This window comes from Bidens hawaiensis, unplaced genomic scaffold (assembly GCF_021521415.1).
Source record: "Bidens hawaiensis isolate Kalapana, Puna unplaced genomic scaffold, B.hawaiensis_p1.1 tig00026606_1, whole genome shotgun sequence".
Taxonomy (NCBI): Eukaryota; Viridiplantae; Streptophyta; class Magnoliopsida; order Asterales; family Asteraceae; genus Bidens; species Bidens hawaiensis.
The window spans coordinates 1-72,089 of record NW_027494274.1 but is presented as its reverse complement, the minus strand read 5'-3'; the positions used below and the strand labels follow the sequence as shown (position 1 = coordinate 72,089).

Below are 72,089 nucleotides of genomic sequence, written 5' to 3'. Positions count from 1 at the left end.
CCCTATCTAATAAAAGAATGGGTTTTTCATCATATGTCTCCAATTTGCCACATGTCATTCTCATAATTTTATTAATCCAACTGGCATTTCATAATTTTCCTTTCATTATTTATTTGAAAATACAAAAACGTGGCTCTCTCTGCAAAATCCATATTCATCATTCCAATCTTCTAACACTAACCATAAACTATTCAGCTTTAAAGGTACTCCTCAAACCTATTTCTCTAATGTCAATCTAATTCTAGGTATGCATCAAAGCTGATTTCGATTGTTAAACAACCGATCAATATTTGAAATCGACAAATCTTCAACATCTGGTGTCGATCATTAAACAATCTGATTCATATGTAATCCGATTCATCTGATGTCCAAAGTTAATCATATTTTTAATTTACAGATTCAATTTTAAAAATCAGTATATAAAAGTTCTTTTTATGGAATGTTCTTTATATAATCATGGATGGTTGATTTCCTACATCCATTTAGATGTTAACCATTAAGCATAATTTGGTATTTTGGGTCCATGGATCACCATTTATCTTAAGAATAATTTTTTTAGTTCTAAATGTTTGTTTTTTTTGTAGGTGAAAATAATATTAATCATGTTCATTTTCAAACTGTTGTTATTGATGATGATTCAGAAGATGAAAATTCTATCATTCTTGATATTGTTTTTCATGATCGTATGGTAAGATTTTCTTTTTAACGTTTTTGTTTATTAAATTATCTTTTTTATTATGCTATTTGTTATTGTGTCTTCGTTGGTTTTTGTTTTTTTCTCTTTGTGTGGTGGTTACCTGTCAACTTTGCAAGGACGAACAGTTTGGACGAAAATACAAGTGGTGTTTACTCAAGTTGATCAAGTAGCTACCAAAATGTAATGTTCGTCTGCTTGTGATTAATGATGTCAATACACGCCATGAGACTTTGAAGGTAAGTGAATTTTCTGGATTCCCATTTTTTTGCATTTACATGTCTAGTAAATTTGTCTTTTTTGTTATGTAGATTGTCTAGAGGAAATCTAACAAAAATATAATATAGTTAGTCCAAGGTTTGCTTTCTTTAAAATCTTTTACATCACCTTACTTTGCCACTATCATATTCGAAACTTGAATAATATTTCATTTGTAATCTTTTAATCTTTTACAACACCTTCTAAAAATGATCACCATGATCTTTGTAAAAACAACAGGATCTTACATGAGAATGGTTTAGTTTTGTTCCAAGGGCCAGGCAAAAATGTTCTGATCCAAACATTACTACAAGATTGTTGTTTTACATGGCTCACTAGGGGTGTTTAATCATTTTCTTTATTCATTTTACATATTTTCATTATTAGAACTTCATTAAGATTCAAAGGTGGCGATGTTCCTTAGAAGTTGCATAATCAATGTATTGTAACTGTATTTTACAACAGGAAATTGACGGGGCTTTCAAAATTTTTTGATTTTGATATAACAAAATTTTGTTGTAAAAATTGGTGTAGATCGTATTCGATCAAAGTAAAGTAATTTATTCTATTCATGAAAAATAAGAAAGCAATATTTTATGTAAATGAGAAAGGAAACTTTTTTTATCTCTATTTGACGTATTTAAACTTTATATTATTTATTATTTTTTCGACACAAGCAACCAATGCTTCATGTGGCTTCCTCTACGAATGGTGAATGATATCTCGGGATTTCCTTATTTGTAGGTACAAATCCCAAGGCTTTATGGAACCTAACAGTAAATTTGGAGGTCAAACTGTCAACTGGTATGATAGTCAAAACTTCAAGATTATACACTTCCAAATCTTCTAGAATATGTGATCTAACAGATTCAAAATTTGAGTTTATTGGTTATAGTAATTTCCCAGTTTTTTTAGATGTGTAAACAGAAGTCCATGTCAATTTTGAATTTATAAGATGATATGTTTGACTAGGAAAATCAAAGTACATAATAGGATCTGCAAGTTTAGTGAAGAGGTAGGTCCCAGCAGAGCCCAGTTGGTCCCGCAAGACTTACCTTGAACAGGTACGTCTGCGCAAAGGCCATCTGCTCCCGCAGGACCCACCATGCTCAGAGAACCTTACGCGCAGTACGCAAGCTGTACACGCAGGGAAAGCCTCCCAATGGTGAAGTACCCCGCCTGTTCCCGCAGTTGCGGATACAAGCCATCAGGGAAGGCTACCCGCAGACAGCAGGGCTACACGCACAAGACAATAGATACTTCAGTAGTCACATGAAGGAATGAGCAAGGCGGGAACAATCCCGCCAAAATGAGCCAGTCCGTATGATTCTGAAAGATCTTTTGTACTATACCTACCAAGGTATGGATAGGACAGACAATCTGACCAGAACAGCCCATGAGCCAATCACAGGGTGACAGCTCACCGACAACAGTACGAGGAGGAGCACCCTCTAGTACTGTTTGTCACTATTAGCCGCTGCCTACTCACCAACTCTTACTGAGGGACGTGCGCAGCCTACAGTTGGTGGAATAGTGTTACTGTTGGCCGTAACCTATTCACCAACCAGCATGGCCTGCGTATAATCCACAGTAGGTGGGACGTGCATAATCTACAGTTGGTGGAATAGTGCAGCCGACTTTGTTACTGTTGGCCGTAACCTATCCACCAACCAGTATGGCCTGTGCACAGTCCACTGTTGGTAGAACAGGAATACTATTCAGCCGGCTGTACCTTCTAGGAAACCTACCTTCGGCTATAAATACTCCAACATCTTGGAATGGTAAGATCATCTGCTATCCTGTTATCTAGCAATCTCTTAATATACACTTATATTCAGAGCAATCTAGTCTGATTCTCACGCCGGAGGGTGGTCACAAGGAGGAACCCCCCCCTTCTCAGTGACGAGCTTACGGTGTTTGTTTTGCAGGTCCCCTGAAGAACAACCGTCTCTGTTGGACCTCATTCTCGTGGGAAACATTACTTAACCCCCAGATTATCTATAATCTGCACCGGGTCACTTAGTGTTTCTTCATTGGCGCCATCCGTGCATAAAAGCTAGAACTAATTTAGTTTTTTCAAATTTTCTGAAGAAATGGTTAACGTTACTCCGGTCCAAAGGCCAGTAACCGACCAGGAAACCCCGGTAACAACCCCAGCAACTGGGGGGAACACCGGCGGTTATACAATCCTTACGAACACTACCCCGACTACCCAAGCCGGGGCAAGTGCAGTAAATATTCCACTGGGGTTCACCGATACCCAGCTGGAAAAACGAACGAGGGTCCCTCGCCAAACACTAGATCAAGTGAAGGCGTGGGCCGAAGCACGTCAGAAAGAGTTCCAAGCTGAATTGGACGAACGCTTGCGTTCAGTTCAACAGGCTGACGAATTCGGCAGTACTCGCCAACACCTCATTATGAACAGCGAGGGCGAGTACTCAGACGACGAGAGGGAGGAGTCCGATACCGACGCAAACCCTCGCCATAAGGCGAAAGGGAAGCGTAAGGAAACGGACTCCCAGCCAAAAAGGAATTTTGGGGAAGCCTTTAAACCAACAAATGCGGAGAGAAACCCGCGTGACTTCTCCAAAACCTTTAGACCAACTGCTACGAATGCAGGAAAGTCAAAATTTGCAAGGGACATTGCGGAAGCAATCGCCCCGAGAAGTGCCAAACAAATGTCCAACATTGGCACTTATGATGGTCTATCCGACCCAGACGACCATTTGAACAGGTTCATTGCGGGGGCTACCGTCAGTAACTGGACGGAACCCACGTGGTGTTACATGTTCCAGATGACTCTGGTCGGAGCAGCCAGGGCATGGTTCGATCGTTTACCGGTCCACCACATATATGACTGGGCGGACTTTCAGAACAAGTTCAGCCAGCACTTCAGCCAGCAGAGGAAGTATACTGAAGAGCAGTGGACGATCCTCAACTGCGTTAGAGAGGAGGATGAATCTTTACTAGACTTCATCACCCGCTTCAACTCCAAGAAGCTGAGTCTGGGCAACATAAGTGAAGATCTTGTTCGCGCCGCTTTCATCCAGGGCGCCGAGTACCCAGAGCTTATCCGCACACTGACGGGTAAGGACGGCATGCCATCCACATGGGATGCCATCATGACGGCAGCCAAGCGCTTTGCCGAGACGGAGAAGCAGCTGGGAAGAGATCTTCCCCAGAGTACACACCTCTACACGCAGAGGACAAGGGAGAACAACGTAAGGACCGCCCGGCAGAACAAAAAGAGGCGGCTAGGTATTTGGCAGTCAAGAGTTAACTTTGACACCTCATCCAGCTCTCGCCCTCTTGTTGGCGGAAGGGACAACACACACCCTTCAAACCGAAAACACCGGTGGACGCCACTCACCAAGAGCGTCACGGAGATATTTGCCACGGAAAAATTGCCATGGCCAAAAGCCCCATTGATCCGGCAGAAACCTAATGCGGATCAAAGCAAATCCTGTGATTTCCACGGGACAAAGGGTCATGGTACTGAAGAGTGCACATCCTTGAAAGACATTGTTGAAGCATTTGTCAAGGATGGAAGACTTGCACATCTCGTGGCATCAATCAGGAAGGGAGGAAGGAATGACAACCGGTACAGAGGTAACGGACGAAAGCCCGTCGACATCAGCATCAACATGGTTCATGGCAAGGTCGGAGGAAGAAAAAGACGAGTGACAGAACCATGCGCGTGGAAGGAAGCTGAGGTGCGCTTCCCGCGAGTGCCAGGAGGCCCCAGCAAAGAAGGCCCCATCGTCATCAAAAGCCAGCTGGGGCATTACATCACTTCCCGCACTCTTGTTGACAACGGCGCTTCGTCGACAGTGATGTACAGGCAGTTCTTTGACAAGCTGGATGATGAAGACAAAGAACGCTTGGAAACGGTCTACGCTTCAATGGAAGGGTTTGACGGCAGCACAGAAACCCCCCTGGGTATCTTATCTTTCCCCGTTACTCTTACCGATGGGAATCATTCACGCACAGAGGACGTGGATTTTGTCGTGATGAGAAAGCCACACCACACGTACGACATCCTATTCGGAAGAGACGGGATGGCAAGATTCAACGCCGTGGTATCTTCAGTCCACGGCATGATGGGATGGCCAACAGCTGAGGGTGTAGCGATGATCACTGGCATTCCCCAGGTATGCATCGCATCTGTCTCATCTAAACCCAAACCGAAAATGGCTAAACCAACCATCACCGAACCGGAAAAATGGGCCTTCAATGGCAAATACCCCGACCAGGCCGTTACCATTGGACCAACAATCGTTGATCCCACCCGCACCTTACTCAAACGCTTACTGCAGAAAAACGCTGACATCTTTGCGTGGGCACCAGCTGACATGACTGGTGTACCCCGAAGTAAGGCGGAGCATAAGCTCAAGTGCGATCCGGCTGTTACGCCGGTCGTACAAAAGCGCAGAGTAATGGGGCCTGAACAAACTAACGCGTGTAGAACCCAAGTCAAGGAACTCCTTGACGCAGGCATCGTACGCGTTAGTAGATATCAAACATGGGTTGCAAATCCCGTAATGGTACCGAAGAATGACAAACAATGGCGCATGTGCATAGATTTCAAAGATTTGAACAAAGCATGCCCCAAAGATTGTTATCCGTTACCAGAAATTGATCTTAAGGTGGATTCGTTGGCACCATTTCGCCTTAAATGCTTCTTGGATGCGTATAAGGGGTACCATCAAATCCACATGGCCGTAGATGACCAGGACAAAACCGCATTTCGGACGCCCGATGGTACATTTTGTTATAAAATGATGCCATTCGGACTTAAGAATGCAGGGTCCACGTACCAACGACTGATGGACAAAGAGTTTCATGCCCAAATCGGGAGAAACTTGGAAGTCTATATGGATGATTTGGTCATCAAAAGCCCCGAGCCAGAAGCGATGTTGAAAGACATTGAAGAAACTTTCAACACGCTCAGAAAGATAAACATGAAGCTCAACCCGAGCAAGTGTTCATTTGGGATGGAAGAAGGGAAGTTCTTGGGAGTCATTGTTACTAAAGATGGCTTCAGAGCGAACCCTGAAAAGGTCGAAGCCATTGTTAGAATGGAATCACCTACCACCATCAAACAGGCTCAGACACTGAATGGACGACTAGTCGCACTTAATCGCTTTTTGGCAAACCATGCGGATAAGTCGTTTCCTTTCGTGTCAACATTGAGAAACTGCTTAAAGAAAACGCACTTCCGCTGGACACCAGAAGCGGAAGCAGCTTTTCAGGAGATTCGGTCACGACTGATCGAACTCCCAACACTTACAGCACCACAAGCGGGAGAGGAGTTAATCCTATACCTTTCCGCAACAGATAGAGCAACCGGGGCAGTCCTGCTAATAGAACGAAAAGGCATCCAGATGCCAATCTATTATGTTAGCCGTGTACTAACAGACGTAGAAACCCGGTACTCTACCCTCGAAAAATTAGTCTTAGCACTTATACACGCTTCACGCAGGTTAAGACGATATTTCCAGGGCCACCCAATCACCATTCTCACCAACTTCAAACTCTCAAACGTTCTAGGCAAACCCGAATTATCGGGACGTCTAGCCAAATGGGCAATTGAATTGGGAGAATATGCAATTAAGTACAAGCCAAGACCAGCCATAAAAGGCCAGGTCCTGGCCGATTTATTGCAGAAGTCCCCGCTTCGCGGGAGAAAGAGTGCCAGGAGGAGGCTCAACCCTCCCCAGCACAAAACATCAATGATGTCTGGCGACTCTACACTGATGGAGCAGCCAGTAACGAGGGTTCAGGCGCAGGGTTAAAATTAACCAACCCAGCAGGCCAAGAATATACTTACGCTATTCGGTTGGATTTTCCAAGCACGAATAACGAAGCCGAATATGAAGCATTCTTGGCCGGATTGAGAATTGCGTGTAAGATGGGAGTGAAAAACTTGGAAGCCCACGTGGATTCCATGCTGGTGGCCAACCAAATAAATGGGACGTACACGGCTGTGAACGACACAATGGCCCTGTACCTCGCCCAGGCAAAAACCCTTATGCGTGATTTTAATGATTGTAAAGTCATACATGTCAAGCGCAGCGAAAACAAATATGCGGATGCGTTAAGCAAGCTTGCATCACCAGCCTTCACCCACTTGGGAAAGGACATCCGCATTGAACTCCTCGAAGCACCATCAGTCCCGCACAAGGAAATTTGTGTCATCCAAGCCGGTACAGAAACGTGGATGACACCAATAATAAATTACCTTGCAGCAGGAACACTACCAGAGTCAAAAACACAGGCAAGAAAACTACGCTGTAAAGCACTGAATTATCAACTCGTCAATGACATCCTTTACAGACGTAACTTTCTTGGCCCACTCTTAAGATGCGTGGACAACCAAGACGCTGACTACCTCCTAAGGGAAGTACACGAAGGCATCTGTGGAGTACACGCAGGTCCCCGCGCTGTTGTAGCCAAGCTAAACAACGCGGGATACTTTTGGCCGGGGATGCATACGGATGCACTGGCATACATCAGAAAATGCAGGTCTTGCCAGCTTTACGCACCCAACACGCACCGCCCGAGGAATGAACTTGTTCCAGTCACTTCTTCATAGCCATTTCAGAAGTGGGCCATCGATGTGACAGGCCCATTTCCTACAGCAGCAGGAAATGTTCAGTTCCTAGTGGTAGCCATCGACTACTTCACCAAGTGGATAGAAGCAAAACCTTTAGCCCAAACAACCGCGAAACATATCAAAAAATTTATTTGGGAATTTATTATTTGTCGTTTTGGACTTCCACAGAATTTGGTGAGCGATAACGGCACCAACTTTGCTGACAAGAAGCTACAACAGTGGCTAAAAGAACTTCAAATCACCCACACCTTTACCTCAGTGGCACACCCGCAAGGTAACGGTGAGGTGGAAAGAGCAAATAAGAGCATCGTCGAAGGCATCAAGAAGAAACTATCGGAACACAGATCCGGCTGGGTGGACGAGCTTCCGCACGTCCTTTGGGCAAACAGAACGCTGAAAAAGGCCAGTACGGGGGAAACCCCGTTCAGCCTCACTTATGGCACTGAAGCCATGGTCCCGGTCGAAATTGGTTTACCCTCACCAAGGGTCTTGATCCAGCCAGAAGACAATGATGCGGAAAGACGGTTAGACCTTATGCTAACCGAGGAACGCAGAGACTTGGCCGCAGTGCGTGAAGAGAATTACAAACGACAAATGCAAAAGTACTACAACACGCGGGTAAAACTGTGCAACTTCAGTATAGGAGACTACATACTGCGTAACAACGAGGCTTCAAACCAAGAGCGCCCAGGAAAGCTGGCCCCGGTCTGGGAAGGGCCATACATTATCAAAGAAGTCCTGGGAAAAGGTGCATACCGGCTTGAAAGGCTCGATGGTACTCCCATCCCAAGAACATGGAATGGAGCTCAATTACGCAAATGTTATATGTAGATCAATTCCAAACTTGTAAAGAAAAGGCCTAGAGCCACTTCTAATGGAAATGATTCTCCTTTCACAATGTGTTAACTTTACCTTTATACTTATGAACTTCCCACATTAGTGCCGGTATTCACCGCATAAATGGAGGAAGAAGTAAGTCGTTACATGTGGAAGGCGGCAAAACCCGCATAAACAACGCTAAAAATAAGGAAAACCTACACGCAGGTCAGATGTAAGTAAAGTTTAGCCATCCTTGTAAGTGCAAGTGACGGTCTTACCCGCACAATCACGAACAAGGAAGCAAAACTTCAACTTATCTACCACGTTCAAAGGTTAACTTATACTAAAAAGGATAAGGAAAACCTACACGAAGGTCAGATGTAAGTAAAGTTTAGCCATCCTTGTAAGTGCAAGTGACGGTCTTACCCGCACAATCACGAACAAGGAAGCAAAACTTCAACTTATCTACCACGTCCAAAGGTTAACTTATACTAAAAAAGGATTAGGAAAACCTACACGCAGGTCAGATGTAAGTAAAAGTTTAGCCATCCTTGTAAGTGCAAGTGACGGTCTTACCCGCACAATCACGAACAAGGAAGCAAAACTTCAACCTATCATCTACCACGTTCAAAGGTTAACTTATTCTAAAACACTTGGAAAATTGCTAATTTAAACTAAAGTATGCAAGTCATATAAAGCAAGGAATCCAATGAAAGAAGCGGTCTTAGCCGCACAAAGATTTATATTTCATAATTGTTCGTTACAAGAATGGCCGGGTAACTACCCGCCTACAAAGTAAATCTATACAAACAAAGTCTATCCTAGCAGCGGGAAGGGATCTTCAGAATCAAGCTTCAGGACCACTTCCACTTGGACCCGCCCCATCAGTAGAGCGTGGCGATTCAAGTAAAGCCTTGAGGATAGCAAGTCCATCATCAGCAGCAGCGACTTCCTTCACCTTCTCCACCACCGGATGCGGAAAGGCGGCATATTGGTTCACCGCTTGGTCATATGCAGCTTCGGTGTCCACATCGAACAAAGGGAAGTTGGAAGGCGGGAAGCCTCTCTCAACGAACCCTAGACCAAGCAGGAAGCCGGCCTTTTCCCCATCCTCGTGAGAAGCGTTGAGGGCTGCGCTCATGGCATCATCGTAGGTAGTCTCTGAGAAGACCCGATGCACAACCTACAAAAAATAAGATAAGTGTCAAAACACATTTTCTATGAACAAAGGAAAGCGTGAAGACGTAAAGATAAACATACCTGAGACAACGCTTCTCGAAGAAGCCATTCCTTGGCAACCAGAGCTTCTTTAAGGGCGGCTTGAGCTTGGGTGCAGGCGCGTTCGGCTTCGCTTTTGTTAAGGTTGGCAAGTAGCACTTCCTTTGCGGCAGCCTCTTCGACGCCCTTAAGCTTCCGCTCGGTATGGTCAAGCACGCCCCTCTGGTCCAAGATCTCCTGGAGCTTCTTGGCATCTTCCATCGCCAAGGCATCATGAGCGCGTTGGAGAGCCTCTAATTTGGCCTTGAGCTCCTCGTTCTCCATGCGTAAAGGCTCAGCAACGGCTTCAGCCTTGGTGGCCCTCTCGGTCGCGTTCCTCGCAGTCTCCTTAGCTAGCCGAAGCTGTTCGTTAACAGCTTGGGCAGCCTTGGAGCGGGCCTCGAGTCGCGCTTGAACCTCAACCTCGAGGGCCTTGAAGGCCTTCTCCTTCTCCGCAGCAGCTGCGGCTAACTGTTGGTTCTCCTCCCGAAGAGCCTGCGCTTGAGATACTTCCTTGGCGCGAGCTGCTTTCAACTTGTCGTTTTCACGACAAAGCAGCTCGACGCGCGGCTGCATCCGGGCCTGGAGAACCCGAAGCTCATTGGTTAGCCTACCCTCCTGGTAGCTAGCCATGGCTTCCCCCAACGCACCATGGGGAGCAGCGTGGCGAGCCCATTCCACGCACTCCACAGGGGTACGAAGGGTTGTTCCTCGGCGGATGTTCCATCGCGGAACATACACTTCATTGGAATCCGACACTGCAAAAGAAACAAAGCAGTTAGGAAAAGATGAAGAAAAAAAATATATATATAAAAAGCCAAAAGAACCCTACGCACCTGTAGGGTCGATCACAGGCCGATAGCCACCGAACCCATCGCCTGAACCTAAGGGAAATCCATCCAAAAGGTCGGGCAGATGGGAAGGTGGCAAAGATTGGCGAGAAGCCCTGCGCGTACCTGATGGGCCGGCCGTCGTTGCCGGTGGCGGAGGCATAGTAGCGGCCGCCGTGGTCGCCGTCGGGGTCGCCGCCGCAGAATCTGCAGCAATCGTAACCGCCGGCTCGGTGAAAGATGCTGTAAAAATCGCACTTACCACCGGCGGTGACGTCATCTCGGCTGGAACAGTCGGCTCAAAAGAGTGAGCAACTGATCCAGCGGAAGCAGGCGCAGGCGCCTGGGTCGTCGCCTCAGGTAGGCTGACCGAGCCTACGTCATCGGCGGAGAGGTACTCCTCTGCGCTCCACCCTGGAATGCGTCAACATCCACGCCTGCACAAGAAGATAAGTGTCAATAAATTTATAAAGTGAAATCTACAAAGATAAGAAGGATGTTTGTACTTACGGGTTTTCTTGAGCTTGAACGTACGGACGGGCGGGGACGAATCCGATGGAGCCGGTCTCTTGACGCCGGCCACCGTCGTCGCCATTGGTACTCCGGAGGTAGCAGTCGCAGCCTCCGGAACAGTGGTCTTCTCGCCACCGGGGTTCCCCGCCACCTCTTCATTATCTGACTCACTGTCAGATTGGACCACTGGATTGGCTGTGGAGGCCACATTCTCCTTCCCTTTCCCGCCGGCAGCCCTCTTCTTCCGCACCAACGGAGGACCATCTGCGGATTCCTCAAAAGAAGACAGGATGTCAGGAATTCCAGCAGCGGGTACAGCATTGAGAGGGGGAGGATAGAATAACGCCTTACCTGGCCGCCGGTGGCTCAGGATCTCGTGGCCCAGCGGATAGACCTCCACAAACCGATCCGCTGTTTGTTCCAGGATGGGCAACTCGTTCTCGTCTAGAGCACGAGTACCCACCCGCACGGGACCGTCAGCTTCCCGCGGGTACAGGAGCGACTCCAAATTGTTCCCCTCTGAAAGAAAAGAAACAGTTAGAAGACAAACTCAAATCAGAAAAAAGACAAGACATACCATAAGGAATAGAATTCAAACCGTATTCGAGAAGGATGGGAAACCGAGACGCCTCCTTCCATACCCGGCTCATCCCCAGCATTACCATCCCGGACTCCGGAAACCGGTAAACCGGGGATTGGACAAGAGATATCTTCGCGAACCATTCCGCTTCCTGGTAGCTGGAAGCGTGAAGGCTCGGAAGCGCTTGTCCCTTCTTAAACTTCATGGCAATGGGGATGGCGCGGGCAGAAATGTAGAAGAACTCCCGCTTCCACGATCGGAGGCTGCGCTCGGTCGCGCAAATCTTCAAACCCTTGATCCGGGTTGTCAGGGTGTACCACCCCTGGATGCACCTCCAAGTATAGAAGGTCATCAGGCGGTCCACATAGGGCTCAATGCCCAGAATTCGGCACACCCACTCGAAGTGCCGAACCTTGGCAATCGCCATCGGATGCACCTCGGTCAGGTGCACACCGTGCCTCTCCAGGACACGGTACACAAACTTTGTCAATGGGAACCTAAGGTTCCCATAAACAAAGAATGCAGCATATACCCCGATCTTGCCACTGGGGGCATCGTACACAGTCTGATGAGGTTCAGGAAACTCAGGCTCAAGAGACTCAAGCATGAATTTCCTGACAACATACTGGTACAGATCGATAGGTAGAGCACACTGGCACTCGCCAGCAGTACTCCTATCGTCGGCTACAGCTTCAGCATCATGAGAAGACATATTGCAGAGGAAGAAGAAACGATTTCGGAGGAATGCTCAATTAAATAAGAGAGTATTCACCAGAAATCGCCTTAGAGATGAAGAGAAGAAGTGAAGATGTGAATTACAAAGGACCCTCTCCCCCTTTATATACTAATCGCAATTAATGCGATGAATTTAATGCGGAGGAGAGAGAAATCGAAGGTGCAATGAAACTATGACACGTGGCAAAAAGCAGGCTGGCAACAGCTGTTGACAGGACGCGTACCATTAATTTCGCGGCCACGCGCCCGAAAAATCGCGCCCACGCGCCTGAAAAAGCGTCTGGAATGACCATGTACTGTCACGTCACCATAACTTCCTGCACGTCCTGACACAGTCAGAAGAAACCGTCGCACGACGTTTCAGATGTTTGGACTGTTCCTATCTTTCCACCAACTCTTCGAATTTCGAAATTCAAAATTCAAAAAAGATTCAAAAGTAAGCGGGAAAACACCCCTTACCTTGGCAAACAAATAACCGTAAGACGGATGCGGGTACAGTGTTAAGGCAAAACCCTTCACATACCTAGCACCCGCAGGGAATTGAAGCCAAGAATACCTTGGCAACCAAGTAACCATAAGCCGGGTGCGGGTACAGTGTTAAGGCAAAACCCTTCACATACCTAGCACCCGCAGGGAATTGAAGCCAAGAATACCTTGGCAACCAAGTAACTATAAGACAGGTGCGGGTACAGTGTTAAGGCAAAACCCTTCACATACCTAGCACCCGCAGGGAATGGACCCCAGTACCTTGGAAGTAAAGTAACCGTAAGACGAGCGCGGGTAGTGTTAAGGCAAAACCCTTCACATACCTAGCGCCCCGCAGAAAATTGAAACCAAGAAGGATCTTCTGGGCAATGCTTGCGGATAGAGGAGTAACATCCCCGCATAACAGGAACGTCGAGAATTATATTGTTTGAAACTCCGTGATGGAATTGGTGGTCTTGGCATAATTGATCACTATGTTGAAAACCACCAGAACCCCATGGAGACTATATACAAGTAAGACTCAACGCTCCTGACTTGCGAGAAGGTTACATACCTACCCGCATCATACCCAAAGATCAAGCAAAAAAATCGGGAATTTTTGCAAGTGACATTAGGAAACCTGCGGGAAGAATCCCCACGGAGAACCTTAAAACTAAAAACCCTTTTCAAAACCCCTTGCTTAAAGTCCAAAAGTTCACCTCACTTTATTAAACATTCATGAGAAGAACATTGGACTGAGGGGACTTGAAGAGGTAGGTCCCAGCAGAGCCCAGTTGGTCCCGCAAGACTCACCTTGAACAGGGACGTCTGCGCAAAGGCCATCTGCTCCCGCAGGACCCACCATGCTCAGAGAACCTTACGCGCAGTACGCAAGCTGTACACGCAGGGAAAGCCTCCCAATGGTGAAGTACCCCGCCTGTTCCCGCAGTTGCGGATACAAGCCATCAGGGAAGGCTACCCGCAGACAGCAGGGCTACACGCACAAGACAATAGATACTTCAGTAGTCACATGAAGGAATGAGCAAGGCGGGAACAATCCCGCCAAAATGAGCCAGTCCGTATGATTCTGAAAGATCTTTTGTACTATACCTACCAAGGTATGGATAGGACAGACAATCTGACCAGAACAGCCCATGAGCCAATCACAGGGTGACAGCTCACCGACAACAGTACGAGGAGGAGCACCCTCTAGTACTGTTTGTCACTATTAGCCGCTGCCTACTCACCAACTCTTACTGAGGGACGTGCGCAGCCTACAGTTGGTGGAATAGTGTTACTGTTGGCCGTAACCTATTCACCAACCAGCATGGCCTGCGTATAATCCACAGTAGGTGGGACGTGCATAATCTACAGTTGGTGGAATAGTGCAGCCGACTTTGTTACTGTTGGCCGTAACCTATCCACCAACCAGTATGGCCTGTGCACAGTCCACTGTTGGTAGAACAGGAATACTATTCAGCCGGCTGTACCTTCTAGGAAACCTACCTTCGGCTATAAATACTCCAACATCTTGGAATGGTAAGATCATCTGCTATCCTGTTATCTAGCAATCTCTTAATATACACTTATATTCAGAGCAATCTAGTCTGATTCTCAAGCCGGAGGGTGGTCACAAGGAGGAACCCCCCCCCTTCTCAGTGACGAGCTTACGGTGTTTGTTTTGCAGGTCCCCTAAAGAACAACCGTCTCTGTTGGACCTCATTCTCGTGGGAAATATTACTTAACCCCCAGATTATCTATAATCTGCACCGGGTCACTTAGTGTTTCTTCATTTAGTTATATGAAAACAAACATGTTTTCATTTGAGTTTCTTTTGTTTTGTGTAAACGATTGACCTCAAGTTTGATAAATTGGCATAGAACTCCGAAAACTTCTTTACTCTTATGTAGTTTTGTTTAGTTAAATTACTTTCTTTGTATATTGTGTTGTTCTCCAATTATTTCTTACCATTCAAGAACCTAAAAGTTTGTTTATTTGGGTAATTTTGTGTGTGGTTATTTTGTCTTTTTTGCTTGACTATTAATTGGACTTGACAGGTAAAAATAAAGTTTGTGTAAATAAAGTTGATTTCCACACATGCATAAGAAGCTTGGACTCTTTGGAGCAATGAGGCTTGACTTGTGATAGAAAATGACTTAAACTATTAATATTGAATAAGGATGGGAAAGTCACAAATATGACTACAAACATTGTAAATAAGGACATATTTTGAGAAGTGTAATTTGTATGTTTATATTTATTAAAGTATTATAATTATAATTGTTTGTATCTTATGAACGCATTATGTATCTTACTATCTATAGTATTATTTTTTCTTATTTTATTATATTTTTTACCAACCCGTGTGATACACGAGTTCTAACCTAGTAATATATATAAATGAAACCTCTAAAATCCTATGTGTGGCGATGTGGTCGCTCCTCCTTTTATAGAAGTCACCAGATTGCTTGATTTTTAAATGGAGACCTCTCATTGATTTAACCAAAATTCATGGGTATGGGTCTTACCAAAACCAGATAACTCTTAAACGGATTATAACATCTAATTAAATTAAAAATTAATCTTACCAGTTATTTGATATGAAAATCTTATAAAATAAGGATATACTAAAATTTAATATCTAATTTAAAAAGAAAAAAGATATTATTTATAATTAATAAATAACTTTATAGTAAAAAACATAAGCGGGCCATGGGTCACCAAATTCAGATATCTTATAAACAGTTTATAATATATCATTTATTTATGAAACCATTTCATCATCAAACTATAAGTATATTATTAACTTTCTTACAATAAAGAAAATTAAAATACAAAAAAATAAAAATTAAAAAACAAAAAATGTAAAACAACCATTTTCTCAAGCCATCAGATTGTTTTATTTGTAAATGAAGGTTTTTTATGCATTTGACCCGAATTCACGGGTAAAGGTCTCACCAAACTCAGAAAGCTCTTAAACGGGTTATAGCATCTAATTATATTAAAAATTAATCTCATCAAATATTTGATATGAAAATCCTATAAAATAGGGATATACTAAAAATTAATATCCTATTTTATTTAAAAAAAATATGTTATTTATAATTAAGAAACAATTTTATAATAAAGAAAATAAACGGGTAATGGATATCACCAAACCAAGATAGCTTTTAAACCGGATTATAACACATCATTTATTTGTGAAACCATTTTATCGTCAAACCTCAAGTATATTCATTATTAAATTTCTTACAATAAATAAAATTAAAATCCAAATATATATATATATATAATGAATAATGTAAAACAACCCTGTAATACGGGAGATAAAATCTAGTTAAATATAATTTGAACCAGGGCAATAATGGAGAAAACAAAAACACTAATTATTAATGATATCATGATTGTTAATTTTAAGTCGTTTAGAAATAAAAGTTGTTCAGTTTAAGTCGTTTAGAAATAAAAAATCATAACAAGTTTTCATGTATATTCCATTTAAGTGATTCATTAAAAAAGATAATACTTTTAAAAGAACTCACTACAAAGAAACAGTAAATGACCCTTGAGTGCTTTTTATTGTTAAAAAGTATGAAGGACTTCACTTTAATAAAAAAATTACAAGTTTTAAAAACTAGTATACACATGACCCTTGAGTGCTTTTTATTGTTAAAAAGTATGAAGGACTTCACTTTAATAAAAAATTACAGGTTTTAAAAACTAGTATATGCATTGGATTTGCATAAGTTTAACATAAGACTAAGGTCTTGACGCATTGTGATAGTGTTGTGGTGGCCAACGTGTGGTGTGGCTCGATTAGATAGCGTTGTTATGGCTCACTCGTCAAGTGTTGATGGGTGTGGTCTTTTGCTCTCACCTCACCTCAACAAAGGAGAAGTGAGTAGAGCCAAACTCATTACTGTTAAATCCACCTGGTATAATATTTGAACTAGTATTTTCCCGGTGCGTTGCGCCGGGCATGTCCATAAAACCCGAACGGTGGTAAAACTCAAACGTTGATATAGTAAGTCAACGCGAATTCGGTCGGTTTCGGTTACGTGCATTATCGTATCGAAACTAAGGCAAAAATAATACAAAAAAATATGTATAAAAATTGGGGTAAACCAATGGCGTGGCGTCTGTTGGTAAAACTCAATCGTTGGTAAAACCCGACCATTATCAATCCCAGGCATTGAGGCGGTTGAGTCTACGCGAAATCAATCAGTTTTCATCATGTTATGGTACCGGAACAAAAAAACAAAAATTAGTATTCGGCTGGTTTTCATTACGGTACTGGAGCTAAAGCAAAAACGCGGTGAGTTTACGCGAATTCGGTTGGTTTCCGTGGCGTTAGACACGATACCGTAACTAAAACAAAAACAAAATTCACAATCGATTGATTTTCATTACGTTTATTATGGGCCGAAACTTAAAAAAAAATACTACCACTAGGGTGCCGCAAAGTAGCCCAATAGAGGCTTTGCGGCACCAAACTTCACAATTATATATATTAGATAATCCTCAACCCTAAAAAAATGAAACACCGATTTCACGTGGATATGATTTAATGGACTTATATTTTAATAAACTGTGGAGTTTGAATTAATTTGTTAAATGATTTACACCTTTTTTTATCAAGCGAAAGGGCCAAATTACATGATTTGATTATTTATTATACTTATATATTTTTCTTACTATTATTATTATTATTATTATTATTATTATTATTATACAAATATTTTGTTCCCATAATAATAATAATATAATAATAGTATCTACCAACACTGATCAGTCTCCCACCGGCGGCAAGTACAAAACCCTTGCCTCCGTCCAATCGCCGTATACAACCCTACCTTCCGCCTCACTCAGGCATTCCATTACAAATCTCAATAAAATCACCAACACCACCACGCGAACTGACATCAGAAGCATCCGGATGGTAAACCTTAGCATAGACCGAAAGTTAATGTTTATTTTGTTAATTTTCTCGTTCAATGTGGTAACTATTTGTTCATGAGATTTTCGCACCTTTAGAGAATCACTTCCAGTTCGTTGTTTATGCTACTCGATCTGTTCTTTCTTTCTTTTAATTTTACATGGAAATTCTTTACTTTTTGCAAATGAACCCAATAACCATACTATCACACACCAATCACCATATGATCGTTGTCTGTCCACTGCACAAACACATCGCACTTCTTAATGAGTCACCACTCCACTTTAATTTGTAACAAAACGACTAAACAACAAATAAAATTGTCTTTTCATGGGCATAATGGGTAACTTTATTTGATTTTTCATGGTTTTGTTTTTTAACTGTTTTCTAAACTCATGATTTCAACCAAACATGAACTTGACATATCATGGATGGATTTGACACATGATACAAGTTTAATACTTATTGGTCTAATCTCGATTTTTTTTCCCTTTTGCTTCTTTCTTGTTACGTTGCACCTAATTTCTTGCTTCAAATTTCTGTGACTAATTAGATTGAGATATTTTTGTTTTCTTCCAATAAGATATTCTTGACTTTGGAAGCCAAATAAATTGTTTTCATTAAAAAATAAATAAATAAACTGTCAACAGAATCACATATACGTTAATTATAAATGTAAAAGAAATAGCTAAATTAATAGTTATAACCCAACAAGAAGTTTGATATAACGTTGCATTTCCAAACGATATGGGTTTGAATCTTGTGGCTGTTAGAAAAAAGTTTTGTTTCGGCGTAGAGTCAAAGAGTGTGTAATTGTCCAAAAAAAAAACCATCTATTAATATTTCATGAAATCGTGCTATTTATTGGTTTTAAACCGTGCAATTTTGGCTATCCCGTTTTACCCATATCAATTTGATAACTTCTTGCCTTCTGTTTCGATGTAATCCAATAAACAATTTATAATTTGATAATCATTCGGTTAATATAACTTCTTCTTCTTCTAAGTAAATTTATTTATATTAATTCAAAATGGCTTTTGAAGTTGCAGTTTGTATGCTTTAAAAAATATAAGTGATATAGATCACTATGTATGTTATTTTCTCTAAATGTTATAATGTAGAGAAAACGTAGTTTGCTAGATTAAACTGGTCCTGCATATCAAATTTTGTTGCTACCATACATTTTAACAAGTAAGATGGCAATTTTCTGATTTTGACTTCCGTTGCTATCCTTCAATTCAAAGTTAAAAGTAACGTATTAAGCCTTGTATGTAAGTTTGTTAAAGCAAATCCTAGCCGGATCAATTATCGGCTAAGATCCACTCTAATGGATGGAGATATGAGTGATATTTGAGAGTAATATGAGAAGAATAGCAAAACACATAGTTGAGAGTGCTTGTTTACTGATATGAATATTGATGATGGGATTGTTACAAGCATACAAGCTATTTATAAGCATAATACAGCATCTACAATCGTACTATACAACATCCACAATCGTACTATTATTTCTAATGGCCGACCATGTCCAAGCACAATATTTTTCCAGTTGTAATCCTTATCTTCTTTCTTGTCTTTATCAGGTAGATGATTTGTTAGCTTCTTCGTAACAATGCTTCACCATGGGTGCAAATGCCATTTATGAGGTGTTACCCCTACAAGTCCCCATAGTCAGTTGATGCGAGGCTTTGATCTTAGGTCATCTGACTAATTATCGCATCTACAATAGCGTCACTAAAATCTCCAGCTGTATTCTTTTATCACCAGTTGTCTTATAGATCCGCATGGAGGGTAGCTCTATTATGGCGATGTGATTCCCTTGGCTTGATCATGTTGATGCAACACTGCTGGCTTTCTTATGTTATTTGGGGTGTTACCCACAAGTCCCCCAGTCGGTCGAACGATTCTTTGGATTCGTGTCGCCTGACTTATAAATTAATTAGTGTGATTTTTTGGATTTGTATCATTTCAATTGGTCGGTCTAATGGCTTCAATGGCTCAATTTGAGGGCTTTTTCAATTTGGCTATATGGCTTCTTTAGCTTGACCTATGCGATGTGAGTAGCCCCTTCTTGGTCGATTCTTTGTATTGGAGGTATTATTACATGTGCGATATTAACAATGCTATTCTTAGATTTGTATGACTTGATCTAGTCTTCTTATAAGCTAGAAGGTAGGGCTCTGTTTACAGTATTACATTTTTTTTATGACTGCTTTGTTAGTTAACTTCTTCGGCATGACTCGTTACAATGTCTTTGTTGATGCTTTATCTTACTTGACTATTACGTAGATCCATTTTTCCTTGGTTCCCGTTTGCACTATCCACTTTGAACTTGTCGTGTCTCCCTATGGATGTGGATGTAACTGCAACACCCCTGCTTTAAGCGGAATATGCTCGGGTGCAACATACAGATCACTCATAAGCTCGTAACACTATTAATAGTGACAATATAGTTATTTTATTTCATAAATTCGCAAGTACACAAATAGTTTGATAATAAGACAAATACCATTACATCGCAATAAAACAAATATTATTCTTTATTTAAATATACTAAGATCGACTAATGATCTTCGTCCTTAGTAAATCACTGAATTCAACTTGCAATACGTTTAAAATAATATAGTTTTGTCAACAGCACATGTTGGTAAGATTTCATAGGTTTTGCGCGCGTGTGTGTGTGTGTTGTGTGTGTGGGTAAAGCGTTTGTCGATTCACTTGTCACGAATGCAATATAGTCAAACATAAATTAAATGGAATGCAACAAAAAATAACGCCCTAACCTAGGGTAATGATAATGATACCCTAATTCTCGACAACCAAGTTGAAGGATATGTAGCTCAGGTACGTCCCGTCCCGTCACAACTTTTAGAAATTTCGTCCCGAAATTAAAATAAAACAAAATTTTATAAAGAAAACAACTACTATATGGAGTTGTTAAAAGTTTTAACAATTATATATATACGTAATTAAATAAAAAGAATAACACCGGTCTTTTAATGGCCCAAAAGACGCCACAAATGGAAATATGACACGGACACTTATATATAGGATGTACCAACGGCATCCACAATGCCCTTAGCACACTACATTTGTCCCGTTTTTCAAAATCATTCCAAGTTCCAAGTTATTGTACGCAACCGTACTTATTATGTTTTCCATGCTAGTACTTTGATAATTATGTGTCGACCAATAATTACCTTTATCGTCGGATAGTTCAAATATCTGTTCCATTGTGTGGGTTTTAAGATATAAACAATAAATAAAATAAATTCTTATATGAAAACTTGGAAATAAGAACAATGGACCATAAGGATCAAAATTAACAAAATATATAAACAAACCCTTAAGGCCAAGGATAACGCGTAAATATTAGGTCAAATGAAACTATAGAAGTTTAAACAAAATAAACGATGTTATTGAATTTTAAAACGAAATAAACGAGATTCTAGAATAACCCAAAATAATAAGAATGATGAATGAAAACATCAAGATCATGAACATCAGAATAATTAGACGAAACATTGGAGTCGAGAATAACAGTGTAAATAGATGTAACATTGAGCTAAAAAAAATATAAACACATAAGTTGATAAAGCGTCGGATTCGAGAATAAAATAGATAACCGAAACTTTGATGCCAAAATATCAAAATAGATTAAGTTCTTGGAGTCAATAATGACACGTTAAACAAATGAAGTTTTTTAAATAAAATAAAATATCAATGTGAATAAAGGCAACATTGAGATTAAGAATAACAAAGTAAATAATTGAAATTTCGAGATCAAAGTAAAACATTGGCCTCAAATTGATGAAGCATTGAGATAAAGAATAACAAGATGATTCGATGAAACATTGAGAGGAAAAAGAACCAAACAAATAACCAACACAATTCGTGTAAAAATAATTATAAACTCAACGTGCACATGTGACTTCTATTTGATAGCTATAAACATAGCCCCGGTTTGAAATAAACGCCATTTAAAGGTAACCGGTCATAGATAGTCAATGTTGGAATATTGTTTCTATTAGATAACTACGTATACAACCATGTTCATAGTTCCAATTTCCACTAAACGATTACGTTTATGGGAAGTCAGTCATAGACCGCGAGATTGAGATAACAAAAGTAAAGCAATTTAATAACGCAACTATGTACTATAAATGAAATAAACGCCATTTAAAGGTAACCGGTCATAGATAGTCAATGTTGGAATATTGTTTCTATTAGATAACTACGTATACAACCATGTTTATAGTCCCAATTTCCACTAAACGATTACGTTCATGGGAAGTCAGTCATAGACCGCGAGATTGAGATAACAAAAGTAAATCAATTTAATAACGCAACTATGTACTATAAATGATGCATGTGTTTGTGTGTTTCATGCTTGAGAGTAAATACCAAAGAAACTAGCTCAACAATCAATAAATAACCCAACTTAAATATAAATTTCATAAACAACCTTCGAAAGAATTAGATACATAGAAGTATTCGATTATATCCAAATAGAATAATATAATAATAAAAAATATACATGAAGAAGAAGGAATGCAGCTTGCGATGCTTGTCTTCTCGAAGGTGGGTTTGTGGTATGAAAGTTAGTGTGGGTGCGGTGTCATGATTTCTTAACCGAAACTCATTGGCGTTGTCAAATAGAGAAAAAATGATTTTTGAGAGATTTGTTTTAGTTTGAGAAAATCGGTTGCAAAAATGTGATGCTTTTAACTCAAATTTAAAAAAAAAATTCTTTATGATATACAAAAAGTCCTTGGTTAGCGCTAAAGCTTGTGAAATTTTAAACTTAAAATAAAGATTTTCTTTTGGGCAGCGTCCTAGAAAATAGAGGATTGTCAGATAAAATGACTTGGTGTAAGAAAATAGCCTCAGATGGTTTAAGACTTGTTTGAAACAAAATATTTTATTTTATTTTAAAGATTTTATTGGAATAATAATAATAATAACAACAGCAACAACAACAGTAGTAGTAGTAGTAGTAGTAATAATAATAACAATAACAAATAAAGTACTGATAATAATAATAATAATAATAATAATAATAATAATAATAATAATAAACCGTTTGATTTGACTTAAAGTCCTTTTGAAGAAAATCAACTTGATTAAATATTTATTAATTAATTATTTAGAATAATCGAGGATTTGAAATTATAAGCATAAGATGTTTATAAAAGAAATAAATGTGAAAAAGTGTGTATGGATTTTTTTTTAAAAAAGATAGGCATGTTTGATGAGTTAGAAGGGACTAATTATTAATGTCAGAAAACGAATAAACTTTAAGTAGACAAGGGATGCGAGGTAAGATATTGCATGACGGAAACTAGTTAGGCCTTTTTGAGTATTACGGATGTGCTCGGGTCACTACAATGGTAGGAGGCTCGCATGGTTGAATATGCTCGGGCATAAGGTACAACATTGGGTTGAGTAAAGAGTAACGACATAGTTTTTGCGTTTATTATTGTGGTTGGTGTGATGAATTTTAGGTTATCATGGTCGGATCACGGCGGCCAATTACTTGATAATTCAGGCTGTCATTTTGCGAGTTGAGTTTCGAGTGCGACGTCGAGGAAAACGAAAAGACATGCTGCAAAGCGTGAAAGATTCGTGTGAGATGGAACGCAAATATGAAATTCGTATTAACAACTAAAAGAGACATTACATGAAACATTCCTAAAGTCGGAATCAATCTATGTAAATCATAAAAATATATAAAGAAACAAAATCGCATGATACACAATTTGAAATGAAATTGAAATGTCCATGAACCACCATGAGTTTTCGCATTTCAATAACAATTTCATAAGTTTATGAATAACCATTTGGAAACTATATCAAATTTTGAAATAAGAATATCCATGAACCACCATGGATCTAATACAAACTTAATATAACTAGCGAAATAGAATTGAAAATTGAGTGTTTATGTACCACCATGACTTTTCGAATTTTCAATTCAAACCATAAGAATAAATGAATATATATATATATATATATATATATAGAAAACGAACTAAAACTCGACTATTCATGTATCACAATGAATTTTTGAATTTTCAATTTTAAACCATAATAATAAATGAATATATAAATGAAGAAAACAAATTGAAACTCGACTATTCCTGTATCACCATGACTTTTTGAATTTTCAATAAAACCCACAATATAAACAATTGAGTCTTTGAAATCACGCCATGCGTGAACCACCATGACTTGTATGCAATTTTAAGAGTAGGAGTGCAACAATTTTCTTTTCACAAAGGAAAATGGTCACATTTGACGGCTTAAAGTTGTGGTTCGTATGACATTTGATGCGGTATGCTTTGGCTTAATAAGTTCCAGCACCATTTTCGAACCCTCCAGATAAGCAATCAGGTCCCGTGGCTGATTGAGATTTATACGCATTGCTTCTCCAGTTACCATACCCGTCATGTAAAACCATCTTTAAGGAGATCGAAATATCGAAACACGAGTTTTTAATTCAAACGTCACAAAATCATAAAAAAATATCCAAAAGATTATAAAATGGTATAGGCATAAGCCTTAGAATTTGTGGGTGAATATGTGTACGTGCGACGTTATAAAATATTATAAATATACTTGAAGCATATGAACAATCTTAAAATATGCGGGCACATAGCACATAGGGTATACATGCAGTTGGGACCCTAAAACTAAACTATAATTATACTAGGTCGTTACGTCTAACCACCTATCTTATAGTCACGGCTCTGATACCACACCAAACGCCATACGAATCACAACAAAATAATATCCTTTCAACAACAATAATATCCCTTCAATAAGAATAAATCTGAAAATCTTCCGACTCGACTTCTATTCACCGCCTCTTCTTCTTCCTTCGTCGTGGCTCCATCGTCGGGTATACTGCTTGCTGACATCACGATGCTAAGATATGGAACAACAATAATGTCCTTTCAACAACAGTAATATCCCTTCAACCAGAATAGATATGAAAATCTTCTGACTTGACTTTTATCTCCTCTTCTTTTTCCTCTGGCATGGTTCCGTCGTCAGGTATACTGCTTCCTGATGTCATGATGCTTCCCAAAAATTTGCTGTAAAACTCAAGTTCGTTCACCAAATGATGCCAATGTTAAATCAAATCCTAGCCGGATCGATTATCGTGCTAAGATCCACTCTAATGGATGGAGATATGAGTGACATTTGAGAGTAAATGAGAAGAATAACAAAATACATAGTTGATAGTGTTTGTTTACTGATATGAATATTGATGATGGGGATTATTACAAGCATACAGACAATTTATAAGCATAATACAAATCTACAATCGTACTATTATTCCTAATGGCCGACCACATCCAAGGAAGGTACTTTTCTAGTTGTAATCCTTATCTTTTTTTTTCTTTATTAAGTAGATGTTTCTCTAGCTTCTTCTATAACAATGCTTTACCATGGTGCAGATGCCATTTCTATGGTGTTACCCCCACACATATGAATTATAAGTGAATTAGATTTTATCCCCTGTATTACGGGGGTTGTTCTATATTATTCATTTTTAATATTTATATATGTATATTTGGAATTTAATTTTATTTATTGTAAGAAAGTTAATAATTAATATACTTGAGGTTTGATGATAAAATGTTTTCTCAAATAAATGATATGTTATAATCCTGTTTAAAAGCTATCTGGGTTTGGTGATACCTAGTATCCGTTTATTTTCTTTATTATAAAATTGTTTCTTAATTATAAATAATATATTTTTTTTAAAATAAAATAGGATATTAAATTTTAGTATATCTCTATTTTATAGGATTTTCATATCAAATAATTGGTAAGATTAATTTTTAATTTAATGAGATATTATAACTCGTTTAAGAGCTATCTGGGTTTGGTGAGACCTTTACCCGTGAATTCAGGTCAAATGCGTGAGAAACCTTCATTTACAAATAAAGCAATTGATGGCTTGAGAGAATGATTGTTTTACATTTTTTGTTTTTTAATATTTGTTTTTTGGATTTTAATTTTCTTTATTGTAAGAAAGTTAATAATATACTTAGGGGTTAATGATGAAAGGGTTTCATAGATAAATGATATGTTATAACCCGTTTAAAAGCTATCTGGATTTGGTGACCCATGACCCACTTATGTTTTTTATTATAAAATTGTTTATTAATTATAAATAATATCTTTTTCTTTTTAAATTGGATATTAAATTTTAGTATATCCCTATTTTATAGGATTTTCATATCAAATAATGGTAAGATTAATTTTTAATTTAATGAGATGTTATAACCCGTTTAAAAGCTATCTGGTTTTGGTAAGACTCATACCCATGAATTTGGGTTAAATCAATGAGAGGCCTCCATTTAAAAATCAATCAATCTGGTGGTTTTCTTAAAAGAGGGGAGCGACCACATCGCGACACATATGATTTTAGGGGTTTCGTTTTATATATATTATGGATGGTTTCTTTACTCATGCTATTATTATTTATTTTCTCACATAAGTACGTAGGGTCTATTATTGTACGAACATCTCTAACAAAAGATTTTTAATCTTTCGAACAATTAGTTGGCAAATGATTGCCACGGAAGGACAACACTTGGACCAAAACTCCTTAAGAGCGAATGCATAAACGTAACAAGTTATCGTAAAGATGGAATGAAGTGTGTGATGAATTGTAATTGTTTAGAGCATTTAAGTTAATAACCAAGGCGAAATGTTACAAATATATTTTGGTTATCACCATTTAAAATAGAGTTTACTTAATGGGAAAATTCTTAAAATGTCATTTTTTTAGAGATAGATTCCAAATATGTCATCATAAAATTTAAAAATTTCATCTTTTTCCTTTTACTAGCATGTCGTCGCCTCTACGTTAGGAGTTCAAGACGACATGTTTCTTAACTCGTCACCTCCCTGCCATGCTAGCTAAAAACTCGTCGTGTCACCATCATGCTAGCTAAAAACTCGTTGCCTCCATGCCATGTTAGATCAAAACTCGTTATCTCCTCGTAATGTTAGCTTAAACATAAATTTAATAAATTTTGTTTTGAAAAAAATTATATCTAAATAAGACACGCATAAAATGATTTTGATGGTACGCATTAGTTTTCTTAATCATTTTATTATCCAAAATCCTATATACAAAAATTTAAAAACCAATAAAATTAAAAATATTTAAATATTTTTTATTTAATTTAAGATCCATGTTTTTAGTAAGATAAGGTAGAATTTTTTAGCTAACATGGTGGGGGGACGACGAGTTTTAAGCAAACATGACGGGGAGACAACGAGTTTTGAGCTAACATGACGGTGAGATGGTGAGTTTTAAGCTAACATGGCAGGGAGACGACGAGTTAATACACATGTCGTCTCGAACTCCAAATGTAGAGTCGACGGCGAGTTAGTAAGGGGACAAATAAGGAATTTGAATTTTGAAGAGATATATTTGGAATCTTTTTATTAAATTGGGACATTTTGGAAATTTTCCCTTAATTGAATGTTTCTCTTTCTACAGTTCAAATAAAATGCTCCTCTTTATCCTGACATCTCAAACTTATATTGTTTAGCTATAAGGCTTGTTTTATAACAATTTAATTTGGCAAATTGAAAATAAATAATCTCAGCTTTTGTATATTGGCTGATAATAATCCAAACTTTAAAAATCACTACCAGCGGTCCCAACTTTCAATTATTTTTGTCTCAATGGATCTCCGTTAAAAAACACTTAACGCCGTTATGTTTTTCCCGAGTTTCAAACCGATGTTTTAGGGCTTTTGATCTGAAGAATGATATTATTCAACTGATGTAAAACTTATCTCAAAACGGTGATTCAAATGCCTTGATTTTTGTTAAGGAATATTGGTTTTAAATAATCCAAACTATGCCCTATTGGTAAATAGTAGTCCCAACTTCAAAGTTGGCCGGTGGCGGTACCAACTAAAGAGGTATTTGTTTTAAACGGGCCACGACTAACGGAGGTTAACTCCGTTAGTGATTTTCTAACGTGGCACGCCTACTTGTCAAAATATGCTTGTGTGGTGAATATGTGGATGACGACATGGATGCTTACGTGGAAAATATATTTAGAGCAAAATGTGGAAAACCATTAACCCTCCACCAACAATATTTCTTACCACACAATGAACCATGGTCTTGTGTATAACCACCTAATAGCCACCATCCAACAGTTTTACACTGACAGCAGCTCTGTCGCGGTTTAACCACCACCACCACCACCGTCGTGTCTCCACCGCTCCACACACTCTCTACCGCCGCTAAGCACCACTACCACCGTGATCCACCTTGATCTGTCGTCCTAAACCAGCCTAACATCACTAGATCTGAACAAAAATTGACTCATAAATTGGAAAAGCTGCAAGGGCCGTCAATATACACGTTAGATTGAGCCACACGAGGTTTGGAGGTTCGCCTGAAATCGTCGGCCGACCATTTGCACCAACACCGCCACCTACAACCTACAACAACACCATGGCGCACCCACTGGATTCCTTCATCAACAACATCTTGCCATATAAGCTCAATTCCATTGATCGATTTGGGGGCTTACGGTTTAATGATCGATTAGGGTTCTTATATTCGTATGAGTAAAAGAGATGGGGGTGAATTTTTGTTTGTTTTCTATTAAAAGATCTGAAATGCTATGTAATCCGTCCACGTAATCTTTTTTTTTACACCTAGATGGGCCACGTTAGCAAATCACTAACGGAGTTAACCTCCGTTAGTCGTGTCGTGGTTCGTTTAAAACAAATAGCCCTTTTGTTAGTACCGCCACCAACCAACTTTGAAGTTGGGACTACTATATACCAATAGGGCATAGTTGGAATTATTTAAAACCAATATTCCTTTTGTTAATTGGAAATTCAAACACCTGAATTGAAACATTGGTTTGTCGCTTGGATAATTGTTTCGAGATAAGTTTTGCATCGAATGATTCGTATCGTTCTTTCAATCAAAAGCCCTAAAACAACGGTTTGAAGCTCGGGAAAAAACATAACGATGTTAAGTGTTTTTTAACGGAGGTCCATTGAGACAAAAATAGTTGAAATTTGGGACCGTTGGTTGTGATTTTTAAAGTTGAGATTATTATCAGCCAATACACAAAAGTTGAGATTATTATTTCCCATTTGCCTGTAAATTTTATGCATATATTTCATAAGCTGAAACAATTCTGAGAGTAACGAAACGATTAGTGAACTGTCCAGCTTGCAAAATGTTCTATTTATTTTTTTAAATGCACAAATATGAACATAAAATTTTGTTTGATTAACTATTTGTATCTGTATCCCCACTTGTGGCCTAGTGGTAAGAGGCTTGGGTTCTCTAGTGGATACTCAAGTTTGAATCTCACTTGTGACATATTTGGGTAGATATTGGCAATGAAGGATTTGAGCTAGGCCTTATGCAAAGGTTGTCGGTTCGAATCCTGACCCCACCCGGGTTTTCGTCCCACCGTGTGTTACGCCAGAGAGTTCTGTTCTTGTGGTGGCACAACGGCTGTCAAGTGGCAATCGACGGTATGGTTTCCCGAAGGAACACCCAAGCCAAACTCTGAACCTAGCGTAGACCAATTAATACAACATAATCTACGCCTAAATAATTCATTGAGTAAAGTGCCATTTTCGTCCTTGTGGTTTGGTAAATAATGCGAATCTAGTCCAAAAAGTTTACTTTTTGCATATGGACCCTCCACGTTTCTCAATTCTTGCCAATTACATCCAAATCACTAACCTCGTTAAATTTAATCGTTAAGTCAGGGGTAGACATGTCTTTTCACTATTTCTTTATTATATGAATAAAGTGCCAAAATCGTCCCTGAGGTTTGGTCATATTTGCGAATTTCATCCAAAAATATTTTTTTCGCAAGTAGATCCTCGATTTTTCCCAACAGTTGCCAATTTCGTCCAAATTGTTAACTCAGTTTAAATTCAACGTTAACCATGTTTGTTTACATTACTGTTATTATGTGTTTGTTTCATGACATATATTAGGGATGAGCTCGGTACCGTACTGGTACCGAAAATCCCGATCCCGAAAATCGCAAATGTTGGGTACCGGTACCGAAATGTTCGGTTCGGTACCAGTACCGGGACGGTACCGGTATTTGAGACAAAATTCGGGAAATACCGGTACCGTACCGGTCCCGAAAACTTAAAACCTTGGTACCGATTCAGTACCGACGGTACCAAACGGTAACTGCTCATCCCTAACAATATATAACATTTCACGATTCCTATATTTGAATCCAATATATTACATGTTTGTTTATTGTTTTTTATTTTTAGTCATATAAAGGGTTTAGCTCAGTGTAATAATAATAACAATGTAAACAAATATGTAAAAGGACAGTAACACCCCTGAGTTAACGTTAAATTTAGACCGAGTTAACAAATTGGACGAAATTGGCAACAGTCGGGAAACATCGAGGGTCTAATTGCGAAGAATAATATTTTTGGACGAATTAACAAATGTGATCAAATTTTAGGGACGATTTTGGCACTGTACTTGTGTAATAAAGAAAGAGTGAAGAGACATGTCTACCCCTGAGTTAACGATTCAATTTAACGGAGTTAGTGATTTAGATGTAATTGGCAATAATTGAGAAACGTGGAGGTCCATATACAAAAAATAAATTTTTTGAAATAAATTCGTATTATTTGTGAAACCAAATTTACGAAAAATTGGTTTGATTTGATGGTCATCTTCCATCCACGTTAATCAATGACTGAGCCGGCCGGTTCACTCTCTTAAACCTCTGCACGGCACTCAATCTCTGACTAAACCCTGGCAACCAAATCAAATCAGTGAAGAAATGTTGGAGGCAGATTGATTACCATCATAAGAAGAAGCAAATTCATCAATCAAATCAAATCTCACGGCGGCCGGAATAACATCTCCGGTCGATTATCTCCGGATACTTATTATTATTATTATTCAACTTACCGGAATGCTACTAATCCCACCGCCAGAAGCTGTTTCATCAATGGCTTTCGATCCTTGCATAAGCTCAACAAGGTATTCATTCTTCAATTACAATAATCCGGATCCCTTTAGTGGTAAATAACATTGTCTCATTGGTTCGGGCCTTACCCGGTTTAATGGCATTTTTAGGCGTTTTAACATTTAACTTATGTTTCGACTGCCTTTTTTAAAGCTTAAGCTCGGCTCGGGAGTCATTTTTCCAAGCCCGAGTTTGGCTCTTTTGTTATTTATTAGTTAATTTATATAAATTAAAACTATATCTATATGTTTTTGAGAAAAACCTTGATGACCCTAAGATTGGCTCGAGCTCGATCTTGGTTGTGTAATGTGAAATTAATACTCACAAGTACAGAAGTGTAGAAACTTAAAAATACACTAGGCTCGTTAAAGCTCGGACTCGGTAAGGCTCAGCTGGTTTGGTCTTTTTATCGATCTGATTTTGAGTAGCTCGCAAGAGGCTCGGCTTGTTTGCAACCCTAGGTACATGAATGATTTACCTTATGATGAATTGGTATAAATGCTAAACATCTTTAATTTGTGTTCTTGTTAATACCGAATAATCATATGATGAGTAAGCATAAGGCAGCTAACAATATGCTACTTTAAGCTCTAAAATAGTGATGTCTTCCTTTTTTTTGTTATTGAATTGAAATAGTGTGCTGTGTGTAATTTCAGTTCTGTTAATGATACAAATTTACTTGTTTGCATCTGATCAGTTTATTATTATTTTTTAATTTATTAGGGTTCATACAAGCCGTCTTTTAAGTATATGTCTACTATGGCTGCAAATGCTTGCAAGGAAAACAAGGAGACGGTTAAACTTCTTGTTACAGCGGGACCTCATGCTCAGAAAGCAATAGGAATATGGCTTTTTGCATCGGCTGCATGGGTCTTCAGTATGGTTATTCTTGGCGGTGTCACACGACTTACACGATCTGGCCTTTCAATGACCGACTGGAAGTTTACTGGCAGCCTTCCTTCTTTATCAGATGAAGATTGGCTGATTGAGTTTGAGAAATATAAACAATCCCCTGAGTTCAAGCGGTTAGTTTAATAATCTGTACGTGTATCTTTGCTTGACTTTCATTGACTTATGATGCCAATGCACCTTTGTTTTAGAAAGATCCTTTTTTCAGCTGTTACCACGTATAATTGCATTGTCGATACATCTTTGTGGATCGTCATTCCACAAAGATCACTATATTAATGCTACAGTAAAATTGCAAATTTGATGTTGCTCTAATTGAGAGTGAAATTAAGGAGTACTCAATTGTTTTGCTACATTCTTTGGTATGCTTGTAAACGAACCGGGCGAACACAAACGAGACGTGTTCATCTTCGTTCGTTTAACTTTAACTCAACAAACGAACACGAACATTTAATTCAACAAGTTTTCTTGTTCATGTTCATTCGTTAGTAAAATGAAAATGTTCGTGCTCGTTTATGTTTGTTCGTTTATATTCTAAGTGAACATAAGCAAATTTTCAGTTCATGTTCGTTTGTTTATTAAAAACGAACTTTCCTGGGAACGGGTTCGTTCACAGGCCTATTCTTTGGTAGACACTAGACAATATTATGTGTTAATATTCAGTTGAAATCAGCTAATGATATAATTCACTGATCCTACATGATATTGTTACTTGCAGTGTGAACAGAGGGATGAATATTGATGATTTTAAGTTCATTTATTGGATGGAATACATGCATCGTATGTGGGGACGGGCACTCGGGGTGATGTTTGCACTCCCGTTTTCATATTCTATACGAAAGGGTTATATTAATATACGCCTTGGAATTAGACTCGCGGGTCTGTTTGCTCTTGGTGGTGGCCAAGGGTTGATTGGCTGGTGGATGGTTAAAAGTGGTTTAGAAGTAAGTGTCATCTTTCTATCTCTATTAGGCATGTAAATGAACACAAACGAAGCATCTTCGTGTTCGTTCGTTTAAGGTTAACCGAACCAACGATCGAACACGAGCAATTTAGTGAACGTTTTTTTCTTGTTCGTGTTCGTTCGTTAAGAAAGTGACCGTGTTCGTGTTTGTTTATGTTCATTCGTTAACAGTAAAAACAAATGGTTCACAAACGAACATAACTGAACATAGATGAACGAACATAAAGGAGCTAAAACCAATTAAATGTAAATGTAAACACCATCAATTGGGTCTAAATATATTAAAAATTTAAATACTTATTAACAAACGTCAATGAATGAAATCAAGCAAACATAGACACACGAATAGAAATGAACGTAAGCGTTCACAAATGTAAATGAAAGACGTGTGCTCATGTTCATTCATTTAACTAAATGGCAAAATGGATGGGTCGGGCAAATTGGGTGACGGGTCATGATGATTTGGATTCTGAACAATTTCTATATTTAATATTATTTCTTTTTTAATTTATTAAGGAGCCACCCTCAGAGTACTCTCAACCAAGAGTAAGCCCGTATCGTCTAGCGGCTCACTTAACTTCAGCTTTTGCTCTATATTGTGGCCTCTTTTGGACCGCTCTTACAGTTGTTATGCCCGAACCGCCAACCGAGTCAATGGCCTGGGTCAAGGGGGCTGCAAAAGTACGGTTAGCTCTTCCAGTTGGCATCATTGTTGGTATAACTGCGGTCTCGGGTGCTTTTGTGGCAGGAAATGATGCAGTATGTTAGTTACTAAATAGTATTGCATTTTTAAAAGGATTATAATAAACTTGGACACCCATTTTTTGTTTAATTTATGTTAACACTTTTATAGGGACATGCATTTAATACATTTCCAAAGATGGGTGATTCGTGGATCCCGGAAGATGTTCTGAGTATGAAGCCACTTATCCGTAACTTCTTTGAGAACACAACAACCGTGCAGGTAGGCACGTAAACGAACCGAACGTTCGGTGAACCGTTTGGCAGAAAGTTCATTTATTTAATACATAAAGGAACAAAATTTTTTAGTTGAACGAACGAACATGAACACATGTCTCGTTTGTTCATTTATGTTCGTGAACGTTTGTTTATGTTCATTTTTGTTTGCTACTTTACTTTTGTTTAAGTTCTTTCTTTACGTTTGTTTATATGTTCACTTAAATCTTTTGGCCCATTACATCGTAGTTTAATTTTAATAACTTTTTAGGCCCAACACATTGTTTTTCACATTAGTTCTAACTGGTTTTAGCTCTGTCATGTTTGTTCATCTATTTTGCTCGTTTGCGTGCGTGAACTGTTCATTTTTATTGTTAACGAAAGAACATAAATGAATGCGAACATGTTCATTTTCTTAACAAACGAACACGAACATGAAAAAACCGTCCGTTTATTTAACGAACACAAACATGCTCTGTATGTGTTCGTTTATTTACAAGCCTGCGTGCAGGTTGCTTTTTTAAAAACTTAATTTTAATAATAAGAAAACTTGTAGTAAAATATTTAACAGATTCAATCTTAATGGAAACTAAAGTGTATCCTTTTATACAGCTTGATCACCGTATACTTGCAACTGCAACGCTAGCATCAATATGTGGTTTATGGTGGTCAACAAGAAGAGTTGACTTGCATCCTGCTGTTCGGTCTTTGATTGGAAGCACTGTAGGGATGGCTGCTCTACAGGTATTTTACATACAGTGTTGGTTTACCTTTTGTAACATTAACTGAACATGTTAAGTGATTGATTAAAGTAAATATGATTGCAGGTTACTTTAGGCATTTCAACTCTTCTTTCTTATGTGCCGGTTTCACTCGGCACGGCCCACCAAGCTGGGGCTTTGACTCTTTTGACTTTTATGCTTCTGCTTAATCATACCTTGCGCCGACCATCACCCATGCTTCTAAAATCACTGCCTGCAGTTGCAAAGACGGTTTAATTGATAATGATTACTCAGCACAATGTTAAATTTTAGATGTTTGCTAATATTAAATAAAATTAACTAGCCAAATTTGTTTTGTAAGGGCCTGACTTTTGTTCTTATTGTTTTCGTTATAATTTTTCTTTTCGAGACTAAGGTAAGCTAAGTTCTTTTGCAATCTTTTACTGAGTAAAAAAGCTGCATTTACAGTTTACAAATTACAATTTATGTTTCACCATCTCACAGTTGCTCTCTAATACTTGTCTACATATTAACTTTGTAGTCATCTCTTCACAGTTCACACTGCAGGTGATTAAGTTCATCAACATTGTTTTGGTTCTTACAAAATTTGCGGCCAAATTATTAACGATTTCAGGAAACGACTAATTAAATTATTCAAGTTGAAAACTGCGGTTATCTTCAAGGTTGTTCAAAGTACCTTCAAGCTCAACTATTTCTCAATAAGTTACATTATAATACTGGTCAGGTGAATATTAAAGATTAAAATGTCATACTACATGAATAAACAAAACAAGACTAAGTGCATGTTGCCAATCATGTCTGAAAAGACGCATCAAAACCATCTTAATATTCAAGGGTCATAAATAAACCACAGGCACACTCTCCACATAGCTTAACAAATAACATATAACAAAAGATAGTGATATGACTAACGCCCGCGACCGCCACGTCCACGACCTCGTCCTCGGCCCCGACTACGTCCCACAGGCTTCCCTGCAATCAAATGTAGAAAAGTCAAACCATATACTTATAAAGATTAATAGCAACTCCATCTAATAAAGGCAGCAAAATAACCCACACAATTCGTTTTAATAACCCAATCCGAACAGTCCAAATTTTAATCTAAACCCGATAATATGAATAAGCCAAAGCGAATTGTCAACAAATGGTTGTATTGTATCATATAAAAAAGAACACTGAAATATATGAAATTTACCTGCAGTTGGCTTCTTGGGCTTGACTCTAGGCGTCTCTTCAACTAGCAAAGTCTCCAAATTCAAGCTGTCGGGAAGTATGTAGTAACGAATATTATTGCCTCTCACGCTCAAGTGGTCAAGGGTTACAGGGTTTTTCCCTTTCAGTGTCAGCTTCACCGTCTTCAAGTGTGTGTTCATGCTAATATCAACACCTACATTATACAATAACAATCAGATTAGAGTGAGTTCGCAAGCATAAACTCACATTTAAATAAACACGAGTGATAATACACAACTATATTGACCGAACGATTGTATTACGAAAACATAAAAGAAAAGGTTACAAAAGATTCCAGGGCCTAGCCCTCTCTCACCGCATATGCAGGAGCCATGGCAATACCATCTTTAACATAAACATACTCTCTTCTCCCTATTAGTTATTGTTACCTATTTATATAATATATAAGTTGCACTTGACCCCCTCCCGAAATAGACAAATGACATTTAAACTAGAACTAGAGCATGATTACTATCATAAACAACTATTTATCAACTTATGTATGATGTGCCTGTTTTAAAAAACATCAACGTACGCCATAAAGCATATTAAAATGCATACTTAAAAACATGTCTACCTTATCAGAAAACAAATCTAAACTAATAGCACGACTTGTGTACATTACAAGCCGACAATGACTTCTAATCAGTAGCAGTCAAATCAATAATTAACTAAGAAAAAGGTTGCCAATCCAATCTTCTAGAGTGTGAAATCAGCATTAATAATTGTTTCCAAAATCATTCCAGATTAGCACGTATTAGAGTAACCCTCAAAAGGTATTTTAACATCGAAGTGAACATACATCCATACAAAGTTAAAAGACTTCTAAAACCATAGTACTTAGCTATTCATTGAACAACCACTGTTCTTATAAAAAAGATGAAAAAACCTCTCCAGTCTAGCCTTGCAACAATAGTTGAACTCTGTTAAGTACTTAAGTTATAAAGAGTTAAAAGCAAAAATACCACCTATTATTGTCATTTGTGTCCCAAATTAATGATTAAATTAGGTAATGCTTAGTTCACGTCATTATAAAAAGCATGGTTTATTCCCCCGTAACAACCAAACACTAAAAACTCAAATGAACAAATATCCACATCTACAGAGACTGTAGAGTCAGCACTGGAACAAAATACATCTATACGAATATACCACCCTACATAAACTCAAAACTTAAGATTACAACTCCAAAGATATAGTTTCAGGAAAATCTTGTCTTAAAGGCCAAATAACAAGCAATTAAAGAACTGCACCCTCGTAAAAGCACGCCCAGGGCTGTAAAGTAACCAAACCGAACTGAACCAGACAAGACCTTGTCCGTGTTCGTCTGTTAAGCTTTTGTCGGAAAAACAGACAACTCACTAACACTCTACCGAACAAAACTTTGTGTCTGTGTTAGTTCAGTAAAGAATTGAGCTTGATCATGTTTGTTCGTGTCCGTTCATTAATGTTGTAAACGAACGCTATTAAACGTAACAGGAGGGTAATGGACAGACAAACATAAATGAACCTAACAGGCCCTAGCAAACGAACATAAACAACACTAACAAACTAACATAAACGATTACATATTAATTCCAGAATAATAATCCTAAATCCAAACTAATCCGGAATTACACCCAAAATATCTATAAAAACTTTTAACAGTTTACATAGTAATCAAAACATAACAATTTACATAGCAAAATAAATAAATAACAATATTAATAGTAGACATGGCCAGACGGACACATTACTGAATGTTCACAAACACTATTGAACGAACGCGGCCTATGTTCATATTCGTTCGTTAAGCTTACCGCGAAACGGCGGGCATTCGGTTCGTTTATAGCCAGCCCTAAGCACGCCCATTGGTCTCAAATCACAATAACCATGGGAAATTTTCATGCAACCGGGTCATTCTAGTGTTTGTTGATAGCAAATCTCAGTGAATAAAAACAATTAAATTGAATGCCTGATAAAAATCTGCTACAAATTTAAAAAAAAAAAAAAAGAGTCGCTAAGATAAAAGAAAACAACAGAACAGAACAGGCCATTTTAACCCTAGCATTACATACTATCACCAAAAACTAATTAAATTAAAAGTGAAAATAAGTTACCTGTGATGGTTCCATGGACAACTGTGCCGTTTTTGAGCTCAATGGAGACTGTTTCGTTGTTCAACTTCATCAAAAACCTATATATATATATATATATATACACACACACACAAAGGGGTAAAAGAAACGTCAGTAGTCTAATGCTACTTCAAATTAATACTGAGAAGATGAAGATTAAAGTAACAGACGTTTAGAAAAGAAAGAATAATGTCATTACCTGACGAGCTTCATTGTGGCAAGCGGAGAAGCTAGGGTTCCAAAAATTGGGTTTTAGAGGGAGATGTAGTAAAACCATATATTATGTTATGTTATGTTATGACTTTACTGGGCCTTCTTGGGCTCCATTTCGAAATTGGGCTAGGATTTAATTTAACCAAATCTTCTCTTTTGTGCCATTGTCGAAAATAGTTGTCACCATCCATCCAATCTATAATCCTTATTATGTTCTCACTCCGAACTACGCCCGTCCAAAATGCTCAACGCTCGCTCGGAAGTTACTCGAAAAGTGCTCGTTCGATCACAGCTCGAATTGTTTTTTATTTATTAATTTTATGTATATGTATAAAAATATACTATTTTTCATTGTTTTTAAAGTTCATATTTAAACCATAGCAGCTCATTTTATATATGTTTTCTTGTTAGCTTTGAGCTTTAGACATTTTAGAGTTAGAAGTTTAGACATTTTAGAGTTGAAAGTCTTGAATTAATGATATTTTAGAGTTTTAGAAATTTAAAATTGAAAACTTTGTACGAAATCTAGCATAAAAATATCGCTCGTTTCTTTATATTCAATTTGCTCGGTTCAGCTCGCTTTCAAATCAAACCAAGTATGAACAAGGTTGCGTTCGGTTCGGCTCGGACCGTGAAAAGTCCTACTCCAAACATAGCCCCTGTTAAGGCTGTCATAACATGTCGGACACCGCACGATAAGACACAATGACCTGTTGTACTAAACACGACATAATAACCAATCGTGTCATTTTTTTTCTAAACACGAAAACGAACCTGCTTAGTAGCTGGTTAACCTGTTACGGGACATGTGTGTAGTGAACAATACATATTTAATGAAACAAAAATTTTCAAAACAAGCATAAAAGTCTTAACTAATACATAATCCATAACATATTTGAAACAAAAACCACAATCCTTAACATATATAAAACAAAAAATCACAAATCCATGACATACTTGAAATAAAAACCATAAAAGAAAATCTTAACATCCATTATTTTGGCGGACATGAGTGAAATGTCGTACATATTTTTTTATATAGGTTTAGGTCTTAAGTAGTGTATATTTATTTTTTTTTTTTAAATTAAAAATCTACACAGGTTACTAACAGGTTAGCGGGTCTTTAACCTGTTATGACACAAATTTTAGCATGTCTTAAACAGGTCGACCTGGTTAAGACACGAAACTTGTTAAGCTCAAACCCAAACTTGTTAAAACCAGTTAGACCGATTAATAATCAGTTTAGACCGGTTAGAGTTAACGGGTCAAATAACTGGTTAGACCGGTTAATCGGTAAGGTACTAAGCGGTTTTTAGTTAGGAAACCTCTACCCAGTATAACCAGTTTCGGGTATAAGTATAACCGAACATGTTAACCGGTAAATAACCCAAAAAAACCAGTTTTAAAATAATTAATTAAAATAACCAAAAAACCAGTTTCAGAGCTCAATAATACAAATCGGTTTGCAACCGCTTGTTTGAATCTGGTAGTAACTGGTTTATAGGAAATTAGTTAATAACGGGTTAACAAATCAGATATAGATATACTATATTCTTCTTCTTCCCCAAGTCTTTTGTTGCGGTGTTGTGAACTAGAAGTGTCACAGCCTAACTTATGGCCTAAAAGTGTGTAAGGCCTTAGACCGGGGTGTCCTACGTTGTCGTTGGATTTACTCAACACGGTTCTAAATATCATAGTGAATTAAAACTTTCGCGAAAATATTAAAAACATCAGCCATTCATTACATAATCTTAAATCAACGCAAAACATTCAAACATATCTTTCTAAGTTCAAACATCACAAAACATCATAACTTCGAATCTTCAGATGTCAACTTCTTTATTCCTTTGCCATGTGTGCTCCTCAAGCCAGCTACCTAATCATATTTGCTTGCGTGCATGCTAAACGTCAGTTATGCTGAGTGAGTACTGGTTTAACAGGCAACATACCATACATATATATATATATATATATATATATATATATCCGAGGATACACCTACTTACATAACCTACTAATCTTTCTTTCATTCATACTTATTATAAAGAACATTTCACCATATAACCTTTGCAGAAATTATAAGGGTTTGCAACGTTGTAAAGTTCGCATATATCAGGAGAGTCTGCAACTCTTTAACCATCGCATAATATTATTAGGGTCTGCAACCCTTTAACCTTCGCAAATATTAGAAGGGTATGAAACTTTTTAACCTTCGTAGATATTATTAGGGTCTGCAACCCTTTAACCTTCGCAAATATTAGAAAAGTCTGCAACTCTTTAACCTTCGCAGATATTATTAGGGTATGCAACCCATTAACCTTCACAGATATTGTTAGGGTCTGAAAACATTTAACATTCGCAGATGTTATTAGGGTCTGCAACCCTTTAACCTTTGCAGATATTGTCAGGGTCTGCAACCCTTTAACCTTCGCAGATATTGTTAGGGACTGCCAACCCTTTAACCATACGACCATTCATAGCCTTCCTACAAACATAAAACATTCGCATAACATTCACTTACTAGTTAAAGTAAGGATATTAACTTATCACTTACGAGTATGCACACAGCCCCGAAAACATAAACTGTGTGTGTGTGTAAATACATATACTTCTTTCATTAACCGGCTAACTTGTCTTTTAAAAAGTTAACGGGACTTAACGGAGTTGACGAGGTCAGTTAGTTCGGGTTAGAGGTGCAAACGAGCCGAGCCCGAGCTCAACTAGGCTCGAGTTCGGCTCGTTTAGCTTACACAGATCTCGAGCTCGGCTCGATTCGAGCTCTATTTTCAAAGCTCGAGCTCGGCTCGTGAGTAAATTTTCAAGCTCGAGCTCGGCTTGGGCTCGGCTCGTTTATTATATATCAACTATTTTTTATATAATTATAATTATTTTTATATAATTTTTTTTCTATTATAACCTTATGTATAAAATAATATATATTAATTATTTTTATTATAACTTTATTATATATCAACTATTTCGTTATTTCTATTTAATTTTTCATAACATTATATATATTAATTAATAATTATTAAATATATATTTTAAAAAATTATAAAAATGGCAGGCTCGTTTAGGCTTGCGAGTCGGCTCGAGCTCGATAAGTGAAGCTCGGGCTCATGCTCGTTTATTAAATAAGCTTATTTTTAGGCTCGAGATCGGGCTCGGGTTCGATTAAGCTCGGCTCGATCAAGCTTTTTAACGAGCCGATCTCGAGTAGCTCGGCTCATTTGCACCCCTAGTTCGGGTTATTATGCTTGACTTAGCTTAGGTTATAGTGGACTAGGCCCAATGGCTCGTAAGTGTACTTTATCAAAGCCCAGACAGCTCATAAGGGCAATTGGGCTTTAACTTGCATCAAAGCCCATTGCTTTCTGATTTGCATGGAATTCTCTGATTTGCATGGAATTCTCTACTTTACATGGAGTTCTCTGATTTGCATGGAGTTCTCGGATTTACATGAGTTCTCGGATTTGCATGGCAAGCCCAAATCCATTTATCCATCTCGCAAAAAGGATTGGGAGAATAGGGACTCGAATCCGGTTTCTCCCAATCACACAACACAGCCTTAACCGCTCCAACTGACATATCTAGATGTTATAATCCCCATCTAACTTAATATATATTGGTTGCATTCGCTTCCTATTTCCCCTTATTTTCTTGTTTACATTATTATTATTATTATTATTATTGTTGTTGTTGTTGTTATTTACCAAACAAACTATACTATTATTATTATAAACCAAAGATCTAACTTGGTTAAGTTCATGTTTCGATTCTTATCTTGGTTTAGAAACCCCGCTTTATCTAGATCTAGAAATAAAAAACGAGCCAAACTTAAACGAACGAGCTGATAACTTAAAACGTACCTCTAATTGATCTAGAAATTTAACGTTTTACTTCTTGTTTTCCTTGAAACATGTTGAACTTGTTCTTGCAAAATTCTTGTATTCAAGGGGTGTGTGTGTTGTCAAAAATGGAAAAATGGCTAGGGTTTAAGGGTTCAAGGTATATTTATACCTTAAGCCCATGGACCTTAGGCCCATAATACCCCTCTAGTCCATATTCTTTCTAAGTCCATATCTTATATTTAGGCATATCACTCCATTATATTATTTTATTTTTTTATTTAATCACCAACAATTATTAACACCTAATTAAATACTAAAATTTCCTTTATTTATTATTTTCAAAAGTAAGATGTTACAAAGTCTGTCCACCTTATAAGAGGTTTCATCCTCGAAACCTGCTTAATCTTGTAAAAAGGAATACTTCCTGTATTCGCTTACCTTTGCACACACAATCACCACCTTGCTTGAACTATCTCTGGTTCTTTAGCCGCCTCCACCATTCTTAGGCTCACAATTATCGAGCGGTGTTCATGAGTTTTAGCTGTCCAAGGTAGCTTGTCCATGAAGTATCCAATGTTACGCTTCTTGTCTCATACAACAAGTCTCGTTTCGTCTTTTGAAAGACCTTGTATCATATTATTCCAACATTGTTGTTTGCTAGAACTTATCAAGTCACACATCACATGGCTATCATCCACACACAAATTTATTCATAACATGATTCAATCCATAAACATCACATTCAAACATGAGTCTAACTTTTGAATTTAAACAATACTCACAAAATACTTAAAAGTCATGCGTAACACAAATCCTAAAATAAAACAAGTTATTCTTCTCGTTTGACCCAACGAACTCCGAGTTCAACCTTTCCGAGGTTGGCATAACCTAATTAATGCCATCGACAAACACACACAAGCCGTTAGGCCCCCCTCACATGTAACAATTCTCCCCCACAAAGCTCGTCTCTCAGCAACATCATTTGGTGCATACACATTAATGACATTGAGAGACAACCCGAAAGCTCTTATTTTCCCATGAATGACCAGGTACTGCCTATGCTTAATTACCCCATGTTTTATAAAATAGGTAGGGTCCCAAACACTCAGAATACCCCCTAAACGACCCACTGAATCAACATACTCACAATCAAAAATTGACCTGCCCCATACCTGGCTAATCCTAAAATGCTTAGAATTGACCAACTTCGTCTCTTGAATGGCTAGAAAATGTGTCCGGTGACCAGTGAAGGACCCAGGATTTTTTGCCAATGGGGTCCCATATTTCGGTGTTCAAATTTTTTGGGTCGGTCATTGTTCGGGTCAGGTCGAGGCGAAGAACATAATAAAAAACAATATCATAATAATTTTTTTTTTCAATCATCACCACCTGAAACGGGCCAAAATGGGTCGGGTTGACACATAAACACTTTTTTTTCCCTTTCTTTCAAATTATCAACTTTATGCTCCTGTCGACCGATCACTTTGTTTAACTATTTTCTTATTAACGCGCTTGAGATAGAACCTACATCCACCCTCTTGTAAGCATGTGTCGAAAAGTAACAATTAACTTAAACTAGTGAAAAATAAAACTGGTATTTTAGAGGTGTTTGAATGTTTCCAAAGAAAATCATGCATAAAGTAGAAAACAATGATGTGTATTTTAGAGGTGTTTGAATGTTTCCAATTTTATTATTGCAACATAAACAATCAAATGATTGAATAACACAAAAAAATTAACACAAAAACTAAGCCTTTGACCTTTCAAAGATAAAACAAGGAACTTTCCACCAAACCACATCAACATTAAAAGTATGGATTCCAAGTATTAAATCTTATGGGGTTCTCAAAAAATTTAATATACCACTTCTAATAAGTTTTTAAAAAACATTGGTGTCCCGAGACCCTGATCCACACTATGTGGGTCCGCCCATGCCGGTGACACGTGTTTAAATCCGAAATCCAATTTGTTTTCGTGTAATGCAAACTCCCCTGATGCTAATAGACAAGATATTCATTGATTACCCAAGATTCCCCCTTCACCATTGACAACCAATCTGACCTGATCCAAATGATGATGAAGATCAATTCTGATTTCACCACCGGTAGCAACCGTCTTCTCTACTTCAGATTCTACTTTTTCCTGGGTGGAATTTGTAACCAAAACATCATCGATTGTTCCAGCCGACTGAGTCTCAGGTACCGCCTCCACCTCCAAACTACCGGTTGCCTCATCCCCTGATGTAACACAAAGTGTACATCTTATTGCATCAAATTAACCTCATATTTATACCAAACTCCATGCAAATTCATTGGTTTAGGTACTTATTTGAGTTATTTGTGAATTTGCAAGTCTAGGCGCCCGCCCGACAAAGAAAACACGAAAAAATGGCGTTTCGGAGGCAAAAACAGCATTCTGCCAGACCTGCACGACCGTGCATGCCTGTGCGGATGCCCGTGCAGGACGTGCACGACCGTGCGAGGTCGTGCCAATGACTGTGCCAGAACAGAGAAATTTGACCTTTTGGTCAGGCTAAAGTGGGGTGTTGACTTTCCACTTATATGCACGACCGTGCATGCCCGTGCATGGGCCCATGCCAGACGTACAGAAAGCATAAATACACCTCCATTACCTCCATTTCAAGTGTGGAGCCTTAGGGGAATTCTCTTAACTTGCTGGAAAATTATTGTGTGTTTGCTAGAGAGAATTCAAGGCTTCCATCTTGTATGATCATCCTTGCAAGTAGCAATCATCATTCATCTTAGTTTGCAATTTCTTGTTCTTAACAATGCTTTGTAAGACTACTTTGATTTTGTTTGTTGTATCGAGCCTTATGGGCTAATACTTTTGTTACTTAGATTATGTTGAAACTTCTACTTATGTGATATTTTATCTATGCATGATTTTGGCAAGTTGGTGTTCTTCAAGTTTATGATATGTTCTTGAATAGAATTTAATGGTTGAATGCTTGTTTTAATTCCTAGTCTTGTTAGTTTGATAGATACTTGGCCATAATATGTTGGAAAACTATGTGTAGAGTATTTGTTTATGAACTTAACTTGTGTATGCATACTTTGTTCATATCACTAAGTTAGGAATGGCTAGTGGAAATTAACTTGGTTATGAATTTTAACAAGCATGAAACCTATCACTTGATATTGAAAAATTGTATGGTGATAACATGATTCTTTGAGTTGGTTGATGTTTGCTAGAGATTAAGGCCATAATCCTTAGTTTATATTTTGTTAATTTAAAAGATTCATGTGTTTAACTAGTGTTCTTAAACTTGTCTATTTTACATGATTTTAGGTGGTTAGTTTGTTGTTTTCATTCTAGCTTTCCTTTAATTATAAGATTAGGTAGTTTTGACAAACTTACTAATCTATGGTTATTATCTTGAAAAACACCCATCATGATGCTTGTTGTTAGTGTTAGGTTGCGTTGATTGAAATTTGATATTGATGCTTGCTCATGATGTTTGCCATTATCTTTGTCATTTTGTCACTAAGTTTAACTGGATGCATAGTCTAAGTAGCCTTGTTTAGATTGATTGTTAGTTGTATTTTATTTGCTTTGTATTGTTATATGTTAGTTTAGTAATTTGAAAAATCAATTTGATTGCTTGTTCGGTTAAATTAATTACAAAGATTTATTATCAAAAGTTCGCCGTGTCCATGGATTGACACTCGGTTCTTACCGATACTTTGCTACAAACGATAGGTACACTTGCCTTTCGTGTGCGGTTTGGTTGTTGATGAAAACCATTTTTAAAACCCGATTTGTGTGAAACTTTTATTCAAATTTTATATATATATTCGCACACGTTATCCCCACTCCCTTTCCCCCACTATTATCGAACAAAACCTCTTGTGTATGAGATATTTCTTCGACTCCCATAGGATGAACCTCATCCAAAGGTAAATCCAAGTTTGGAAATGGAATTGCGATGACCTGATCCACCTTCGGCCCATCATTCACATTCTCCTCCAAAGTGCTATAAAGATTTGGGCTAATAACCCTCTTGGGCCCCTTTCTTGACTTAGGTTCAGACATATGGCCCATCTTGGAATTCAACCCCTTTTCAACGTTCACATTTAATCCCACCCTCAAGCGTGCCTGACATGATAGAGACCGGACCCCACCTTCATTTAAACCACTTTCATCTTCCATGCAAAAGATCGACCCTTCCCCATGCACCCCATTTTTCCAAGGTATATCATTATTACCCGGTCCGTGTTGAGCTTCTTGCTGAGTCGGCGCTGGAAAATCATTCCGGCCACATTCGAAAGGGTTTTTCCTTGGAGTTTTGTAACCGATCTCCCCTTCCTCCAAATCAACCATGTTATTTGTTGGAATCCTTACCTTCCCTAACGAAGGATGTGACACCTCTTTCCCTAACTTCGGAATCCAAGGATTCACGTCTACCTTAATCCATACTAGAAACTCAGCATTTTCCCACACAATAGTGACCTCTTATTCTATTCTCGCTTCTACCGAAGTTAGCACATAACTCACCCCGACAGAATTATCCAACTTATTCCAAGATAACTCCAAGGGTGATACCAGCCTCCCAAACCTCTCTCCAATCGAATCATACATCCTATTATCCTGAAAAAGGAGAGGTAGGCCAGGCATTCTTAAACAAGCAATTTGATCTCGGGGGTACTCCTGCCCATCCCTTTCCTTTGCTGACAACAGAATCTTTTCCCACAACTCGGATCTTGCAAGGAAATCAGTCACCTAAGCTTTATCGTTAAAGTCAAACATAACTAACAACCCCCTATTTTGCCACTCGCAGTACAAAACTCCTACTAAAACATGCAGAGTTTCAACTTCAATTTTCTTCTTCAAAAGATCCTCTTTCACCTTTACATTTATCATAGCCGCCTCTTTATACGACTTACCAGCAAGAAATGAAGAGGCCTGAAAAGTTCTTGGGTCCTCTTCCATCCCAGCCGGCTTTCTATTCTTCACCTCTTCATGTCGATCTTTAACCACTGTATGTTTATGGTTCTTATCAAATCTGGCCACCGACACACCATCTTTTTAGCCTCCAATATCTTTACCATATTGAGTTACTTCTCCATTCTTAAAACATCAGCCACCATTTTGAATCTTATGAATCTGAACGAGTTGCCAAAAATATCCCTTTTCTCGACAACATAAGCATCCGAACTTCTTAAATTCACTCTATAACGTGTTAATCGTCCGACAAATTTGAGACATAGAAGGATGTCTCCCTGTTTTCGCCTTGTCACCTACCTGTACTCCATCTCTTCCCTATAAAATATTAAAAATGTATATATTGGTACAAAAGAAAAAGTATAGCCTAGAATAAAACTTTTTAAAGATTATAAATAAATTAAAGAAGAGAAAAAGGTAAAAAATAAGCAAAAGGTGACACGTACACACTCCCTCACACGTTCCTCCAATCTCTTCCCCTACAAAACCTCACTCTCACTCTCACGCACCTTCAATGGCCACACCAAATCGCACACAGGATCACTCTCCATTACTCAAACCCTCACATTCACATTCATCCGACGAAGAATCAGGCTTCCTCTCACACAGAACCGGTATAATAATAATAATAATAATAATAATAATTAGAAGCGATTTTCTGTTTTATTTGAATTTGTTTTTGATGTTGAATTAATAATAGGGACGATATGGACGGCAATTGCTCATATAATAACCGGAGTCATGGGCGCTGGTGTCTTGTCTCTTGGCTGGAGCTTGGCGCAACTCGGATGGTTCTTCGGCCCGCCCGCAATCGTCGTTTTCGCTGCCACGACCGTCGTTTCTACGTCCATTTTGTCCGATTGTTATAGATCTCCGCACTCAGAGTATGGGCCTGATAGGAATGCGTCGTTTACTCAAGCTGTTAATTGTTATTTAGGTCAGTCACTATGCATGCATTCCATGCAGATTAATATTCTTAGTGTAAACGTTTAGCAAACTGTTTGGCAGGAAGTTTGATTATGTTTAATAAATGAACGGACATGAACAAGGAATTTTGTTGGATTAACTAAATGAGCGGACACGGACAGAGGCTATGTTCGTGAACCTTCGATAATGTGTTCGTTAATTTTTGTTTGCTCATTAAAGGTTTTTATTATTTTCAATGACTTTTTTAATCTTATCGTATAGATTTAAGCATAATTACAGACTACAGAACACAAAATGTATTAGTATTATGTGGTTAATTATATGTAAAATCATCATATGAATATGAATGTTAGAAAAATCACAAGAACGAACTTGGTAGCCGGTGTGAACCGTTGACACTGGTCATTCTCGGTTAGCCAATACAAATTAAACCCTGTTTGTGTTCGTGAACTGTTCACGAGCAAGTTCATTGCCTTAGTGAAGTTCATTCTCGGTTAGCCAACACAAACAAGAAGTTTTTTTCGGTTAGGTGTTCGTGAACTGTTTGTTTGTCCGATAAAAGCTTAGTGAATGAACATGAACCCCAGTCAGCCCAAGTCTCCATTGCATATTTGCATTAATGGCTTCAAATTGAATCTGGAAGAATTTTAAAATGCAGGGGAGAAGAATCAGAAGATATGTGCAGTATTGTTAAATGAGAGTTTATACGGGAATGATATTGCTTACACTATTGCAACTGCAACCAGTATGAGGTGAATCAAGTTTACTGGTTTTGAACTTTTTAGCAAAACATATTGATAACTTATGCATTTGAAGCAGTTTGATGTCTCTTTGTTATCAATTTTTTCTAAATTTGAACCACTAATGTGGATATTTGTTTGATAATGAAAGATTTTTACTATGCATATATTGGATTTATTAGCATTAATTTTGGGACATTGTAAGGTGTTTGACAACATGATGCAGGGCAATATTGAAATCAAATTGTTACCATGAACAAGGGCATGATGCAGCTTGTTCATATCCAGATAGCATCTATATGCTACTGTTTGGAGTTGTGCAAATTATCATGTCTCAGATACCAAACTTCCATGACCTGGCTTGGTTGTCGGTTGTCGCTGCCATTATGTCGTTTGCTTATTCCATCATTGGTTTGGGGTTTGGTTTTGCAAAAGTTATTGGTACATCTTCCTTTAATTGTTTTATTATTGGATTGTTAATGCAAATCAATATTAGGCAGGATCAATGTAATGCATCATATATTCTTGTTTCTAAAATAATATTATGTTGGTATCTCAGCAAATGGGGAGATTATGGGGAGTATTGGAGGAGTTCCAGCAGCTTCTGCAACTGATAAAGTATGGCTAGTTTTTCAAGGTCTTGGAGATATAGCTTTTGCTTATCCATACTCCATAATCCTCTTAGAAATTCAGGTTCTTTTCTTAAATGGACTTACTTGGTTGCATGATTTTTAATAAATAATTAATCTTGATTGCATTATTAATAAAGGATACGTTGAAATCACCACCGTCTGAAAGGAGAACCATGAAGAAAGCTTCAAGGTCTGCAATAGTTATAACCACCTTTTTCTATTTGTGTTGTGGGAGCTTCGGCTATGCAGCCTTCGAAAACAACACACCTGGAAATCTCTTGACTGGGTTCGGGTTTTATGAGCCCTATTGGCTTGTTGATTTGGCCAATGTTTGTGTTGTTCTTCATCTTGTTGGCGGATATCAGGTACTTCCTTTTTAATTTGGGTAGACGTTAGGGGTGTGTTTGTGGTCCGGTTTGGCTGGTTTTGATGAATATTTTGAGCTGGACCAGTAGAAAATACAAAACGAACCAGCCGGTTTTCATGGTTTTACGGTTCATATTTGCCGGTTTTATACAAAAATTTATAAATTTCACAGAAGGGTAATTTTGTCTTAACTTAATATATGATAAGAACTGAACATGTATATAATATGTATAGATAATTACATTCCTAAATTAAAAAATAATAATACAATGTTGAATGGTCGGTTCTAAGTTCCAAATGTAAACTGAACCCTAAACCCTCAAACCATAAAACCAAACCGTACATATTTTCAGCCGGCTGACTTTCTTGGGTTTGGGCGGTTTGACGGGTTATGAACACCCCTAGTAGAGGTGGCATGATGAATGGGTCAGGTTAAGGCACGTGTCAAAAAACTTAATCTGAGATGAACCGGTTCCAAGTTTCAAACTGTAAACTGAAACGTAAACCGTCAAACCGTTAAAACCAAACCATGAACCGAACTGTACATATTTCAACCAGCCGACTTTCTTCGGTTCGGGCTGTGCATTCGGTTTCAATGAGTTATGAACAGAAGTGGCGTAACGGGTTACAAGCCAAAAACTTAAATTTTATATGGATCAAAAAGGGTTGGGTTAGGCTGGACCGGCTCACAAACATACTTAATTTGAGTATGGGCCAATAAATAGCGCGCTAAATGTAATAACAGAATCTGTATAATACATACATTTGCAATCTAATCTTCTTTATTAAGCGATTTAGGAGGTTTTAAGGCATTTGAGTGCACTTTGGATGAATTTCAATCTGTTCGGCCATTTGGCATGCCAAATAAAAAAACATAACCCGAATCAACCCATTTATTAATAAGTAGGTTGAAGTTACCACCTCCATTTTTGGGTCAAACCGTAAGCTTTGACTAACTTTTCATATTCATTTTTATGAATGCTATACAGGTCTTTGGTCAACCCGTATTTGCACTTGTGGAAACATGGTTTTCTGAGAGATACCCGGACAGTAATTTTGTAAACGCGTTTTACCAACTAAAGGTACCGTCACTAACGACATTTCAGCTAAATCCGTTCAGACTATGCTTCAGAACAATATATGTTGTGTCCACAACTGGAATTGCCATGCTGTTTCCATATTTTAATGAAGTGTTGGGAGTGTTATGGGCTTTAAACTTTTGGCCATTAGTCGTGTATTTCCCCGTGGAGATGTACTCTGTGCAGAAAAAGATTGTACCTTGGTCAAGAAAATGGGTCGCGCTTAAGGCTTTCAACATTGGTTGCTTTTTTGTATCAGCTGTGGGATTCATCGGATCGTTAGAAGGACTCATAACGGCTAAATTGAGCTAAATACATGTTTACTTTTCTTCTTCACATGTAATGTATCATCATTGTAGCATTTTATTGATATTCCTGTTTTGTTATAGATTTGTAGTTCCTTTTATGTAATAAATGTAGCCTGAAACTTCACACCTATGTTCATTGTTTACTCAAATCTCATGATAGACTTCTATAGAGTATTTTACAATCAGCTAGTGTCTGTCCTTGTGGTTGTGGGATAAGCTGTTTTTTTTATATATCTTAACAACTAATTTTTCCTTGTGGTTGTGGGATAAGCTGTTTTTTTATATATCTTAATAGCTAATTTTCTTTTGATGTTTACTTTAATCAAAATATTGTATTTGTTAATAGATTTATGCGTTTCGCAGAAGTGCCAATTTTTGAACATAATAAGAATATACGAAGTTTATGGATTGACATTTCTAACATGTTTAAAAAAACATGTTATGTTCAGGTTGACATGTTTAACCTGTTTAGTCAAAGATATTGGCCCGCCAACCTATTTAGTTAAGCAAGTCAACCCATTATTCTGATTAACACGTTTACAACCTCATTATTACCTACCAGTTTGCTTGACACATTTAGATGATTGGGTTAAATGGATCGTTTTTAGTTACATTATATAAAGTGTGTGTGAGTTGGGTTGATGTGTTTTTGAAACAAATAAAATGTTCGTTGAATTATTCAACCCGTAACTGACCAACCTGATACGATTGACACCCAATTTTAGTATGTTAGTTTTTGAATAAGTATAAAGTGTATAGAAAATTATTTGGAGAAAAGCAAAGGAAGAGGCTGAAATGGGTTTTGAGTTGTATTAAAGTTCTTAGTTCTTTATCCCACATCGGCTGGATGGAAAAAGAGGTTAGGAAAGTGAGATTATAAAAGACAAGCAAGGGCACAGTAATACTCACTTACCTGGACGGGGTCAATGGGTGATCAAGAAGGCCCATGGCCTAGGTTAGTGACATCCATTGCACTCAGGAGGGGTGCCCGCCTAAGGTCGGCCCAAGTGGTCGAGCCTACGTCATAATTTGTAGCAGTGGAGGCCTGCATTTGCGCGGCCTCTTACCAATTCTTTAGTGGAACTTTTCTGGTGTGAGTGTCCTTCTGTTCGAAGAGAACTCCAACCATCTGTAAGAGTGAAATTTGATTATAATCAGATCGCACTTTTCACCTTCTTGTTCTGCTATTTTAACATAACATGAAAACTGGAAGCAATCATCTGTCCTCTGCGTTAATTTAGGCAGATGACGCCCACAAGGTGTTTAGTTGAGAGAGATGACAGTTGCTTTGCTATATGTTTAGTTTCCTTCACTCACTTTATGCTGTTGATGAACGGACAGCTCCCGCCCATAGATTTAACAGCTGGTTCAATTCTCCTCGTTGTATTTGCACTTGTGACCTTTTCTCAATGCATCCCTTCTCACTAATTTCCATTCTTTGATCATCGCAACGCCATCACAGTCACCTGCCATTCCTATTTGGAAGCTGTACATAACAACATTCTAGTTGACAGAGAATTGGCGTTGTTTAAATTTGTGGATGTGTTTATATGTTCTCACAATTAATTCTTTGATGATGTTACTACAAGGTGTTCGAGTCGCTGGTTTGTGCATTCTTGATGTACTTTAAATACTAATTTGTTCAAAGTGGGAGTTGTTTATACAATCACTTTGGCTATCAGCATTAGGTTTGTCATAATTTATTATTTACTATTGGTGATGGAGCAGCTGAGAAGTCAAATTGTTACCATGAACGCCGACACGAAGCAGCTTGTGAATACGAAACACAATTTTATATGCTTCTCTTTGGAATTATTCATATTATAGCTTCTCAAATACCCAAGTATCATAGTACAAAATCGCTCTTGGTTAGCCCAAACAATAGGTGAGGTGAGGATACAGTCAAATGAGTCAGGTCTAGTTAGGCCAACACATTTGGCCCATCTTTTCCTAACGGTTTCCCTACAAGCTGGTCATAGATGGTTATGTTTCCTAATTGTATTGTTATTATATATGGTAATGCCTTAGCTAGCAAGTTATGTTAGTCTATATAAACCAAGATAGGTTAGACATTATAGATTGTGGGTGTGAGATGCAACCGAGTTAGGGTTCATCTAGAGACACACGAGATGTAAACGAGTTAGGGTTCATCTAGATGCAACCGAGTTAGGGTTCATCAAGAGTCAAACCGAGTTAGGGCTCGAGAGTTGTAATCAGTTTTTTAAGTAATATTTTTTCTATATAATATTGAGAGTTATTCAATATTAATTATTGTGTGTTTATGTTTTGGTGAGTTATATCAATTCGTACTTGAGATCTCACCATTTAAAAATTTCTACGCTTCCTATCTTTCAGCAATTGTAATGAGCACCATACTTTGTTTTTTCTAGCCAAATCTTTTGGCAATTATTCCTTGAATAAAACCAAGGCAAATGTGGCTACAAAAAAGAGCAAACAATGGTGACGACACGAGGAAAACACCACTTAATAGTCCATGGTACTACCCTCTTTTGCGCAAAGAACATCTCAACCGGGAAGTATACAACCAACGACCAGGTAACTAAACCAGCAAATGCCACTTCTTCATTAAAGTTAAGAAAAAACATCCCTAATGATGTTGTTAAAACAACATACGATGTTCTAAAACACAACTGCAAAGGATTCATCTTAATCTCCCATATGTGAAAATCTTTTATGAATTCACTTTTCGGGTACCTTTAGCGTATGATCTTTCCACAGTGTGTATAACGTCTGACTGAATATCAGACAACAAAATAATGGCCCAGATCGAATTAAACACCGAAGAATATTTTGGCACAACTCACCAATTTTATTAATCAAGAAAATAACTCAAAACTTGATCACTTCTCCAATAACCCTTACATGAATTCTTTGGGTTTATATAGAGGCTCGATTACAATTAGAGTAAAACACAAACTCCTATTTATCTATTAAATAAAATTCCATCTCTATCTAATAAATAAAATATATAATTATCTCTAATTATAATAATTAATTAATTAATGAGATCGATCCATTAGCTCGAACCGGCCCCACCTTCCCGACCCATAACTCGGTTCGGGAATTAACTCCAACAATCACCCCCTTAATTTCCGAACCGGAATAAGCGGACCTTTAACTTCGAACATGTCTCTTTTGTTCCTTTTGATTTGACCCACGATCTTAACCTTCTCGGCTTTCACAACCATATCGGTCCTCATCAAATCTGGCCACCGACACCATCTTTTTAGCCTCCAATATCTTTACCATATTGAGTTACTTCTCCATTCTTAAAACATCAGCCACCATTTTGAATCTTATGAATCTGAACGAGTTGCCAAAAATATCCCTTTTCTCGACAACATAAGCATCCGAACTTCTTAAATTCACTCTATAACGTGTTAATCGTCCGACAAATTTGAGACATAGAAGGATGTCTCCCTGTTTTCGCCTTGTCACCTACCTGTACTCCATCTCTTCCCTATAAAATATTAAAAATGTATATATTGGTACAAAAGAAAAAGTATAGCCTAGAATAAAACTTTTTAAAGATTATAAATAAATTAAAGAAGAGAAAAAGGTAAAAAATAAGCAAAAGGTGACACGTACACACTCCCTCACACGTTCCTCCAATCTCTTCCCCTACAAAACCTCACTCTCACTCTCACGCACCTTCAATGGCCACACCAAATCGCACACAGGATCACTCTCCATTACTCAAACCCTCACATTCACATTCATCCGACGAAGAATCAGGCTTCCTCTCACACAGAACCGGTATAATAATAATAATAATAATAATAATAATTAGAAGCGATTTTCTGTTTTATTTGAATTTGTTTTTGATGTTGAATTAATAATAGGGACGATATGGACGGCAATTGCTCATATAATAACCGGAGTCATGGGCGCTGGTGTCTTGTCTCTTGGCTGGAGCTTGGCGCAACTCGGATGGTTCTTCGGCCCGCCCGCAATCGTCGTTTTCGCTGCCACGACCGTCGTTTCTACGTCCATTTTGTCCGATTGTTATAGATCTCCGCACTCAGAGTATGGGCCTGATAGGAATGCGTCGTTTACTCAAGCTGTTAATTGTTATTTAGGTCAGTCACTATGCATGCATTCCATGCAGATTAATATTCTTAGTGTAAACGTTTAGCAAACTGTTTGGCAGGAAGTTTGATTATGTTTAATAAATGAACGGACATGAACAAGGAATTTTGTTGGATTAACTAAATGAGCGGACACGGACAGAGGCTATGTTCGTGAACCTTCGATAATGTGTTCGTTAATTTTTGTTTGCTCATTAAAGGTTTTTATTATTTTCAATGACTTTTTTAATCTTATCGTATAGATTTAAGCATAATTACAGACTACAGAACACAAAATGTATTAGTATTATGTGGTTAATTATATGTAAAATCATCATATGAATATGAATGTTAGAAAAATCACAAGAACGAACTTGGTAGCCGGTGTGAACCGTTGACACTGGTCATTCTCGGTTAGCCAATACAAATTAAACCCTGTTTGTGTTCGTGAACTGTTCACGAGCAAGTTCATTGCCTTAGTGAAGTTCATTCTCGGTTAGCCAACACAAACAAGAAGTTTTTTTCGGTTAGGTGTTCGTGAACTGTTTGTTTGTCCGATAAAAGCTTAGTGAATGAACATGAACCCCAGTCAGCCCAAGTCTCCATTGCATATTTGCATTAATGGCTTCAAATTGAATCTGAAAGAATTTTAAAATGCAGGGGAGAAGAATCAGAAGATATGTGCAGTATTGTTAAATGAGAGTTTATACGGGAATGATATTGCTTACACTATTGCAACTGCAACCAGTATGAGGTGAATCAAGTTTACTGGTTTTGAACTTTTTAGCAAAACATATTGATAACTTATGCATTTGAAGCAGTTTGATGTCTCTTTGTTATCAATTTTTTCAAAATTTGAACCACTAATGTGGATATTTGTTTGATAATGAAAGATTTTTACTATGCATATATTGGATTTATTAGCATTAATTTTGGGACATTGTAAGGTGTTTGACAACATGATGCAGGGCAATATTGAAATCAAATTGTTATCATGAACAAGGGCATGATGCAGCTTGTTCATATCCAGATAGCATCTATATGCTACTGTTTGGAGTTGTGCAAATTATCATGTCTCAGATACCAAACTTCCATGACATGGCTTGGTTGTCGGTTGTCGCTGCCATTATGTCGTTTGCTTATTCCATCATTGGTTTGGGGCTTGGTTTTGCAAAAGTTATTGGTACATCTTCCTTTAATTGTTTTATTATTGGATTGTTAATGCAAATCAATATTAGGCAGGATCAATGTAATGCATCATATATTCTTGTTTCTAAAATAATATTATGTTGGTATCTCAGCAAATGGGGAGATTATGGGGAGTATTGGAGGAGTTCCAGCAGCTTCTGCAACTGATAAAGTATGGCTAGTTTTTCAAGGTCTTGGAGATATAGCTTTTGCTTATCCATACTCCATAATCCTCTTAGAAATTCAGGTTCTTTTCTTAAATGGACTTACTTGGTTGCATGATTTTTAATAAATAATTAATCTTGATTGCATTATTAATAAAGGATATGTTGAAATCACCACCGTCTGAAAGGAGAACCATGAAGAAAGCTTCAAGGTCTGCAATAGTTATAACCACCTTTTTCTATTTGTGTTGTGGGAGCTTCGGCTATGCAGCCTTCGAAAACAACACACCTGGAAATCTCTTGACTGGGTTCGGGTTTTATGAGCCCTATTGGCTTGTTGATTTGGCCAATGTTTGTGTTGTTCTTCATCTTGTTGGCGGATATCAGGTACTTCCTTTTTAATTTGGGTAGACGTTAGGGGTGTGTTTGTGGTCCGATTTGGCTGGTTTTGATGAATATTTTGAGCTGGACCAGTAGAAAATACAAAACGAACCAGCCGGTTTTCATGGTTTTACGGTTCATATTTGCCGGTTTTATACAAAAAATTATAAATTTCACAGAAGGGTAATTTTGTCTTAACTTAATATATGATAAGAACTGAACATGTATATAATATGTATAGATAATTACATTCCTAAATTAAAAAATAATAATACAATGTTGAATGGTCGGTTCTAAGTTCCAAATGTAAACTGAACCCTAAACCCTCAAACCATAAAACTAAACCGTACATATTTTCAGCCGGCTGACTTTCTTGGGTTTGGGCGGTTTGACGGGTTATGAACACCCCTAGTAGAGGTGGCATGATGAATGGGTCAGGTTAAGGCTACGTGTCAAAAAACTTAATCTGAGATGAACCGGTTCCAAGTTTCAAACTGTAAACTGAAACGTAAACCGTCAAACCGTTAAAACCAAACCATGAACCGAACTGTACATATTTCAACCAGCCGACTTTCTTCGGTTCGGGCTGTGCATTCGGTTTCAATGAGTTATGAACAGAAGTGGCGTAACGGGTTACAAGCCAAAAACTTAAATTTTATATGGATCAAAAAGGGTTGGGTTAGGCTGGACCGGCTCACAAACATACTTAATTTGAGTATGGGCCAATAAATAGCGCGCTAAATGTAATAACAGAATCTGTATAATACATACATTTGCAATCTAATCTTCTTTATTAAGCGATTTAGGAGGTTTTAAGGCATTTGAGTGCACTTTGGATGAATTTCAATCTGTTCGGCCATTTGGCATGCCAAATGAAAAAACATAACCCGAATCAACCCATTTATTAATAAGTAGGTTGAAGTCACCACCTCCATTTTTGGGTCAAACCGTAAGCTTTGACTAACTTTTCATATTCATTTTTATGAATGCTATACAGGTCTTTGGTCAACCCGTATTTGCACTTGTGGAAACATGGTTTTCTGAGAGATACCCGGACAGTAATTTTGTAAACGCGTTTTACCAACTAAAGGTACCGTCACTAACGACATTTCAGCTAAATCCGTTCAGACTATGCTTCAGAACAATATATGTTGTGTCCACAACTGGAATTGCCATGCTGTTTCCATATTTTAATGAAGTGTTGGGAGTGTTAGGGGCTTTAAACTTTTGGCCATTAGTCGTGTATTTCCCCGTGGAGATGTACTCTGTGCAGAAAAAGATTGTACCTTGGTCAAGAAAATGGGTCGCGCTTAAGGCTTTCAACATTGGTTGCTTTTTTGTATCAGCTGTGGGATTCATCGGATCGTTAGAAGGACTCATAACGGCTAAATTGAGCTAAATACATGTTTACTTTTCTTCTTCACATGTAATGTATCATCATTGTAGCATTTTATTGATATTCCTGTTTTGTTATAGATTTGTAGTTCCTTTTATGTAATAAATGTAGCCTGAAACTTCACACCTATGTTCATTGTTTACTCAAATCTCATGATAGACTTCTATAGAGTATTTTACAATCAGCTAGTGTCTGTCCTTGTGGTTGTGGGATAAGCTGTTTTTTTTATATATCTTAACAACTAATTTTTCCTTGTGGTTGTGGGATAAGCTGTTTTTTTATATATCTTAACAGCTAATTTTCTTTTGATGTTTACTTTAATCAAAATATTGTATTTGTTAGTATATTTATGTGTTTCGCAGAAGTGCCAATTTTTGAACATAATAAGAATATACGAAGTTTATGGATTGACATTTCTAACATGTTTAAAAAAACATGTTATGTTCAGGTTGACATGTTTAACCTGTTTAGTCAAAGATATTGGCCCGCCAACCTATTTAGCTAAGCAAGTCAACCCATTATTCTGATTAACACGTTTACAACCTCATTATTACCTACCAGTTTGCTTGACACATTTAGATGATTGGGTTAAATGGATCGTTTTTAGTTACATTATATAAAGTGTGTGTGAGTTGGGTTGATGTGTTTTTGAAACAAATAAAATGTTCGTTGAATTATTCAACCCGTAACTGACCAACCTGATACGATTGACACCCTATTTTAGTATGTTAGTTTTTGAATAAGTATAAAGTGTATAGAAAATTATTTGGAGAAAAGCAAAGGAAGAGGCTGAAATGGGTTTTGAGTTGTATTAAAGTTCTTAGTTCTTTATCCCACATCGGCTGGATGGAAAAACAGGTTAGAAAAGTGAGATTATAAAAGACAAGCAAGGGCACAGTAATACTCACTTACCTGGACGGGGTCAATGGGTGATCAAGATGGCCCATGGCCTAGGTTGGTGACCTCCATTGCACTCAGGAGGGGTGCCCGCCTAAGGTCGGCTCAAGTGGTCGAGCCTACGTCATAATTTGTGGCAGTGGAGGCCTGCGTTCGCGCGGCCTCTTACCAATTCTTTAGCGGAAACTTATATTATTTGTTTGCTTTTCTGGTGTGAGTGTCCTTCTGTTCAAAGAGAACTCCAACCATCTGTAAGAGTGAAATTTGATTATAATTAGATCGCACTTCTAACCATCTTTTTCTGCTATTTTAACATAACATGAAAACTGGAAGCAATCATCTGTCCTCTGCGTTAATTTAGGCAGATGACTCCCACAAGGTGTTTAGTTGAGAGAGATGACAGTTGCTATGCTATATGTTTAGTTTCCTTCACTCACTTTATGCTGTTGATGAACGGACAGCTCCCGCCCATAGATTTAACAGCTGGTTCAATTCTCCTCGTTGTATTTGCACTTGTGACCTTTTCTCAATGCATCCCTTCTCACTAATTTCCATTCTTTGATCATCGCAACGCCATCACAGTTACCTGCCATTCCTATTTGGAAGCTGTACATAACAACATTCTAGTTGACAGAGAATTGGCGTTGTTTAAATTTGTGGATGTGTTTATATGTTCTCACAATTAATTCTTTGATGATGTTACTACAAGGTGTTCGAGTCGCTGGTTTGTGCATTCTTGATGTACTTTAAATACTAATTTGTTCAAAGTGGGAGTTGTTTATACAATCACTTTGGCTATCAGCATTAGGTTTGTCATAATTTATTATTTACTATTGGTGATGGAGCAGCTGAGAAGTCAAATTGTTACCATGAACGCCGACTCGAAGCAGCTTGTGAATACGAAACACAATTTTATATGCTTCTCTTTGGAATTATTCATATTATAGCTTCTCAAATACCCAAGTATCATAGTACAAAATCGCTCTTGGTTAGCCCAAACAATAGGTGAGGTGAGGATACGGTCAAATGAGTCAGGTCTAGTTAGGCCAACACATTTGGTCCATCTTTTCCTAACGGTTTCCCTACAAGCTGGTCATAGATGGTTATGTTTCCTAATTGTATTGTTATTATATATGGTAATGCCTTAGCTAGCAAGTTATGTTAGTCTATATAAACCAAGATAGGTTAGACATTATAGATTGTGGGTGTGAGATGCAACCGAGTTAGGGTTCATCTAGAGACACACGAGATGTAAACGAGTTAGGGTTCATCTAGATGCAACCGAGTTAGGGTTCATCAAGAGTCAAACCGAGTTAGGGCTCGAGAGTTGTAATCAGTTTTTTAAGTAATATTTTTTCTATATAATATTGAGAGTTATTCAATATTAATTATTGTGTGTTTATGTTTTGGTGAGTTATATCAATTCGTACTTGAGATCTCACCATTTAAAAATTTCTACACTTCCTATCTTTCAGCAATTGTAATGAGCACCATACTTTGTTTTTTCTAGCCAAATCTTTTGGCAATTATTCCTTGAATAAAACCAAGGCAAATGTGGCTACAAAAAAGAGCAAACAATGGTGACGACACGAGGAAAACACCACTTAATAGTCCATGGTACTACCCTCTTTTGCGCAAAGAACATCTCAACCGGGAAGTATACAACCAACGACCAGGTAACTAAACCAGCAAATGCCACTTCTTCATTAAAGTTAAGAAAAAACATCCCTAATGATGTTGTTAAAACAACATACGATGTTCTAAAACACAACTGCAAAGGATTCATCTTAATCTCCCATATGTGAAAATCTTTTATGAATTCACTTTTCGGGTACCTTTAGCGTATGATCTTTCCACAGTGTGTATAACGTCTGACTGAATATCAGACAACAAAATAATGGCCCAGATCGAATTAAACACCGAAGAATATTTTGGCACAACTCACCAATTTTATTAATCAAGAAAATAACTCAAAACTTGATCACTTCTCCAATAACCCTTACATGAATTCTTTGGGTTTATATAGAGGCTCGATTACAATTAGAGTAAAACACAAACTCCTATTTATCTATTAAATAAAATTCCATCTCTATCTAATAAATAAAATAGATAATTATCTCTAATTATAATAATTAATTAATTAATGAGATCGATCCGTTAGCTCGAACCGGCCCCACCTTCCCGACCCATAACTCGGTTCGGGAATTAACTCCAACAATCACCCCCTTAATTTCCGAACCGGAATAAGCGGACCTTTAACTTCGAACATGTCTCTTTTGTTCCTTTTGATTTGACCCACGATCTTAACCTTCTCGGCTTTCACAACCATATCGGTCCTCATCATCTTGGTCTTCACATCTTGTAACTTTTCTTGATCCATGACTTTGTTCTTTCGGCTCTCCCGAACTCGACCTCCTTTATGACCGTGTCCACGACCATTTCCTCGGCCGCATGAGCTCACATAACCGCTCCTTTGGTTGCGATTCTTGTCATCTAATCGAGCGAACAACAGTTTTCCTTGATCATCTTTTGTTCCCGAATCATTTAACTTTTCCTGAATCGGCATGAATTTCTTAACATAACCCGAAACTCCCACTATTAATTTGATCGTGTATAACCAGTTTCTCGTTCGAAACGCCTTCATCATAAGTTTACCCTCGTCATCGTACAAGAGCAAATAATTCTCCTTCATACGAACATCACACCCGTTCTCCGTTGCTTGACCGAGACTTATTATATTATCTTTCAAACTTGGTATAAATAAACATAGGATAAAACCCGATCATCTCCGATTTTCGATTTTAATAAAATCTTCCCTTTACCGCATATATCAACATACGACCCGTCCCCGAATTTTACCTTACCCGTTATATTTTTGTTGAGTTCGGAAAAATACGACTGGTTACCTGTCATGTGGTTCGACGCTCCGTTGTCGAGATACCAAGTGCCTTCTTCCACTTTCTCGGCTTCAAGCCTTTTCGGGTTAACTCGTTCTTCGTTTAAGTAAATTGTCTCGTGAAGATTTAAATAACCAGCCGGCTCACTATCGGCTTCTTCTTTTGTTTCAGCCAGATTTGCTTCCTGGTTTGCTCGTCTTCGTTCCGGACACGAGGACGCGAAGTGTCCCATCTCGTCACACCGAAAACACTTAATCTGAGAGCGGTCTTTCCTTTCTCTTACCCGTCCTTCGGTTTGGTACGATCCTTGTCCTCCGGTTTCCCGGCCTCTTCCACGTTCCCATGAACTCGGCCCACTCCTACCTCGGCTACCGGACTGATCATACGATTTACCTTTGTAACTACCTTCAGTTCGATTGAAAAGTAATTGACTTTAAGACTCAAAAGCGCGCTCTCGCCCTCGTAAACGTTCCTCAAATGCCTTAAGTCTTCCAACAGCATCTTCAAACCTCATACTATCAAGATCAACAGTTTGCTCGATTGAGGCTACCAGGTTGAAGTATTTGTCTGGAACCGCGTCGAGTAACTTCTTCACTAAAGCATCTTGCGTGAATACGTAACCAAGACCCGTTTCCTTTGAAACCATACCGGTTATTTTTCCTGCAAACTGATCAACAGTCTCGTTTTCCGCCATCTTGAGTTTCTCAAATTCACTTTTCAATGTTAGGAGTCGAGCCTTTTGGACTCGCTCAGCCCCAACATATTGTGCCTTCAAAGCCGCCCATATCTCTCGTGCATTCTTGTATTTAGCAATCTGAAGAAGAATATCACCTTCCACAACTTGAAACAAAAACGACTTTGCCGTTTTATTCTTCTTCGCATCAATAGCCGCACAATCGCCTGTGATGTAATTAGTTCCATTCTGGTTGATATTCTTGATTGTCCAAAATTGCTTCCACCACAATCGCCCATGATGTAATTAGTTTCATTCAGCTTTGGAACCTGTAACGAAATCCCCCCCGGTCGCTTTGGGTTGGATTATCGGTCTTTCTTCTTCACCTGCCATTGACGCCCTTTTTTTCTTCCATCGGTAAACACTTAATGGTGTCGAACTCCCTTGCTCCAGTTCGTTGGAACAAATACAAACCAATCAATCCCGAACCACTTTTCAGAACCTCTCGAAAACCAAATCACGTACAACCAACTAAACTTGATTTTATGTTCCTATTTTCTTTTAAATCTGTTGCCTTCGAAAAACAACCACTTGTTTTCCAAAAATAATAATAATCTTTTTTTCCTTTTCTTTCGTAGCCTATCCCGTGGCAACCAAAATTATCCAACAAGAAACATAATACTTTTGACCTTTTTTTTTTCCCCTTAACTTTGCCTTCTAAGGAATCCTCTCCTGTTGATCTGCCTTTACGCTGTGTTCCTGAGTCTCATTTAACAGGGGGAGAGGAAGGAAAAGAGAGGAAAATATGAAAAAATCATGTTCCTGAGATTTTTTAAGAAGGGAAGGGAAGGGGAAATGATGGAAAATGTTGGAAAATGTGAACATATTATCATCATTCCAAATTGGAGAGATTAGGAGAGAAAATACTTATGTTTAATAATAATTTTCTATTAATTCCTAAATTACTCTTATATCTAACTTCTATTATAGTTTACTTAAAGGGTATAATAGAAAAATTGCAACTTTCCTTTCTTTTCCTCTTAACTCGCGAACAACAAAAATCTTTAATTTCCTTTCCTTTCCTTTCCTTTTTATTAAACTCAGGAACACGAAATAAAATCAAACATTTTCCTTCCCTTAGCTTTCTTTCCTGTTATAATTCCCCTTCCTTCCCCTCCCCTCGTTAAATGAGACTCGGGAACACAGTGTTAATTTGCACCGAAACAGAACCCCACTTCCAATATGCTTTCTGCTTGACCCGCCTCACCACAGATCAGAGAACACAAACTCACATAGATTCTTTTCGAAGAACAAATTATGGCCTTATTCCGGATTGCGTCTTCGATCACAGCTTAACCGAACCCTTTTTATCAATCACGACTTTGATCGATAAACACCAAGAGCTTAACCGCTTTGATACCAATTAATGGCCCAGATCGAATTAAACACCAAAGAATATTTTGGCACAACTCACCAATTTTATTAATCAAGAAAATAATTCAAAACTTGATCACTTCTCCAATAACCCTTACATGAATTCTTTGGGTTTATATATAGGCTCGATTACAATTAGAGTAAAACACAAACTCCTATTTATCTATTAAATAAAATTCATCTCTATCTAATAAATAAAATAAATAATTATCTCTAATTATAATAATTAATTAATTAATGAGATCGATCCATTAGCTCGAACCGGCCCCACCTTCCCGACCCATAACTAGGTTCGGGAATTAACTCCAACACAAAATGGTACAAAATTTCATCATCCGTGACACTCCCATGAATCCATGATATGAGGTGTCTATTGCGAGTTTCGACTCATGTACCAATTACCTGAGAATTTTCTGTTTAAGTTGAATAAATAGTTTAGATTAAAATGAAAAAGGAGGTGAACAAGTCAAAAGTGGCGGTGTAATTTTAATGCAGCAAACCTGTAAAAACATTTTACACAAAAAAGTTAAGATTATCATTATACTTATCTGGTAACACATAATTTTATTTCCAAAAATGTTGATTGACATCTCGGGCAAATCATATGCTGTTTTGTTCTGCCCATATAGCAGATATCGGACGAAAGTACTTTGGGTTAAACACAGCATTCCCTAACCCGTTCCGGAACATACCAAAATTACCCTTTGACCATTGCTGAAATAGGGTGGCATTTTGTTTTACCATCGGGTTAAGGTATAACTTGATATCCACCAAAGTGCATAGAAACGCATGCATTAGCAAAATCGTCAAGAAAATATGGTTCATAAAATCCTAACCGGGTCAAGATATTCCCAGGAGTCAAGTTCCCGAACGCTGCATAGCCAAATCCACCACAGTCCACAGCTCAGGTAAGAAAACAGTTGCGGAGGTAAACACAGACAATTTCTTAGCCATCACTTTTGTTTCTAAAAGGGTATGCAAATGCATTGTCTCCAACCAACCACACTTTTTGAATCGGTTTATCAGTTGGAACTTCTCTTACGCAGCCTTTGATTTTATGATTTCCTGCAGTCGCATTTTGAAAGTATAAATTATAGCTGAAATAGAAACAGGTAGAACAGGCTAAACATGTCAATGGTAGCCAAACATGTGCTCTTAATCGTATTATTTCAAAGAATGAATAATAATATAGTTCTGTACTAAGATTAATTAATACATTAATTCTTTCTTTTCTTTATTTGAAAAGATGGACCAAATGTGTTTAGCTGAAGTGATTGTATAAACAACTCCCACTTTGAACAAATTGAAATTTGAAGCACACCAAGAATGCACAAACCGGCGACTCGAATACCTTGTAGTAACGTCATCAAAGAATTGTGAAAACAAACAAGCACGCCCACAAATTTAAAAATACCAATTCTCTGCTACCTAGAATGTTGTTATCTACATCTTCCAAATAGGAACGGTTGCGATGATCAGAATAAGAATGGAAATTAGTGAGAATGGTCACAAGTGCCACTAAAACAAGAAAAACTGGAGCAGCAATCCATCCAAGCTAATGATAGTCGTCCTATCCTCCCCTCCATCGACAACATAAACCAAAGCAATTTACCCAACAATAGACACTGAAACCCAGAATGCAAACAGCCCCACCTCAAAGCACATAAACAAGTTTCTACTAAAGAAATGGTAGAGGCCGCGCGAACGCAGACCTCCACTGCCACAAATTATGACGTAGGCTCGACCACTTGGGCCGACCTTAGGCGGACACCCCTCCTGAGTGCAATGGAGGTCTCCAACCTAGGCCATGGGCCTTCCTGATCACCCATTGACCCCGTCCAGGTAAGTGAGTGTTACCGTGCCCTTGCTTGTCTTTTATACTCCCACTTTCCTCACCTGTTTTTCCATCCAGCCAATGTGGGATGGGAACTTCAATTAACTAATACCAATACCTCCCTTCCATCTCCTCTTTGCTTGTATATATGCAAATGATTTTTAAAATTTTTTATACATATTCAAATTAGCAAATTAAACATAGGAGATTAGGAGGTGTCCGCCATGTCATTTGCGAGTTGACGGGTTGAGATGTTCGATCCAAACACGCCCAAAAGTTTCATTTGTAACAAAAATCAATACTAATATGCACACACTTAAAAGTCGTGTAACTCAAAAACAACAAAGTTAGCACGTTTATGTAAATGTGTCAAAGGGTTTGTGGGTAATAATCAAGTGTAAACGTGTTTGTTGGGTTGACGAGTTGTAAAAAAATTGGGCCAAACAGGTCATAAATGGGTTAGTGGGTTGACATTTTTAACTAAACGGGTTAAACAAGTCAACCTGAACATGATGCGTTTTTTACATGTTTAGACATGGTAGCCCAAAACCTTATTATATTTGTGTTGTGTCCGAAAATTGTCACCCACGCTAAACACAAATATACACGTCAAAAGAAAATCAGTTGAAAATATGTATAAAAAGCATATCCGAAAGGACAGACGAATAAAAATCATGAGATGATATTGACTGAACATAGGTGAAGTTTCGGACTACGTTTATTACATAAAAGGAATTAGCAAATTGTATGATGAATAAGCCAAGAATGTCAATAGAATGCCATTGAAGCTGAATGCTGAAATTTAGCAATAACAAGTCCTTTCAGTGATTTCTTTGTACAAAGTACATCTCCACTGGGAAAATATAAGACTAATGGCCAAAAGTTTAAGGCCCCTAACACTTGATTAAAATATGGAAACAACATCGCAATTCCAGTTGTAGACACAACGCATACGGTTCTGAAACATAGTCTGAAAGAATTAAACTTGAAATGTTGTTAGTGGCAGCAACTTTAATTGATAAAGCCCGTTTATAAAGTGACTGTTTGGAATTACAAACTATAATAAGCCAAGAATATCAATAAAGTGCCCATGAAGAAATGAAGTTGAATGCTACAATGATATGATGTTGCAGATGAAGAAGAAGCGTATACATGTATTTAGCTCAGTTTAGCCTATATGTGTCCTTTTAGTGATCTGATGAATCCCGCAACTGATACAAGAAAGCAAGCAAAGTTAAAAGTCTTAAACGCGGCCCATGTTCTTGACCAAGGTACAATTTTTTTCTCTGGCAAAAATAGTACTTCTGCGCACAGGGACATAAATGACTAATGGCCAAAAGACTCATATGAATGATTATTGAGCTTCTATTCTTATGGTATATTGTAGTTGACTTGACACTAATAATCACAAAAGTTTTGTAACAACCATTATGACCAAGTGGCTATAAGGCTGCGTGTTATGGTGGGGGGCTTCGAAGCCCCTCCACAATGCCACGTCAGCGCCACGTGGACACTAGGGGCATCGAAGCCCCAGGGCATAATGCCCCTCTATGGTGAGGGAGCTTCGAAGCCCAACATTTTTCTTTTTTTGTTAAAACAAAAAAACCAATACAATAATATATAATACAATAATAAAAAAAATACAATAATACTAAAATACAAAATAAATTGAATAAAAAAACATATAAAAAAATTAAAGCTATTTTTAGTCGCCGTCATCTTGCTTATTACTCCAAAGATATTCAACCAAATCCGATCGAAGGCTGAAATTCGTTTCCCTTTTTTGTGTTTTTAATAGATTAGCAAGTTTCTCATCTTCGTTTAGTGTACAGATCGGCTCTGGCTCATTGTTGTACTCGCCTTGGCAAACTGCTCTACCCGAATCCTCCAATATCATATTATGCAAGATAATGCAAGTGTACATTATGTTTCTTAACTTATCCAATTGTATAAAAGGAGCCGGTTGTCTAATGATAGACCAACGTTTCTTTAATACACCGATGCCCTTTCGATGTCTTTTCTTGCCGACTCGTGTTTTTTCTTGAAATACTGATGTTTTTCATCAGTTGGGCACGTAAAGCTAAGAACCAACATGGTCCACTCCGGATAAATACCGTCGACTAGATAATATCCGTATTCGTAGTTGACGTCGTTCGTGGAAAATGAGATGTCGGGCGAGACTCCGTCTGTGAGGCGGTCAAAAATAGGGGACGCATTAATCACAGCTATATCATTGTTTGCACCGGGCGTCCCAAAAAAACGCATGCCATATCCAAAGATCAAATGATGCAGCCACCTCAAGAATAACTGTTGGGCCGTCATGATCACCCCGATGATATTGACCTTGCCAAGCAACAGGACAGGCTTCCCATTCCTAATGCATGCAATCGAGGCTACCAAGCATCCCGGGAAAACCGTGTCTTTGATTATGCACCTCGTATATTTTTTGTACGTCGCTTTGAGTCGGCTTCCTCAAATATTTTTTATGATATAGTTGTGGAATACCTAAGTTTAACAAATTTTATGAAATTCATGCTTAAAATGTTACGGTTTTGAAATAAATAATTAGAATATTAATACTCACATTCGCAGAATGTGTGAAGCGCTTCACGAGCCACTGTCACCGACATCTGTAAGTACTCTTCCATGGCGTCGCTCGCAGTCCCGTACGCTAGTTGACGAATTGCCGCCGTGCATTTTTTCATTGTTGAATATCCCGGTTTACCTCTCGCATCTGCCCGTTGTTGGAAGAATGCATAAACACTTTCTAAATCACCAACTATTCGTAAAAATAGTTGGTGACTCATTCGAAAACGGCGCCGAAATCGTTCCGAATCAAAAGTCGCGTCCGGCGAAAAATAATCTTTCATCAACCGGTCATGCGCACCTACGCGATCCCGTTGAAGATGAGGCCGTCTTTCTAGTGGTTGTGAGCTTTCGCAATTCTGGACTACGAGTCGGGCAGCCTCTAGAACGGCACTAAATATCGCTTCATCCTCTAAATCCGAATTGGAAATATCGTCGATATCGGGTTGGAAGTCGGGTGAGAAAGATGAGTCGAAAGACATATTTGAGGAGAAAGTTTTATAAAGTTTAAATAGGAGAATGGAGTGTTTGTAGAGGTTGGATGAATGGTATATATATATATAGTATTTTATATTATTTAATTTTTTTTAAACGGTCATAATGCCGTTGGTGGTGCCCCCCACCTCACCCCCCACCGCGCCCATCATCCCCTCCACCCTTCCCCCCTCCGCGCCCCCCGACGGTGTTTGCAGCCCTACCGCGCCCTTCTCCCCCCTCCACGGCGCCCATAGCGCACAGCCTAATGGTCAATTCCAAAATACAAATCAAAACATTTTTATTTCACTATAAGGGAATAGTAATAACATTCTTTTATGTACGTTTAGTGAGCAATGTAGTTTGTTTTTCTAGCCAAATCTTTTGGCAATTATTCCTTGAACAGAACCAACAAACGCAAAAGTAGCAACAAAAAAGCAAACAATGGTGAACACACGAAGAAAACACCACTTAACAGTCCAAGGTATAACCTTTTTGTGCACAATGTACATCTCAGCCGGGAAGTATACAACCAACGGCCAGAAGGTCACTGAACCAGCAAATGCCACAACTTCATTGAAGTAAGGAAATAACATCCCTAATGCTGTTGTTAAAACAACATACAATGTTCTAAAACACAACCGCATAGGATTCATCCTAATCTCCCATATGCGAAAATCTTTTATGAATTCACTTTCTGGGTACCTTTCAGCGTATGCTCTTTCCACAAGCCCGAATAATGTCTGACTGAATATCTGACAACAAAATGTAAAGTGTTACCAAGTTTCATCATGCGGGACACTTCCTCGGGGTGTCAATTTTGACTCATTTACCTAATGTTCTGTCTTGTAGTCAAATGGTGAAAATTTGAACAAAAAGTTCAGATTACAACGGGTCAAAGGGATGAACAGGTCACACGTGACGAGTGAATTTTCAATGCATAAAACTTGTAAAATCATTTTGCCCAACAAGTTAAGTCCATAATTCTAATTATGTAATGACACATTAATTACTTACAAAAAAGTAAATTGACACCTTAGGCGAATCCTGCATAGTTTTGTTATGTCCGGTGAAGATAGCACACAAAAGTTCTATGGTTTAAAGCCCACCATGCCCTATCATGTTTCGACTCATGTGAACACGCTTTTAGTTGAGTCGTGCATTCGCGTCTTTAGGAAGAGTCCGCTATTTCATCTAGTTTCTTATTTATTTAAGTGGTAGTTCTATTTGAAAGTTGTCAGATATTGATAAAATCATCAAGCACCCAAGTAATCTTTTTAAAGTTGTGATCCCAATAACCGAACAGACATTACACTTTAGATTATTTTTTGATGGAAGAAGGCTAAGGTTTTACCTGATACCCGCCAATTAAGTGCAGAAAAACACACGCGTTAGCAAAATCGACGAGGATATATGGTTCATAAAATCCAAACCCGGTCAAGATATTCCCAGGGGTCGAGTTCCCGAAGGCTGCATAGCCAAATCCACCACAACAGAGGTAAAAAACAGTTGTGGTAAAAACTGCAATTCTTGATGCTTTCATCATGGTGACTTCTACAGATGGAGGTGATTTCAGAGTAGTCTACATATATACAAATATATCAATATTGCGCGGTTAAGTTTCAAAACAAGCATGGGGTGCTTTAATCTAGATGACATAGACATAAATATCATCACCTGTGTCTCAAGAAAAATTAAGTGAAAGGGGTACGCAAACGCAATGTCTCCAATAGCTTGAGCAACTAACCATACTTTTTGAATCGGTTCCTCGGTTGGAACTCCTCCTATGCTACCTTTAATCTTCCCATTTCCTGCAGTCTCATTTTGAACACATAATTATAGCTAAAACTGCAACGGGTTAAAAGTAGCCAAACATGTACTTTTTTAAGTGTTTACAAAATCACATTATAGCAAAGAAAAGATGGGTGTCCCATGTGCTTACCTAGTGTTTGGGCTAGCCCGAGTCCGGATCCAATAAGAGAGTACGTGAAGGACATGGCTGCAGCAATAACCGAGAGCCATTTTGTACTATGGAAATTGGGTATTTGAGAAGCTACAATATTAATAATTCCAAATAAAAGCATATAAAATTCTATCCCATATTCACAAGCTGCCTCGTGCCCGTGGTCATGGTAACAATTCGACTTCTGAATTGCTCTACCACCAACAGAAAACAATGACAAATTAGACCGAACGTCATTGCTCATTATTACAAAAAAACATTGTTCGTGGTAACCAAAATGAAGCATACCCAATGCTGCTAGCAGATGTGATTGTATAAACAACTCCCACTTTGAACAAATTAAAGTACACCAGCAATGCACAAACGAGTGCACTCGGATCCCCTGTTACATCATCGAAAGTTGTTAAAACAAGCTAACAGCATCCACAAGTTAAAACAATATTATGCTACCTAGAATGTTCTGTACGGCTTCCAAGTAGGAACGATTGGTTACGCTGATGCCATTGCGATCAGAGACAGTATGGAAATTGTTGAGAATGGATGCATTGAGAAGGGTCACAAGTGCAAATAATATAAAAGAAATTGGACCAGCAATCCATCCAAGCTGTGCAACACTCCAAGACAAAGATAGCACCCCTGATCCTATAACCGCTGTTATTATATGGGCAAGAGCTGTCCACACATCCCCTTCATCAACAAATAAAAAATAATCAGTCGGTCTAAGATTGTGTGTAGTGGGGTGGCGCCCCAAGCCGCCTCACCATGTAAATGTCCGCCAAAGCCAGACAGACCATTACAGGTGGACGCCAAAAGGAAGGGAGTCCCTTTGCGCACTACCTTGTTAATGGGTGCAAGGGCTTGGTTTTCCAACTAATCAAATTCATCAACTTACATTTTTATATAAAAGTAAAATAGAGATTTAATAAGAGTTGTGTTTTTAGTTAAACCATTGTGCGTTTTTTATGGAAAAGTTAGTGAGAGCCCACGTGCCTACGTGACACTTTTTCAGGCCCGTCTCTGAGATTTCGAGTGCCCAAGACGAGTATGAAAAATGTGCCTAATATAACTTTTTTTTTTCAAATGGCCCTGGCCCAATCATTTACCAATTAATTACAACTGATAGGACTTAGGCCCAATTTACCAATTAAACAAACTGTTAGACCCATCACCCATATTATCACCAATCTATTAAAACTTAGAACGACCCAAATCCATGTTTGTTTATATTGGAATGTTAGTATAATTTTTAGGCCTTTTATATAAACTCATACCCCTACATAAACATTAAAAAAACTATATTTAAAAAATTCCATGTCCCCGCTGAAAACGGGCCCGACACAGCTGCTTTGGGTGAGAGCGATGCCTGCAAGTTTTCACGTTTTA

At 38.1% G+C, this 72,089-nt stretch overlaps 6 protein-coding genes and 3 non-coding genes across 9 annotated transcripts; 5 read left to right on the top strand and 4 right to left on the bottom strand.

The window, feature by feature from the left end:
* The first annotated feature begins 31,459 nt into the window (after positions 1 to 31,459).
* LOC143573644 (heme A synthase COX15-like) lies at positions 31,460 to 34,573 on the top strand. The gene is made up of 6 exons (XM_077058468.1): positions 31,460 to 31,755; positions 32,358 to 32,583; positions 33,120 to 33,362; positions 33,457 to 33,567; positions 34,173 to 34,304; positions 34,388 to 34,573. The coding sequence occupies exons 1-6, from the start codon at positions 31,481 to 31,483 to the stop codon at positions 34,556 to 34,558; spliced, it is 1,158 nt and encodes a 385-aa protein (XP_076914583.1). The 5' UTR covers positions 31,460 to 31,480; the 3' UTR covers positions 34,559 to 34,573.
* A 567-nt stretch (positions 34,574 to 35,140) lies between these two features.
* LOC143573643 (small nuclear ribonucleoprotein SmD1a-like) lies at positions 35,141 to 37,896 on the bottom strand. The gene is made up of 4 exons (XM_077058467.1): positions 37,853 to 37,896; positions 37,636 to 37,712; positions 35,499 to 35,690; positions 35,141 to 35,275 (listed from the first exon to the last, which is right to left on the bottom strand). The coding sequence occupies exons 1-4, from the start codon at positions 37,864 to 37,866 to the stop codon at positions 35,211 to 35,213; spliced, it is 348 nt and encodes a 115-aa protein (XP_076914582.1). The 5' UTR covers positions 37,867 to 37,896; the 3' UTR covers positions 35,141 to 35,210.
* A 6,312-nt stretch (positions 37,897 to 44,208) lies between these two features.
* Positions 44,209 to 50,939, top strand: LOC143573642 (putative amino acid permease 7). The gene is made up of 7 exons (XM_077058466.1): positions 44,209 to 44,248; positions 47,380 to 47,616; positions 48,265 to 48,358; positions 48,573 to 48,787; positions 48,906 to 49,039; positions 49,116 to 49,343; positions 50,334 to 50,939. The coding sequence occupies exons 1-7, from the start codon at positions 44,209 to 44,211 to the stop codon at positions 50,733 to 50,735; spliced, it is 1,350 nt and encodes a 449-aa protein (XP_076914581.1). The 3' UTR covers positions 50,736 to 50,939.
* Positions 50,940 to 51,636: 697 nt separating this feature from the next.
* LOC143573650 (U1 spliceosomal RNA) lies at positions 51,637 to 51,796 on the top strand. The gene has a single exon (XR_013142468.1). It is a non-coding gene; the product is annotated as a U1 spliceosomal RNA (small nuclear RNA).
* Positions 51,797 to 54,408: 2,612 nt separating this feature from the next.
* LOC143573636 (putative amino acid permease 7) lies at positions 54,409 to 58,155 on the top strand. The gene is made up of 7 exons (XM_077058461.1): positions 54,409 to 54,508; positions 54,595 to 54,831; positions 55,480 to 55,573; positions 55,788 to 56,002; positions 56,121 to 56,254; positions 56,331 to 56,558; positions 57,550 to 58,155. The coding sequence occupies exons 1-7, from the start codon at positions 54,409 to 54,411 to the stop codon at positions 57,949 to 57,951; spliced, it is 1,410 nt and encodes a 469-aa protein (XP_076914576.1). The 3' UTR covers positions 57,952 to 58,155.
* A 697-nt stretch (positions 58,156 to 58,852) lies between these two features.
* On the top strand, positions 58,853 to 59,012 carry LOC143573649 (U1 spliceosomal RNA). The gene has a single exon (XR_013142467.1). It is a non-coding gene; the product is annotated as a U1 spliceosomal RNA (small nuclear RNA).
* Positions 59,013 to 65,538: 6,526 nt separating this feature from the next.
* LOC143573648 (U1 spliceosomal RNA) lies at positions 65,539 to 65,699 on the bottom strand. Its single transcript, XR_013142466.1, has one exon. It is a non-coding gene; the product is annotated as a U1 spliceosomal RNA (small nuclear RNA).
* A 2,557-nt stretch (positions 65,700 to 68,256) lies between these two features.
* LOC143573635 (uncharacterized) lies at positions 68,257 to 68,751 on the bottom strand. Its single transcript, XM_077058460.1, has one exon. The coding sequence runs from the start codon at positions 68,749 to 68,751 to the stop codon at positions 68,257 to 68,259; it is 495 nt and encodes a 164-aa protein (XP_076914575.1).
* Positions 68,752 to 69,071: 320 nt separating this feature from the next.
* On the bottom strand, positions 69,072 to 71,462 carry LOC143573641 (putative amino acid permease 7; the record flags this gene model as incomplete). The annotated part of the gene is made up of 6 exons (XM_077058465.1): positions 69,072 to 69,498; positions 70,098 to 70,325; positions 70,421 to 70,554; positions 70,686 to 70,900; positions 70,995 to 71,088; positions 71,157 to 71,462. Coding segments are annotated over 6 exons (1,361 nt in total), but the record flags the coding sequence as incomplete, so codon positions are not given.
* Positions 71,463 to 72,089: the final 627 nt, after the last annotated feature.

Coding starts and splice junctions, on each gene's coding strand:
- LOC143573644 (XM_077058468.1), top strand. CDS start 31,481: ATGTCTACTATGGCTGCAAATGCTTGCAAGGAAAACAAGGAGACGGTT. Junction 31,756..32,357: donor CAATCCCCTGAGTTCAAGCG/GTTAGTTTAATA, acceptor TGTTACTTGCAG/TGTGAACAGAGGGATGAATA. Junction 33,363..33,456: donor TTGTGGCAGGAAATGATGCA/GTATGTTAGTTA, acceptor ACACTTTTATAG/GGACATGCATTTAATACATT.
- LOC143573643 (XM_077058467.1), bottom strand. Junction 35,691..37,635: donor TGTCCATGGAACCATCACAG/GTAACTTATTTT, acceptor TGTATAATGTAG/GTGTTGATATTAGCATGAAC. Junction 35,276..35,498: donor GCCCAAGAAGCCAACTGCAG/GTAAATTTCATA, acceptor ATTTGATTGCAG/GGAAGCCTGTGGGACGTAGT.
- LOC143573642 (XM_077058466.1), top strand. CDS start 44,209: ATGACTGTGCCAGAACAGAGAAATTTGACCTTTTGGTCAG. Junction 48,359..48,572: donor GCAACTGCAACCAGTATGAG/GTGAATCAAGTT, acceptor AACATGATGCAG/GGCAATATTGAAATCAAATT. Junction 49,344..50,333: donor ATCTTGTTGGCGGATATCAG/GTACTTCCTTTT, acceptor AATGCTATACAG/GTCTTTGGTCAACCCGTATT.
- LOC143573636 (XM_077058461.1), top strand. CDS start 54,409: ATGGCCACACCAAATCGCACACAGGATCACTCTCCATTACTCAAACCC. Junction 54,832..55,479: donor AGCTGTTAATTGTTATTTAG/GTCAGTCACTAT, acceptor TTTAAAATGCAG/GGGAGAAGAATCAGAAGATA. Junction 56,559..57,549: donor ATCTTGTTGGCGGATATCAG/GTACTTCCTTTT, acceptor AATGCTATACAG/GTCTTTGGTCAACCCGTATT.
- LOC143573635 (XM_077058460.1), bottom strand. CDS start 68,751: ATGTCTTTCGACTCATCTTTCTCACCCGACTTCCAACCCGATATCGAC.